This window comes from Babylonia areolata, chromosome 14 (assembly GCF_041734735.1).
Source record: "Babylonia areolata isolate BAREFJ2019XMU chromosome 14, ASM4173473v1, whole genome shotgun sequence".
Classification (NCBI taxonomy): domain Eukaryota; kingdom Metazoa; phylum Mollusca; class Gastropoda; order Neogastropoda; family Buccinidae; genus Babylonia; species Babylonia areolata.
The window spans coordinates 29,866,335-29,938,423 of record NC_134889.1 but is presented as its reverse complement, the minus strand read 5'-3'; the positions used below and the strand labels follow the sequence as shown (position 1 = coordinate 29,938,423).

At 43.3% G+C, this 72,089-nt stretch overlaps 2 protein-coding genes and 1 pseudogene across 2 annotated transcripts in view; 2 read left to right on the top strand and 1 right to left on the bottom strand.

Annotated features, from left to right (window-relative positions):
- Nucleotides 1–12,661, top strand: part of LOC143289582 (adenylate kinase 8-like) — a 13,104-nt gene extending 443 nt beyond the window's left edge. The window contains exons 2-10 of the mRNA XM_076598612.1: nt 364–448; nt 1,106–1,269; nt 2,791–2,941; nt 3,848–3,919; nt 5,378–5,578; nt 6,668–6,799; nt 7,680–7,769; nt 11,545–11,686; nt 12,318–12,661. Of these exons, the coding sequence (XP_076454727.1) occupies nt 364–448; nt 1,106–1,269; nt 2,791–2,941; nt 3,848–3,919; nt 5,378–5,578; nt 6,668–6,799; nt 7,680–7,769; nt 11,545–11,686; nt 12,318–12,633 (1,353 nt within the window). The 3' untranslated portion in view covers nt 12,634–12,661. The remainder of the gene's footprint in view (nt 1–363; nt 449–1,105; nt 1,270–2,790; nt 2,942–3,847; nt 3,920–5,377; nt 5,579–6,667; nt 6,800–7,679; nt 7,770–11,544; nt 11,687–12,317) is intronic.
- A 5,363-nt stretch (nt 12,662–18,024) lies between these two features.
- Nucleotides 18,025–18,147, bottom strand: LOC143290028 (5S ribosomal RNA; annotated as a pseudogene).
- A 1,691-nt stretch (nt 18,148–19,838) lies between these two features.
- Nucleotides 19,839–58,084, top strand: LOC143289675 (coiled-coil alpha-helical rod protein 1-like). Its single transcript, XM_076598723.1, has 20 exons — nt 19,839–19,892; nt 22,090–22,225; nt 23,413–23,452; nt 24,773–25,024; nt 26,036–26,223; nt 28,125–28,260; nt 31,890–31,997; nt 33,835–33,887; nt 34,938–35,025; nt 37,948–38,058; nt 39,667–39,773; nt 40,519–40,631; nt 41,946–42,045; nt 46,525–46,649; nt 47,657–47,727; nt 49,802–49,919; nt 52,170–52,271; nt 56,077–56,228; nt 57,388–57,556; nt 58,077–58,084. Exons 1-20 carry the CDS (start codon nt 19,841–19,843, stop codon nt 58,082–58,084), a joined length of 2,229 nt encoding a protein of 742 aa, XP_076454838.1. The 5' UTR covers nt 19,839–19,840.
- Nucleotides 58,085–72,089: the final 14,005 nt, after the last annotated feature.

Below are 72,089 nucleotides of genomic sequence, written 5' to 3'. Positions count from 1 at the left end.
TCACTCACTCACTCACTACACATTATGTGTCACAGGCTAGTCTCATTCTTCAAAGCCTTCAGATTGTTTGTTTAAATTGTTGTTGTGCTGTGCACATTGTGTGTGTGTGTGTGTGTGTGTGTGTGTGTGTGTGTGTGTGTGTGTATGCATGCTTGCATGTATGTGTATGGGGAAGGCAAGGTTTGACTTCCTTAGCAATTAGGGTCAATACTTGCCTGCCTCCTTTTTTAATGTTTTCTTGTTGTTGTTTTTCATCATTTCTACTTGTTCTTCCTTTGTTCTGTCATTCTTTTATGGATTGTTAAATTATGATGATGAATTTGCAGTGACTGACTGTGTCATTTATTTTGCACTGATGTGTAGCAACTGATAGAACAGCTGATCATCAACCGTCCTGATGACCCAGTTGCATTCCTGATTGACCTGCTGAACAGAGACACGCTGGATGGTAGGTCTGCTTCTGTGTGTCCTCTCCACTCTGAATTTTGCTGACACATCTATATGAGAGAGATGCGTCTGTGTGTACACAGGATTGCATGCATGCATGCAGACTCACACACACATTTGCGCACACGCACACACACTTTTATCCACACTTTTATCCACACGTACACACACACACACACACACACACACAGAGTCTCTCAGCTATTCTGATTCCAAAGAAACCATATCAGTACAATTGAGAAGAAGAACAACAACAACAACAACAGCAACATACAGTAGTATTCACTTATGATCATGCCTACAACAACAACAACAACAACAACAACAACAACATACACTAGTATTCACTGATGATCATGCCTACAACAACAACAACAACAACAACAACATACACTAGTATTCACTGATGATCATGTCTCAAGGCCTGACCAAGCGTGTTGGGTTATGTTGCTAGCAGGTCAGACATCTGCTTAGCAGATGTGGTGTAGCGTGTGTGTGTGTGTGTGTGTGTGTGTGTGTGTGTGTGTGTGTATATGGATGGATGGATTTGTCTGAACGCAGTGACGCCTCCTTGAGTAACTGAAAACTAAACAGATGATCACGGCCTAATGTTCAAACCTTTCTGCCCCCCCCTCATCCCCCCCACCCAACCCACCAGTGCCACAGATCATGATCCTGGGCCCACCGGCGGCAGGCAAGCACAGCATCAGCAAGATGGTGGCGGGTAAACTGCGCTGCACACACCTCACGCCAGACAACCTGGTGCAGGAGGCCGACCTGAAACTGCGTGACAAAGTAGAGGCCCTCATTGCCAAGAAAGCGGTGGGTGTGCTGGTGTGTGTGTGTGGGGGGGGGGGGGGGGGATGGGTGTGTGTGTGTGGGGGGGGGGATGTTTGTTTGGGTGGGTGTTTGTGTGGGTGGGTGTGTGGGTGTAGGCGGGGTGTGTGCGGGTCGACCTGAAACTGCTGGACAAAGTGGAAGCCCTCATTGCCAAGAAAGCGGCACGTGTGGGTGTGGGTGTGAGTGGGTGTGTGTGTGGATGTATGTGTGGGTGGTGGGGTGAGATGGGGAATGGAGAAGGGGTGGCTGTGTGTGTGTGTGTGGGTGTGTGGATGGGTGGGTGGGTGAGGTGGAGGATGGAGGGGTGTTTGTGGGGATTATGAGAGGGGTGTGTGTTGGTGGGTGGTGGGGGGAGGAAGGGGGCGGCTGTGTGTGTGGGTGGCTGGGATGTTGTGGATGGGGTGTTTGTGGGGATTATGAGAGGGGGGTGTGTTGGTGGGGGGGAGGAGGAGGAAGGGGGCAGCTGTGTGGGTGGGTGGCTGGGATGTTGTGGATGGGGTGTTTGTGGGGATTATGAGAGGGGTGTGTGTAGTCTGTGTGTGTGGGGGGGGGGGGGGATGAAAGGGGGTCTGTGTGTGTGTTTGAGTGTGGGTGGGTGGGTGAGACAAAGGGGAGGATGGAGGAGTGTTTGTGGGGATTATGAGGGGAGTGTGGAGGGATGACAGGGGGGGGTGGGTGGGAAGAGGAAGTGTTTGTGGGAATTATGAGAGGGGTATGTGTAGTGTGTGTGTGTGTGGGTGTCTGCACATGTACCGGTACATATTTGAAACTGTAGCAGGGCTTCAGTTAGGTAGATAGCTGACTGATATTGACATAGGGTGCAGGGGGGTTGGGGGTGGGGGTAGTGCATTGTGTATGTGTGTGTGTGTGTGTGTGTGTGTGTGTGTTTGACTTATCTCTTTTCTGCTGTCCACATGATGTGTATGTGTTTGTACATCTGTCTTTATGTCTGTCTGTCTGTCAGTCCATGTCTGTGACATGTCTCTGATTGCTGTTGACATAATGTGTATGTATGTGTGTGTGTGTGTGTGTGAGTGTGTGTGTGTGTGTGTGTGTGTGTAGGTGTGTGTGTATGTAGGTGTGTGGGTGTGTGTTTGTATCCATGTTTGTCTGTCTGTCTCTACCTGTCTATCCATGTCTGTCAGTGACCATGCCTGACTTGAAACATGTTGATGGCTGTGATGTTGGTGGCTGGGCTCACAGCTACACCAACAGCTGGTGCTTATGGAGATGTGGGTGTCTTTCTGTCTGTCTGTTTGTCTGTCTGTCTGTCCTACAGGCAGGGAGAAAAAAAAATGAAGGGGTGGCGCTCTCAGTGTGGCAACGCGCTTCTCCCCGAACTTCACACCGAGAAATCTGTTGTGACAAGAAAATGTAATATTATTCAACCCAACAGAACCCAACAGAACACAATGGAACACAATACAATACAATACAATACAATACAATACAATACAACTCAGTGCTGTTCTTTCTGTGTTGGCTCACACGCTACACCAACAGCCGGTGCCTACGGAGATGTGGGTGTCAATCCTGAAGGAGAGGATGAAGCTGTTTGACTGCGTGAAGAAAGGGTGGATCATGGAAGGCTTCCCTCAGACGCGCCAACAGGCTCTGGCACTGCAGGAGCTGGGCATCTACCCCAAACACTGCGGTGAGCAGGCGTTTGCCATGGTGGTGGTGGTGGGGTGGGCGTTGTTGGGGGTGTGGTTGTTGCAGGGTGGAGGGTGGGGCGGAGGATGTTATGGTGAGCGGGAAGAGGGTGGTGGTGTGGTTGTCGGGGTGTGGAGGGTGGTGAGGAGGATGTTGTGGTGAGCGAGAGGAGGGTGGTGGTGGGGTGGGTGTTGCTGGGTGTGGCTGTCAGGGTGTGGAGGGTGGTGAGGGGGTGTTGTGGTGAACGGGAGGAGGTTGTGTTGATGGGGTGGGTGTTGGTGGGTGTGGTTGTCGGGAGGGTGGGGCGGGGGGGGATGATGGGGATGTTGGCTGACAGAAAGATGTAGTAGAAGTAATTTGGTGTTGGTGGTGTTGGTGTGTATGGTGGTGTGTGTTTGTGTGGATGTGTGCGTGTGTTGTTGTTTGTGTGTGTGTGTGTGTGTGTGTGTGCGCGCGCATGTGAATGTCAGTCAGAATTTTATTTTAAGACGGTAAACTGAATAAACAATAACTTCTTTTTTTTTCTTTTTTTTTTGCATCAAGCCATCCATGTTGTGTGCATGTGTAGGTATGCACATGCCATATATAAATATATCTGTATGTGTGTGTGTGTGTGTGTGTGTGTGTGTGTGTGTGTGTATCTGTGCATTTGAGTGTGCATGTTTGTGTGCATGTGTGTGTGTGTGTACGTGTGTGTAACTGTGCATTTGTGTTCTTGTCCCTGTGCATGTGTGTGTTTGTATATGCTTATTTGTGTGTGTGTGTATTGTGTCTGTGAGAGAGAGAGAGAGAGAGAGAGAGCACATGTACATTTATTTCAATTAGTTGGAAGTCACTGGAAGGAGTCAAGGAGGGGATAAAAAAAGAGACAAATATCAGATTTGTGATTCTTTTTGTTTTTTTCCAGTGGTGCTGGATGCCCCAGACACAGTTCTGATTGAGAGAGCTGCCGGCAAAAGGGTGGACCCCAAGACCGGAGGTGAAGATGATAATGACGATAATACTATGTTAAATCAAATTATGGTGTGTAGAGCCAGCTTGCCACCACTAAAAGCCATATCGAGGCTATCACCGCATTGGCAGTACTTCCAGCTAATATGCTGATAACAACAATAATGATAATGATTATTATGATGATAATGAAAATGATAATAGTGATAAAGTACATTTGTATTGTGTTTTCAAACCTCTCAAAGTGCTTTACAGTAATATGTCAGTCACACATAATGCATGCACGCAAACACACACACACACATGCATGCACACACACATGCACACACACACACGTATGCATGCACACACACACGCACACACACACACGCACACACACACACACACACAGACTCACTCTGAGGCATGTGCACAGGCGCACATACACACAAACATGCATGGAAGAACTGGGTATGGATCCACAGAATACAGATATGGAATGAGGTCCCTTTATGAAGAGACTGCTTGAAAAAGAATGTAAGTGAGTGAGTAAGTAACAACTTATAGACTGAAAAGTATGATAAAAATTTAAAAGAAAAAATAAAAGAAGGAAGAAAGAAGCGATTGCCTTGAATGGTCTTTGGTACTTTTTTTTTTTTTAAATCGGTGAGTCACTCTATCTCAGTCGTTCATGTATGAATTTGTGGTTAAAGTTTAATGTTGTCATTTTTGTCAACCACGGTAATTGTTTATATATAGAGAGAGACCAAACCTTGGCAGCATAGTCATAGTTATGAATTTATCCTATACAAACAAATATGACTGTGTTAGAGGCACACACAATCATGAACGTACACTTTCACACACACACATAAACTTACACTGACATACACATGCACATACAATAACATACACTTGCACAAACATACATATGCTGTTACACTTACATAGACATACCCTTGCACTTTATAGCATGCACATACACTAACTTGCACATATATTTACAGTAACATGCACATTTGACTTACACCAGCATACACATGTTGGCAGTGACTTCAGGGTTGAAGACATAATTATGTGAAGGTCATATCAGTCTGGAACTTTTTGAGCGCAAATGTACATATACACTTACAATAACATAGACACACACTAACATACACATCCACCAACACAAACACACATTCAGTACAAATATAATACATACTAGACACACACTTACACAAACACATATTCATCACAAACACAACGCATACTTGACACACACCTACACAAACCCACATTCATCACAAACACAACTTATACGAGACATGCACCTACACATACACACACACACACACACACACATTCATCACAAACACAACGCATGCCAGACATACACCTACACAAACACACATTCATCACAAACATGAAACACACACACTCGACATCCACTTGCACAAACAACACGTTCATCATAGACACAAACACAACACGTACTCACACCCGATACGCGTGATCATGTCCTCAGACGTGTACCACACGACCTTCGACTGGCCCAGCAACACGGAGGTTCAGGGCCGCCTGGAGGAGGGGAAGGGGCAGAGCGAGGCGGAGATGGTGGAGAAACTGGTGGAGTACCATCGCCATAGCGACGCCATCGCTCGCTGCTACAGCTCCGCCCTCAAGGTCATCAACGCTGACCAGCCCAAAGCTGACGTCTTCTCACAAGGTGAGCTATGGTGTCAGAGTTTTGTTAACTCCTTGACTGCCTTGCCTGCAGAACTCTGGGTCATGATGACAGTATTGATGACATCAAAAGAAGGGAAATAACTGTGGAAGGCTGAAAATTCACACAATTGATTTAGAGATATTCATATATGACTTGAAACACCACTTTCTGCTGGTTTGGTTTTTTGGGGGGTTGGGGGGGGGGGGGGGGGGGCTGGGGGGGTTGGGTTCTTTTGCTTGGCAGTCAAAGGGTTAAAGTGTTGGACTTAAGGTCCTGGGTTTGAATCCTGACGCTGACCCACCGAAAGCTGACGTCTTTTCGCAAGGTGAGCTATGGCGTAGAGTGCAAATTACTGAGCCATGAAAAAACTGGATTGAGGGTCCTGGGTTTGAATCCTGGCGCTGACCAGTCGAAAGGTGACACCTTTTCACAAGGTGAGCTATGGCGTTGGGTGCACACTGCCGAGTTGTTAAAGCATCGGACTGAGGTTCCTGGAACTATCCTGCCCAACGCTGACGTCTTTTCACAAGGTGAGCTATGGTGCCAGAGTCGTTAAAGTGTTGGACTTAGGGTTCTGGGTTTGAATTCTGGCACTATCCAGCGCAAAGCTGACGTCTTTTCACAAGGTGAGCTATGGTGCCAGAGTTGTTAAATCGTCAAATTTAGGGTTCTGGGTTTGAATCCTGGTGCTGACCAGCCCAAAGCTGACGACTTTTCACAAGGTGAGCTATGACGTTGGGTGCAAACTGCCAAGTTGTCAAAGCATCAGACATAGAGTTCTGGGTTGAATCCAGGTGCTGGCATCTTTTCACAAAGACCCTCAAGGCCTGACTAAACACATTGGGTTATGGTGCAGCAGATGTGGTGCAGCGTATATGGATTTGTCCGAACGCAGTGACACCTCCTTGAGAAACTGAAACTGGAATTGTGGTTGAAATGCTTTTATTTATTGTTAGCTTTACTTTCTTTTAAATGTCGTCTTTCTGTGTCGTGTCAGCAGTTTCTTGGTTTAGAGATAATTTTCTTGTATTGTGTGTTTTGGTTTGATGTTGTGGTAGACCCTGTGGCGTTGTTGCGTGCTGTGTGCAGCGTTTGCCTTCCTTCAGAGTCAGCCCAGGTCCTACGCCCCCCTGGCTCCCCGCATCGTGCTGCTGGGACCCACGGGCAGTGGGAAGGGCGTGCAGGCCTCTCTGTTGGCCAACAAGTACAACCTCGTCAAAGGTGTGTCTGTGTGTGTGTGTGTCTGTGTGTGTGTGTGCATGTGCGTGTGCTTGTGTGTGTGTGTGTGTGTGTGTTTAAAATCATACATCCTGATCCGGTATGTCGAGTTGGGTTTAGTTGTGTTGAGTTGTGTTGCATTGGGTTGGGTTGTGTTGGGATGGGTTGTGTTTGGTTGAGTTGGGTTGGGTTGGGATGGGTTGGGTTGGTTTTAGTTGAGTTGGGTTGGGTTGAATTGGGTTGGGATTGGTTGATTTGGGTTGAGTTGAGTTGGGTTGAGTTGGGATGAGATGGGTTGAGTTGAGTTGGGTTGGGATGGGTTGGGTTGAGTTGAGTTGGGATGGGATGGGTTGGGTTGAGTTGGGTTGGGTTGGGTTGGGTTGAGTTGAGTTGAGTTGAGTTGGGTTGGGATGGGTTGGGTTGGGTTGGGTTGAGTTGGGTTGAGTTGGGTTGGGTTGAGTTGGGTTGGGTTGGGTTGGGTTGAGTTGGGTTGGGATGGGTTGATTTGGGTTGAGTTGGGTTGGGTTGAGTTGGGTTGGGTTGAGTTGGGATGGGATGGGTTGGGTTGGGTTAAGTTGGTGTGTGTGTGTGTGTGTGTGTGTGTGCGCACGCACGCATGCATACTCACATGTGTGTATGTGTATCTGTGCTGCAGTGTATACATTGTCCATAATGTTTAGATGATTAACATGAGCTATACATCAGTTGGTGTGTGTGTGTCTGTGTGTATGTGTGTGGATGTGCATGTGTTCGTGAAAATGTGCGTGTGCATGCATGCATGCATGTGGGCGTGCATGTGTGTATGTATGCATGCATGTGTGGGTGTGTGCTCACATGGCATGCGTGTGTGTGTGTGTGTGTGTGTGTGTGTGTGTGCTGCCAGTGTCTTGCGGCCAGCTGATCAAGCAGGCCATCACCCAGGAGACCAAGGCTGGTCTGGCAGCCAAGCCCTACGTGGAGAAAGACATGATGAGTGAGTTGGTATGGTGCCCACGTTGGTGCACATGGCAGGGAATCCATACAGATATGTTGGCTTTGTCGACACATTTTTTTGGACACGTTTTTTTTGCAGACACCACGCCACCATTTCTTCATGTATCTCATACACACACACACACACACACACACAAGCGTATTAACTTACTCTTGCATGAACACAAATACTTGCACACACACGTACACACACACACACACACACACACACACACATACATATACACACACACGTGTACAAATTTCACACCCCTTTTCCTGCGTCCCACACACAAGCGTATTAACATACTCTTGCACAAACACTGATACTTGCACAAGCACACACACAGACACACAGACACACACACACACACACACACACACACACACACACACGTGTACAAATTCATGCACACACATATGAACAGACGTTTCCTTAATTTTCTGTGATGTGTATTCCTACATCTTCACTCTGATACAACATGGTTGGAATCCAAACCGTAGTTTGCTGTGTTTGTTTCAGTAAATGATTATGATTGTTGTAGGCTTGGGCTTAGTTACGGGACCTTTAACCTTTGACCTGTGAACTAACGTAGCATGATGGTGTATATCCCTGCACGGCTCTTTGGCATCGTGCTCAACATCCTGACAGAACAGTGACTTCTATCTAGTAACCCATAACCTTTGAACTAACAATATGATGGTGTGTGGTGGCAGTGCCAGATGGCATCATGCTCATACATGCTGAAGGATCAGGGACCTTTAACCTTTAACCTTTGAATTAACTATATGATGGTGTGTGGTGACAGTGCTGGATGGCATTGTGCTCAATATTCTGAAGGATCAGGGACCTTTAACCTTGAACTGACACAGCATGATAGAGTGATGGCCTTGAGGTAACGTGTCTGCCTAGGAAGCGGGAGAATCTGAGCGCGCTGGTTCGAATCACGGCTCAGCCGCTGATGTTCTCTCCCCCTCCACTAGACCTTGAGTGGTGGTCTGGACACTAGTCATTCGGATGAGAAGATAAACTGAGGTCCCGTGTGCAGCATGCACTTAGCGCACGTAAAAGAACCCACGGCAACAAAAGGGTTGTTCCTGGCAAAATTCTGTAGAAAAATCCACTTCAGTAGGCAACAGAAATAAAACTGCACGCAGGAAAAAATACAAAAAAAAAAGGGTGGCGCTGTAGTGTAGCGACGTGCTCTTCCTGGGGAGAGCAGCCCAAATTTCACACAGAGAAATCTGTTGTGATAAAAAGAAATACAAATGCAAATACAAGTCCTGATCGATCAGGGGCCTTTAACCTTTGAACTAAAACAACACGATGCTGACAGAACTGGGACCTGTAACCTATAACCTCTGAACTGACACAGCATGATGATGATGTGTCCCTTGCAGTGACGGATGGCATCGTGCTCAACATCCTGACGTTACAAGGACCTTTAACTTTTAACCTTTAACCTTTGAACTGACACAGCATGATGGTGTGTGTCCCTCGCAGTGATGGATGGCATCATGCTCAACATCCTGACGTTACAAGGACCTTTAACTTTTAACCATTAACCTTTAACCTTTGAACTGACACAGCATGATGGCGTGTGTCCCTTGCAGTGACGGATGGCATCGTGCTCAACATCCTGACGTTACAAGGACCTTTAACTTTTAAACTTTAACCTTTGAACTGACATAGCATGATGGTGTGTGTCCCTCGCAGTGCCGGATGGCATCGTGCTGAACATCCTGACGTTACAAGGACCTTTAACTTTTAACCATTAACCTTTGAACTGACACAGCATGATGGCGTGTGTCCCTCGCAGTGACGGATGGCATCGTGCTGAACATCCTGACGTTACAAGGACCTTTAACTTTTAACCATTAACCTCTAACCTTTGAACTGACACAGCATGATGATATATCCCTCGCAGTGCCGGATGGCATCGTGCTCAACATCCTGACGTTACAAGGACCTTTAACTGTTAACCATTAACCTTTAACCTTTGACCTGACAGAGCATGATGGCGTGTGTCCCTCGCAGTGCCGGATGGCATCGTGCTCAACATCCTGACGTTACAAGGACCTTTAACTTTTAACCATTAACCTTTAACCTTTGAACTGACACAGCATGATGGCGTGTGTCCCTCGCAGTGCCGGATGGCATCATGCTGAACATCCTGACGTTACAAGGACCTTTAACTTTTAACCATTAACCTTTAACCTTTGAACTGACACAGCATGATGGTGTGTGTCCCTCGCAGTGCCGGATGGCATCATGCTCAACATCCTGACGTTACAAGGACCTTTAACTTTTAACCATTAACCTTTAACCTTTGAACTGACACAGCATGATGGCGTGTGTCCCTTGCAGTGACGGATGGCATCGTGCTCAACATCCTGACGTTACAAGGACCTTTAACTTTTAACCTTTAACCTTTGACCTGACACAGCATGATGGTGTGTGTCCCTCGCAGTGATGGATGGCATCATGCTCAACATCCTGACGTTACAAGGACCTTTAACTTTTAACCATTAACCTTTAGCCTTTGAACTGACACAGCATGATGGCGTGTGTCCCTCGCAGTGCCGGACGGCATCGTGCTCAACATCCTGACGTTACAAGGACTTTTAACTATTAACCTTTAACCTTTGAACTGACACAGCATGATGGCGTGTGTCCCTCGCAGTGCCGGATGGCATCGTGCTCAACATCCTGACGTTACAAGGACCTTTAACTTTTAACCATTAACCTCTAACCTTTGAACTGACACAGCATGATGATGTATCCCTCGCAGTGCCGGATGGCATCATGCTCAACATCCTGACGTTACAAGGACCTTTAACTTTTAACCATTAACCTTTAACCTTTGACCTGACAGAGCATGGTGGCGTGTGTCCCTCGCAGTGCCGGATGGCATTGTGCTCAACATTCTGATGTTACAAGGACCTTTAACTTTTAACCATTAACCTTTAACCTTTGAACTGACACGGCATGATGGCGTGTGTCCCTCGCAGTGCCGGATGGCATCGTGCTCAACATCCTGACGTTACAAGGACCTTTAACTTTTAACCATTAACCTTTAACCTTTGAACTGACACAGCATGATGATGATGTGTCCCTCGCAGTGCCGGATGGCATCGTGCTCAACATCCTGACGTTACAAGGACCTTTAACTTTTAACCATTAACCTTTAACCTTTGAACTGACACAGCATGATGGCGTGTGTCCCTCGCAGTGATGGATGGCATCGTGCTCAACATCCTGACGTTACAAGGACCTTTAACTTTTAACCATTAACCTTTAACCTTTGAACTGACACAACATGATGGTGTGTGTCCCTCGCAGTGCCGGATAGCATCGTGCTCAACATCCTGACGTTACAAGGACCTTTAACTTTTAACCATTAACCTTTAACCTTTGAACTGACACGGCATGATGGCGTGTGTCCCTCGCAGTGCCGGATGGCATCGTGCTCAACATCCTGACGTTACAAGGACCTTTAACTTTTAACCTTTAACCTTTGACCTGACACAGCATGATGGCGTGTGTCCCTCGCAGTGCCGGATGGCATCGTGCTCAACATCCTGACGTTACAAGGACCTTTAACTTTTAGCCATTAACCTTTAACCTTTGAACTGACACAGCATGATGGTGTGTGTCCCTCGCAGTGCCGGATGGCATCGTGCTCAACATCCTGACGTTACAAGGACCTGTAACTTTTAACCATTAACCTTTAACCTTTGAACTGACACGGCATGATGGCGTGTGTCCCTCGCAGTGCCGGATGGCATCGTGCTGAACATCCTGAAGGAGAGGCTGTGTCAGCTGGACTGTCAGACCCGGGGCTGGGTTCTGTCCGGGTACCCACGCACCAGAGAGCAGGCAGAGCAGCTGGACAAGGCCGGTCTGGCACCTAACAGGTGGGGCGCTGTATGAACAAATGGGTATGGATACGGATGTGGTGATCGAACGCCTTACCAACAAAAAAAAAAAAAAGTCTTACTTTAAATATCATCACGATACCTTACCTCCCTTCTGTTTGTGTACACAGCTTACTCCAAATATGATCACACTAAACTTTTCTTTTCTTTTTTCCCCCTCTCAGGGTTGTTTTTTGTTTTTTGTTTTGTTTTTCCTAGAAAAAAAGTCTTATTCCAGATATCGTCACACTAAACTTTTCTTTTTCCCTCCCCCTGTCATGGCCTTTTTTGGTTGTTTTTTTTTTGTTTGTTTGTTTTGTTGTTGCTTTTTTACAAAAAAACTGTCTTACTCCAAATATCGTCACACTAACCCTTTTTTTTTCCCCCCTTTTTCCTCCCCTCTCTCAGGGTCTTTTTCCTGGAGGCCCCCAATGACTTGGTGATTGAGATCCTGACCCCAAAAGTCTTACTCTCTAATATCATCACAATACCTTACCTACCTTCTGTTTATATATGCAGCAGCACCTGACGGTTTGTTGTTTTTTTTTTCATTAAAAAAAAAAAAAGAGTAACTCCAAATATCGTCACACTATAACATTTTTTTTTTCTTTTTTCTTTTTTTGCCCCGCAGGGTCTTCTTCCTGGAGGTCCCCAACGACTCGGTGATCGAGCGCCTGACCCAGCGGGCCACAGACCCCATGACAGGCGACCGCTACCACATGCTGTACAACCCTCCCCGCACCCAGGAGGTCAAGGACAGGCTGGTGCACCACCCGCAGGACATGGAGGAGGCCGTGAGGAAGCGCCTCGCCCAGTACCACGCCTACGTGGAGGAGATCGCCGACTACTACCTGGACGCCCAGCACGTCATCGCCGACCAGGACCCCCACACCGTCTTCGAGTGCCTGGAGAGCATGACCGTCAAGCCGCTGCCCAAGCGGTACTGAGCTGAGCGGCGTGTGGAAGTGTGGGTGTGGGGGTGAGGGTTGAGGGGGGGATGACAGGGGGGGGTTAAGGGGGGTGGGGACTTTTTATGGGATTTTTTTTTTTTTTTTTTTTTTTTTTTTTAGCTTCCCAAGCATTACTGTAGACACGAAAGTATGGGACTTTCTGTGGACATTTTTTTTTTTTTTTTTTAACAGGATTTTGTTTTCTTGGTTATTTTTCTTTCTTTTTTTTGAAATGTTACAATTCATCACAGTTGGTGGGTTTTTTTTTTCACTTTTTGGGGGTGGGGGGGTCGGGTGGGGGGGGGGGGGGGGGTTAAACAGGATAACAAGAATATCTTACACGAAAATCCTGTCCTGTGCATTTTTTTTTTTTTTTAAAGTATGTGATGATGGAGGTATTCACAGCGAGAAGTTTGAAACTGACCTGAATCATGTAAGTTTCAACAAATCTATTACAAAGATATAGAATAGAATGAAACAAAAGTAGAAAGAAAGAACCTGTGATGTGAAGAGGAATTAACGCAGAAGAGAGAGAAGAGAAGAAGAAGAAGGAGGAGGAGGAGGAGGAGGAGGATAAGAAGAAGAAGAAGGAGAAACAACAAAGCACAAGTCAAAACAAGACAGTCGGACCGACCTCGGCCAACAAAGCCACACAGGTCTACAATCCCTTCTTTTTTTTCTTTTTCTTCTTTTTTTGTTTACTGGTTATACAGATCTGATGGGAAGTGTTGAGCATCATTGGCTTGAACATAACACGTCTCGTCAGGAAATGATGGTTACTTTATTATTATCTGTTCATTGGTTCCATGTGTCACACTCCCGGCCTCATTTGTGTCTTGTTTATTGTGGCTTACACTCTTGAGGCAGTGTGTATGTTTTTTGTGTCAGTAAGTTCTGTGCACGGCCCTGCTACGGCCCCTTGCGGTCATCTGGGCAGTAAGCAACAGGAGATGTATGTAGTTCTGTGTAGCAATGTTCAAGGCATGAATATGATGTCCATTCTGTGGAATAAAAAAAATTTTTAAAAAGCTATTTTGCATTCATGGATTTCTCATGGGTGAACTTGCAAAATGAAAGGAATGAGTGGGTTTTTTTGTTTGTTTGTCGTTGTTGTTTTTTTTCGGGGGGGGGGGGGGTTAGGGGTTGGGTTTGGGGTGTTCTGAATGTGTTCCTGAGTTCCTGTCTCTTACGAAGCTGATGGAAATCACCAAGCATTGATGGCTTGATGTCATGTGTCTTTGACAACTTTATTAGAGTGCAGCGGGAATTGGAGACAGCTTATCAGAAGGAAGTCTTTCTCTTTTATGTTGTATTACATGTCCAGTGCATCTTTTTTTTTGTTTTTTGTGTGTGTGTTACTATCCAGTTCATCATTTTCTTATGTGTAACTGTCCAGTTGATCTGGACTTTAATAGAACATAAAAGAAAATAGATGCACTGGACAGTAACACCACATAAAAGAAAAATATACACTGGACAGTAACACCACATAAAACAAAAATATACACTGGACAGTAACACCACATAAAAGAAAAATATACACTGGACAGTAACACCACATAAAAGAAAAATATACACTGGACAGTAACACCACATAAAAGAAAAATATACACTGGACAGTAACAACATAAAAGAAAAAAATATACACTGGACAGTAACAACATAAAAGAAAAATATACACTGGACAGTAACACCACATAAAAGAAAAATATACACTGGACAGTAACACCACATAAAAGAAAAATATACACTGGACAGTAACACCACATAAAAGAAAAATATACACTGAACAGTAACACAACATAAAAGAAAAATATACACTGGACAGTAACACAACATAAAAGAAAAATATACACTGGACAGTAACACAACAACACCACATAAAAGAAAGAAATATACACTGGACAGTAACACCACATAAAAGAAAACTATACACTGAACTGTAACACAACATAAAAGAAAAATATACACTGGACAGTAACACCACATAAAAGAAAAATATACACTGGACAGTAACACAACATAAAAGAAAAATATACACTGTACAGCAACACAACGTAAAAAAAGTGATGCACTGGACAGTAACACACAATAAAAAGATGCACTGGGCAGTAGCACAAAATGAAAAGCCATGCGCTGTGCTGTACAGTTACATGACATAAAAAGCCATGCACTGGACATTAACATGACATAAAAAAGTAATTCACTGGACAGTAACACACAAGAATGTGATGCACTGGACAGTAACACATAATAACAAGAGAGGCAAGGCCTTCAAGACTCACTTGTGATACACTTTTAAAAAAAAAGAAGCTTTTTATGTATTGAGTATAATTTCAAAATGTAATGTTTAAGATGAGAAAGATCAGTTTAAAGCGAATTAAGTCCCCTAGCTAATATTAATTACAGAGTAATTTCCCTTTTTTTACCAGCTGCACCAAAACGTTTGCAAAATAAATAAAACTTCCATGCTTAGCAAAAAAATTTCCTGTTTGAACAAAAAATGATAATAATGACTGCTCTTGTTGTTGGGTCAGAATATCAGATCAAAGTGCCAAGTTTAGAGAATACAAAAAATATAAATATAACAGTAAATGCAGTTTGCATATAATTAGGCTTCTTTTTTTTTTTTTTTTTTTTTTGTGCCCATCCCAGAGGTGCAATATTGTTTTAAACAAGATGACTGGAAAGAACTGATTTTTTCCTATTTTTATGCCTAATTTGGTGTCAACTGACAAAGTATTTGCAGAGAAAATGTCAATGTTAAAGTTTACCACGGACACACACACACACACACACACACACACACACACAGAGACACACACAGACAACCGAACACCGGGTTAAAACATAGACTCACTTTGTTTACACAAGTGAGTCAAAAAGCCATGCACTGTACAGTTACACGACATAAAAAAAAGTAATTCACTGGACAGTAACACACAAGAATGTGATGCACTGGACAGTAACACGTCATAAAAAAGTGATGCACTGGACAGTAACACACAATAAAAAGATGCACTGGGCAGTAGCACAAAATGAAAAGCCATCCACTGTACAGTTACACAACATAAAAAGTGATGCACTGTACAGTTACACGACATAAAAAAGTAATTCACTGGACAGTAACACACAAAAGAATGTGATGCACTGGACAGTAACACATAATAACAAGAGAGGCAAGGCCTTCAAGACTCACTTGTGATACACTTAAAAAAAACAAAAAAAAAACCAAGCTTTTTATGTATTGAGTATAATTTCAAAATGTAATGTTTAAGATGAGAAAGATCAGTTTAAAGCGAATTAAGTCCCCTAGCTAATATTAATTACAGAGTAATTTCCCTTCTTTACTATCTGCACCAAAACGTTTGCAAAATAAATAGAACTTCCATGCTTAGCAAAAAAAAATTCCTGTTTGAACAAAAAATGATAATAATCAGATCAAAGTGCCAAGTTTAGAGAATACAAAAAATATAAATATAACAGTAAATGCAGTTTGCATATAATTAGGCTTCTTTTTTTTTTTTTTTTTTTTTTTTTTTTTTTTTTTTTGTGCCCATCCCAGAGGTGCAATATTGTTTTAAACAAGATGACTGGAAAGAACTGATTTTTTCCTATTTTTATGCCTAATTTGGTGTCAACTGACAAAGTATTTGCAGAGAAAATGTCAATGTTAAAGTTTACCACGGACACACAGACACACACACACACACACACAGACAACCAAACACCGGGTTAAAACATAGACTCACTTTGTTTACACAAGTGAGTCAAAAAGCCATGCACTGTACAGTTACACGACATAAAAAAAAGTAATTCACTGGACAGTAACACACAAAAGAATGTGATGCACTGTACAGTTACACAACATAAAAAAGTAATTCACTGGACAGTAACACACAAAAGAATGTGATGCACTGGACAGTAACACGTCATAAAAAAGTGATGCACTGGACAGTAACACATAATAAAAAGCCATGCACTGTACAGTTACACGACATAAAAAAGTAATTCACTGGACAGTAACACACAAGAATGTGATGCACTGGACAGTAACACGTCATAAAAAAGTGATGCACTGGACAGTAACACGTCATAAAAAAGATGCAATTGACAATAACACAACGGCACGTCGTGGTGAGAGGGCTGTGACGTCACAGACAGTAGTCCGGTTGAAACAAAACAAGGCTGGAAAATAGTGCCTGTATTAGTGTATAAAACTATTCACAAAATGCCGAAATATATTCAAAGAGCATCTGAAGGGATATCCTTTTAGTGCAACCCCCGTATGGAAGGGTATCCTTTAAGTGCAATCAGGATATATAATTTAGGATATATGATTTAGGTGCAATCACAATATGGAAGGATATCCTTTTTGCGAAATCAACATAATGGAAGGATCGGAAATATCCACATTTTTCCTGCTCAAGACGGAATAAGTAGCATTCTGAACAAGGTGCGGACACTTCACACAAGAGTGGAGGGGAAGAAAGGTAGATATTGCTGATGGATCTCCTTCATTGCAATGGCTATGATGCAGTGGAAGGATATCCTGTCGGTGCAATCACCAGCTAGAAGGCGCAGCATCCAAAATGAATATACCACTGGAGACATGGGACAGCCCATCAAAATACCACTGGGATATCACTGTGGACATGGGATAAGTCCCCTTCTACCCCCCCTCCCCTATCACTATTTTCTAACCCCCCCCCTCCCCCCCCCCCACACACACACTACCACTCTATCCCCCCCGATCCCCCACCTTCCCACTATTAAACCCCACCCCTTTTCTATCCTCTTTTCCTACCACTAACCCTCCCCCTCCCCCCCTCCACCTTTCCTACCCCCCCCCCCTCTCCCACACACGCACAATAACTCACTACGACTACACACACACACACACACACACACACGCACACTGCATGGCACGTGGTACACATGACATCCTTCTCTGGATCTTAATCATGATGATAATTGCAATCATCATATCTACATTGAATTTTTTTTTTTTTTTATTTTTTTTTTTACTCAGTTTACAACTCAGCGACAAAATGTGCAGAAGGTCCCGGCACCGATGTTGTTGCCGGAATATATGCCGGCGACAATAAATTAAGTTAGTGTGGAATGCCGCGACAATGTATGCAGTGAGCGTGCCGCGAGTGTGCGCATTCAAGTTGTCGTCGGCGACATGTCAGTACACAGACAGATGTCTGTACACAGAAAGAACAGTGAAGGGGTGGGTGTGGGTGAGAGAAGAGTATCAGTATCAGTAGCTCAAGGAGGCGTCACTGCGTTCGGACAAATCCATATACGCTACACCACATCTGCCAAGCAGATGCCTGACCAGCAGCGTAACCCAACGCGCTTAGTCAGGCCTTGAGAAAGGAATGCCAACAGCACCCGGTGTTCCCAGGCGGTCACACATCCAAATACTAACCGGGCCCGACGTTGCTTAACTTCGGTGATCGGACGAGAACTGGTGTTTTCAACGTCAGTGGTATGGCCGTTGGCAGAAGAGGGAAACGAAAATGGAAATGCACAAGACGACAAATAGTGAGACGGAGACAGAGATAGAGACACTGGCAGAGAGACAGAGACAGATAGACAGACATAGATAGAAGAAGATAGACTGGGTAGAGAGAGACAAAGACAGAGACAGAGACAGACAGACAGACAGACAGAGACACTGACACAGACAGACAGAGAGAGGATAAAAAATAATCATATCTCGGAGAGATCGAGAGAAAATTCAGTTGAATTCTGAAAATCGAATTCTCATTTCTGGGGATAGGCCTATTTTGTGTGAGCAGACAATTGCTTTTTTTCATCCAGCCCTCGAAAGGGAAAAATGTCCAATGAAAAGCGGCCGCGAAGAAACTGAGAACACAGGAAATGAGTAAACTTGATGTTAACAAACACAACTATCATAGGACTGAAGACGCGGAGAAAAGAAACAGCATTATAGCAAGCATCATAATCGAAACAAACAACACGAAATTTAAATACATGTGAATAGAAAAGAACTCGTGAGAGGAGACAATAATTATAGATAACGAACAAACGAAAGAACGAAAGAACGAACTCTTTTTTATTTTTTTTATTTTTATTTTTTATAATGAGGGAAGTGGAATAAGCATACATATGCTTATTAAATTAAAAAAAATTTTTTTTTTACATCCAGCCCTCGGGACACAGAGAAATGAAATCAAACTATTATTCACAAGATAACAAAAGGTTATAGAAATACATATGTGACATTCAAATGCACAGTAAACATTTACAGGTACACAATCATCGAGAGGATGAGAAAGAGAGAGAGAGAGAGAGAGAGAGAGAGAGAGAGAGGGGACAAGACAAGACAAATTCTTTATTTCGAGGATAATAGATACTGAAGCACTGGTGTGCTTTTTTTTACATCCAGTCCCCGCCCTGAATATGGTCTACACTACACAATATTTAATAAAATGAAAGCATGGTGTTAGTAGAGATACATAACAGAGGAAAAAAATATGCATAAATCAAAACAAAACAACACACACACACACACACACACACACACACACACACACACACACACACACACACATGGCACACAGGCACTGGCATGGTGTTAGTAAAATGCATAGGAAAAAAAAGGAACAAAATCAAAGGAACAAACACACAAACACACATCGCATTACACATCAGAATGGGGGATAGAGGGTGAGGAAGGTTCTCAGTCAACCATACACATTTGACAAACAGTATCAATAAAATGAACGATTTACATTACACATTATGGCATAAGGTGGGAAAGGCAATGTTTTTGTGTGTTTTTTAAGGTGGTTGGGCAATGGTGTTGTTTAATTGTTTCTGGGAGTGAGTTCCATAGAGTGGCGCCTGAGTAAACCAGACTGGATTTGAACAAGTCAATTCTTGGAATTGGGATATGGATTTTGGGGGGATTCCTTGATGAATTTACAGAAAATTTGTCTATCAATGTTGGTGGTGCATTACCGGTCATAATCTTTTGCAGAGAGAGAGAGAGAGAGAGAGAGAGGGAGAGAGAGAGGAAAGGGGGAGGGGGAGGGATGGGGAGGGAGGCGGGGAAGTGTGTGTGTGTGTGTGAGGGGGGGCGAGGTGAGGGGGAGACTATTGAGCCGTGGACTCGGGGGACTATCGAGCAGAGTAGTGCTCCTTGAATGGTTGTGAAGCTTGTAACAATATGGCGGCGTTTTTGAACAAACCATCCGATTTCACTGCTAAATCCGCTAAAAGTAAGTTTTGCGTCTACATAGAGTACTGATGAAGTAGGATATTACCAGTTTAATGTTAGCGAATCGGTTAAGTTATATACAAAAGCAAACAGGTTTTGATATTGCTGGAGACTAAATTATTTTGGGCTTGTCAGAACTTGAACTTTCAGTTTCGCACGAATCATAATTACGACCATATATTAATATTCCTTCCTGCTGCTATTCTTTTTTAATGCCAAGCAGTAAAAAAGTAAATATTTAAAAAGATATCTTAGACAAAAAGAGAGGAAGGAAAAGAGTCTTTAGAAAGTGTGTATATGCATGCAAATTTATCAAAACAATACGCATGTCAGTGTTCGAAGGCTCGCGGTAACAAAAATATCCAGCATGCATTGTAATATTATGCAGAGGGACAAATGGAGTCCAGACAGGGTGCTTCTGTGTAAGCCACGTTTATTCCGCCAAGTTCAGATTAACCGGAGTTATTTTCCTTAGCTCGTCTCAATACACAAAGCACTACAAACGCATGCATCATACTACAACTCCCCTTTTTTATGTGGGGTACTGTTCAGTTCCATCTAGATACACAAAGAACTAAAAATGAATTTAAAGCAGATCATGCAGTATGCACTACGAGTCTCACTGAGCTTCTTTTGTGAGAGTCTGTTCACTTCTCTCCTCTTCCCCCTTCTACTGATTCGTAACAATGTCAATCAATTCAGTATAGTTTCCTTCCAAAGAAATAAGGAAATTATGGCTTGTGGGCGGATACATGTCATGGGATATGCTTTGAAACTTTTAGTGACAAGAGAATTTTGTTGTGAAAAGGAGAAAAGAAAAAAAATGTCGTGAAAAACAAACAATACGTTAAACATATTTGTGTGGGTTTTGGGTTTGGTACCAGTGTACGTTTGATGATGAGATATGACTAGATCAGCGGTTACTGGTAAGTGTTTAGAAGCAATGTACATGTACACACACAAGAATATATATGTCAATGTTGCACTGTGTTCCACACATTGGTATGATTATGGGGTGAAGTAAGTTTGTTGTGCTGGTGAAGTTTTCAACCTAATATTTTGTTTTCCCCAAGACAGGTGAGCCATAGGGGCCTTTCTCAGACCTGTATGGGAGCACATTTGCACTTCCTACACTTTGTTTTCCCAGTACAGATAAGCCATAAGGGCCTTTCTCAGATCTGCTGGGTACACTTTCACAGATTCAGCTTCGCCGGTTTGTTGACTGGTCTGCCTGATCTGGTACGGTGTTGGCCTGGTGTGTTGTTGACAGCTGGTCCTGGGGCCGTGGGTGTTGCTCTGGGCGTGGCCATCTGTATGGGTGGCTGCTGTCTGGGCGGTGAGGGGATCTGTTGAGGTGGTGATGGTGGTGGAAGAGAACCCGAAGACGTGGCATTCCCAGACAGGGTGGCATTCCCTGCATGCGTTTGTAGTGCTTTGTGTATTGAGACGAGCTAAGGAAAATAACTCCGGTTAATCTGAACTTGGCGGAATAAACGTGGCTTACACAGAAGCACCCTGTCTGGACTCCATTTGTCCCTCTGCATAATATTACATGCATCAACCACGACTTATTCATTAGCAAGTTGATGTTGGTCATGTAATGGAATGAAGAAGAAAGAAGACTGGGAAAGGGTTGGAATTTAATCTTAATCAAGAAAGGAAGAAAGAGAGAGAGAGAGAGAGAGAGTGTGTGTGTAAAAGGAACAATAATTTTGATATAGGATAACAAGGCAAGAAAAGAATGGCACCTGTATGGATCATTTTCAAAACATCGCTGAAATGGTATTGACAGTCAGCACAAAAGTCGTGTGTGTGTGTGTGTGTGGGGGGGGGGGGGGGGGGGGGAGAATGATATTGATGATAATGATCATACAGATTTTGTATTTTATAATTAGCACTGATGTTTCTTCAGAGGCAGTTCAAAGCACTTTAATTATTTTTAAATGAATTCACTCCAGCTAGTTCATTTATTTTTTAAAACTCTGATTCTGAGGAATGAAAAAATGAAGATGTATTCACTGTTCTGTCCATGTAGTCACTTTCCATTTTGATATTTTTGTCATAGCTGAGTTGCTCGAGGTAGTTCACATTGTTTACAATTACTCATGTCAGAGCAAAGATCTTGAAAAAAAAAAAATCAGTTCTGAATCTGAGCTCTATTCTGGAATATATCATTATCAGGATTTTTTTTTTTTCAGAACAAGAACCCCTGACGCTTCTACCACCGTCAGCCTTTGAGAAACCAAAGACAACACCCTGTGCCCAACCGGACGTGAGGCTGAAGAAAGCTGATGATGAGATACGGGCCTTGAAGCTGGAGAACCAGCAGCTGAAGTGAGCTGAAGTGTACATGTTTTTCAGTTTCCTGCATGTGCATACACACATGTGTGCATGTATGCTAAAACGTGCACACACACACACACGCTTGTGCATATATATATATATTATTACACTCACTCACTCACTCACTCACTCACTCACTTACACACACACACACACACACACACACACACACACACGTATTTACCCAAGAGTACCTATTTGTTTGTGCATAATTTAATGTGATAAGGTAGTCATGTGAAGATTATAATTGTTTGAGCAGTAAGTCTGCATGTGATACCCCCCTCTCTCTCTCTCCCTCTGTCTCTGGCTCTGTCTCTGTCTCTGTCACTGTCTCTGTCTCTTGCTCTCTCTCTCTCTCTCTCTCTCTCTCTCTCTCTCTCTCTCTCTCTCATCTCTTTCTATCTCTGTTTGGGCTAAATGGAAAAAAAACAACAACATTGTTTGCTTTTCTGGTTACCCTCAGAAAAATAAGATTCATTTTCTCTTTCTCAGTTTCTGTCTCTGTGTATATGTGATGAAGATCCATGCTATGATGCATGATACATGATAAACATACCTGTGGAGACTTTGACATGCATGATTTTCAGTTGTCACATTAGTGCTTTGACTCAGTTTTTCACAAGTAGTTTCTGAACACATTAAATTAAAAATAAAAAAAAATGTCCACTGTGCATTCTGTGCACATAAATGAACACAGTATGCATGCCTGTGGAGACTGACATATATATATATATATATATATATATATGTTTTTGTTGTCACATCAATGCTATGACTTACTTAGTTTTTGACAAGTAGTTTCTGGACACATTTTTTATTTTCATATTTACGCTGTGCATTCTGTGTACACAAATAAACATGATAGACAATGCCTGTGGAGACTTGGACATGCCAGTACATATTTATGTTGTCACATAAATGCTGTGTTTTTGACAAGTAGTTTCTGAACACATTAGAAAGAAAAAAAATTACACTGTACATTTTGCGTACGTAGATGAACTGTTAAATTAAAATAGCTTGTGTCACTGTTATGTTTTATAGTTATACTCTTGGACATCTGTTTTGTTCTCTTCTCTTTATATGAATAAGAGATTTAATGTCTAGGCATGTGTCCAAAAGATTTTATATATTTTTTTATACAATGTTCCAGTGTAAAATGGTTGTTTATTTTATTCCAGAAACAGACTTGATGGCAGCTTGGCAGATTCAGCATCGTTTGTGAGTCTCATGATTGCTATATACAACTTTTGTACATGTATGTGTGTGTGTTTGTGTGTGTGTGTGTGTGTGTGTGTCAGTGCACTTTGTGAACACTGCTAATTATTTGCAATGAGTTTAGCTTGCTTTGATAATAGTGGGAGTTGAGCTATGTAGGAATGTGAAAGAGAGAGAGAGAGAGAGAGAGAGAGAGTGTGTGTGTGTGTGTGTTATGTGGGAGATGTGGAATGTAGTGTGTGTGAGTGTGTGTGTGTGTGTGTGTGTGTGAGTGTGTGTGTGTGTGTGTGTGTGTGTGTGTGTGTGCATCTGTTTGTATGTGTGCATGTGTGTGTTTTTTGTATGTGTGAGTTTTTATGTTTATGTAGTATTGAGCCTGTGTACATTTGTGTTTGTGGCTTTCATGTCAGTGAGACTGTAGATTGTTGTATATCAGTTGTGCTTTCTTCAGTTTAACGTCTATTCACTATGAGTGTTTTAGACAGAAAGGAGTAAAGTAGTGTATAAAGGAAAGGGAATGCATGTGAATATTAATGTAAAAAAGAAAAAAAGAAAAAAAAGAAGGAAAATAAAAAGTTCATGTTATGTATCAGAGGAAAAGTATATTATAAGAAAAAGTCTAAAGAGGTTGTGGTGTGTATTGAATGAGTTGTCATGGGAAGGAGAATATGTATATGCATATCAACAAGTATTAACCTACAACAATGTAAATATAAATAACGGTATTAAATATAATACATCAAAGGAGGATACCAACTGGACTGGAGTTTAAAATTTCTGAAAACATTCTAAGCAATGAATAATCATTCAAAATCTTTTCAGTGGCTAATGAAATATTGGAAGAAAAGTCATCAACTACATCTTTTGGAAGTAACTGTCTTATGCTCGGACAATGAATGAGGAGATGGCTTACAGTTATTTGCTTACCGCATATACATTTTATATTTTTAGAAATTGTTTTACGAAAAGGCATTTAAACGAAGTCTATACATTAGACTTGTAATTTGTCTTGAATGTGCTGCAGTTGTGTCTCTGTGTATGTGTGTGTATGGGGAGGGGAGATGCATGTGTGTATGGCTGCATGTGAATGCGCGACTGCTGGTGCATTGAGTGTTATTTTACTTAGAGAAATGAGCTATATGCAGCTGCAGTTCATTATTGATTATTTTTCATATTATTAATCAGAAATGGTAATGTAAAGTATTTACACATGTCTGCAAAATCACATAGAAATGACCTTTTGCTAGGCAGCCCCCCCCCCCCCCCCCCCCAAAAAAAAATCAAGAATGCTGTTAAAAAAAAACCAATCCCTCTCTGTCTCAGCAGATGCCACCTGCCGGCGTTCAGAGGACCCCCGTGCCCATGGACGTGCGACACTTTGGGGATGAGCTCATCTCCAGGCAGGGGCAGGAGCTGAGCCAGCTGAGGTCACAGGTGCAGCGGCTGGAGCACGACCAGCGAGCCGTGCGTGATGACTACGAGCGCCGGCTGGAGGCGGCGGAGCGAGAGAGGCAGGAGAGCGTCAGTGCGCTGAGCGACAGTCTTCTGCGCCAAGAGGGGGAGCATCAGGAGGAGGTGCGGTGTTGTGTTGCGTTGTGTTGCATCGTGAGGAAGGTGGCAGAATAGTTTAGACGACGGGCGCCATAGCCGAATGGTTAAGTGTTGGACTTTCGATCTGAGGGTCCCGGGTTCGGATCACGGTGACGGCGCCTGGTGGGTAAAGGGTGGAGATTTTTACGATATCCCAGGTCAACATATGTGCAGACCTGCCAGTGCCTGAACCCCCTTCGTGTGTATACACAAGCATAAGATCAGATACGCACGTTAAAGATCCTGTAATCCATGTCAGCGTTTGGTGGGTTATGGAAACAAGAACATACCCAGCATGCACACCCCCGAAAGCGGAGTATGGCTGCCTACATGGCGGGGTAAAAACGGTCATACACTAAAAAGCCCACTCGCGGATATACAAGTGAACGTGGGAGTTGAAGCCCATGAACGCAGAAGAAGAAGAAGAAGTTTAGACGCTCATCTACCAATACAGAGAGTCCGTGAGGGTCTGGGTTCGAATCGTGCTCTTACCCTTTGTGATAGTAAGAGATGTCAGCAATGCATTCTGTATCTTTCTCTCTCTCTTTTTTTTTTTTCATTGTGGTTGTTCTAGTATAATTTGTGTGTGTAGGTATTATCCATCTGTCTGAGAAAATAGAATATTTGAGTGCAAATTACCTGACTAATGTTTGTAAGGAACAAGTTGAAAATGTGACAAAAAAACAAAACACTGATTTCAAAACAACAGCATGTCACTGAAAATATATAAAATGGGAAAACATCATGTGTTTTGTATTCTTTATTCACTTACCTTTCAGAAAATATATACTTTTATGGGTCTTTCTCCAATAACAAAGAGCACAGAATTTTTAAAAATATATATCAGTTGGGTTTTTTTGTGAAAAAACCCTGGCTACTAGATTTCACTTAAATCTTATTTTCCTGGCAGCGAAAGGGTTAGCACACACAAAACGGAAAATCACCACACAGACATGTTAATTAAGCAGTGAAACTGTCGCACCTGTTCCTCAACAGGTGAGCGAGCTGAGGCAGCAGCACGAAGGCGAGGTGCTGGACCTGAGGAGCCGCCTAGAGCACCTGTCGGCGGAACTGGAGCGCTCCAAGGGTGACCTGACAATGCAGGTGACTGACCTGACGTCGGAGCTCCACTCTGTGCGGCAGCGGGCCAAGGAGACGGCGGAGACCTTGAAACAAGAGCTGAAGTAATGTGGATTTCATGCTGCGTAGAAGCGTGCATAACTGTGTGTTTGTATGTGGAGTGACGGCCTAGAGGTAACGCGTCCGCCTAGGAAGCGAGAGAATCCGAGCGCGCTGGTTCGAGTCACGGCTCAGCCGCCGATATTTTCTCCCTCCTCCACTAGACCTTGAGTAGTGGTCTGGACGCTAGTCATTCGGATGAGACGATAAACTGAGGTCCCGTGTGCAGCATGCACTTAGCGCATGTAAAAGAACCCACGGCAACAAAAGGGTTGTCCCTGGCAAAATTCTGTAGACAAATCCACTTCAATAGGACAAAGAAATAAAACTGCAGGCAGGAAAAAAAAAAAAAGTGTGGCACTCTCAGTGTAGCGACGCGCTCTCCCTGAGGAGAGCAGCCCGAATTTCACTCAGAGAAATCTGTTGTGACAAAAAGAGTAATACAATATGTATATGAATGTAAGTATGTGCGTGTAAATGCGTGTATGTGAATGTATGTATATGTGTGTGTGCTATATATGTAAGGATATGTGTATGTGCACATGTATGTGTGTACGTATTCATATTTTTTTATGGTTTGTTTTGTTTGTGTGCTCTTTGTCCTTATGTGTATGTCTGTATTTGCTAAAAATCACCCAAACAGGTGTGGCCATGTAATAGGGGAATCAGAGTGAGCAGTGTGGGAGTAATGCCCCTGAAAGAGTGTGGATGATGGGGCAGCACACACACACCCCCTCCCCCCAACAATCTGATTAATATGTTGTTGGTTTTTTTTGTCCTTTATTTTTCAGAATTTTTTTTTTTTTTTTTTTTTTTGTGGATGGAATGTAGAAAGGTTTGATCAGCTATAAATGGAATGTGAAATGGAATGTAGAAAGGTTTGATCAGCTATAAATGGAATGTAGAAAGGTTTGATCAGCTAGAAATGGAATGTAGAAAGGTTTGGTCAGCTAGAAATGGAATGTAGGAAGGTTTGATCAACTATAAATGGAATATAGAAAGGTTTGATCAGCTAGAAATGGAGTGTAGAAAGGTTTGGTCAGCTAGAAATGGAGTGTAGAAAGGTTTGGTCAGCTAGAAATGGAGTGTAGAAAGGTTTGGTCAGCTATACATTTAAAATATTTTTTATTCAGAATAGGAAATAGCACAAGTATAAACTTGAAATCATATACAAAAGACAGACAGTAGAGTTTGGAAATACACGCATGTAGATATGACTGCGTGTGCATTGGGGCATGCTCACACACTATTTTATTTTATATTTTTTTCTATTTTATTGTAATTTATTATATTTTATTTTATCTTTTTTTTAATTTCAATTTATGATATGGAAATCATATACGACACGCATATGGTGGAGTTTGGATATACCTGCATGTACATTTTAGTGCCTGTACATGGGCATGCTCAGACACATGTATGCCCACACGCACACTCTTTTGTTTTATTTTGTCTTATCCTATTTTATTTTAATTCATTGTAACATTTTCAGAGAGAAAGACGGTGAATTGTCCAAGCATTTTATTTCGTCTTAACTTAATTTTATCTTTGACTTTGACTTTGACGTTACAAGATTCAGGTCCTTTTTCATAGGACCATGTTCAGGTTCTCAAAACTTAAACTGATTGGCCTGGGTGGTTTGAGATCACTTATTTGAACAATTTAGGCTAGGCATTCTGGGTCGTACGTTGAAGGTAGTGCTGCCCAGTGCTTGTCCAGTCTTCTCTTGAAGGTGTCTACCGATGGCGCTGTTACCACATCATCTGGGAGGCTGTTCCAGAGGTTCACAACTCTGTTTGCAAAGTAGGTGCTCCCGCACATTGAGACGGTGCCTTGGTTTCTGAAGTTTCAGGGAGTTGCCTCTGGTGGATCTTATTTTATTTTGATTCCTTTGAACCTTTTTCAGAGAGAAAGATGGGGAGCTGACGAAGCAGACTCAGCAGATTCAGCAGCTGAGGACGTATGTGGCAGAAAGTGAACAGAAGCACCAGCCCCAGCAGGTGTGGATGCAGCAGTGTGAAACACTCGCCAACAAACTCAAGGTGGAGGAGGAATTTTGTTTCATGTCCCGTCACACATATCGGTGATTGAAAACATTTTGTTAAAGTATTTATGAATACATTTGAGTATTATCGGTTGGAATTGGGGGGGTGGGGGGGGGGGGAGATGTGAATGAATGGAGGGTTGGGGGAAACCGGGCAAGTGAGGGTGAAATGAGGGTGAAATTTGAAAAAAAATTCTAAATACAATTACAGGAAATTACTTAAAGGACTTTGTAAAAGAGGAGTCGTTAAACTGACAAGTGAAACAACTGATAATAATGCAAAAAGTCAAAAACGTTCTCAGTCACTTGTGAAGACACACTTTCGTGTACATAAGGCTTCATCAAGCTACAGTAAAAAAACCACTCAAGGTGTGTGTTGGGGAAAACAGAACGTTGGAATGCAGGAAGTTTAATGCAATTTAATGCAAAGGCCACCAGCCTGTCCACAAGAGAACATGTACACATAAAGATAACGATTTGAAAAAAACAAACAACAAAATAAACCCTAAGGAAAAGCCAGATTTAATTACACATACTTAACCGTGACCCACTAGTGCAGACTCCGGCAGGGGTCTGATTCCTGTCCTGTGCAAACTACTACCTGTCTATGCGGAGAAAACGAAAGTAGCTAGGGCCGATAACCTCCCGAAGTAGGTTACCTCCCCTGTGTATCCCTGACTAGCGCCCTCTTTTTCCGGCAGCCATCTTGACTCCTGATCCTGTGCTCTTCATGCGGCTAAGTTTTTTTTCGTATTTCTGTCTGTCTGTCGATTCTTTGTCACTCATGTTTTGTATCTGACGAAGACTTGTATCAGGTCACAAACTTACTTAGCTCGTTTGGCCATTCGAGCTAAAATTATGGCGCAGTCTCAATCGTAAGGGCCCTTTACCTCGGGTTCTCTCAGCAATAGGTACAGGAACAGTATTTGGGGCAGAAATTAAGTCTTGTGTCATTAATAAGCCTTGCGCACAAAGATTGAATAGACTTAATAGATTAATAGATTAAGCTTTTCAATGCTACCTTTAAGCTTTGACATTGAACATATATTGTTTTGCTGTTATAGATTTGTCAGTACTTAGAACTTAATTATATGCCTACCCTATACTTTCTAATGCACAAAACATATAAATTCTGTATCTGTAAACCTTTGTCTGAATAAAAAATGTTGAAAAAAAAAAAAAGATTGAATAGACCTGGAAAAAAGAAAAAGAAAAGATATTTGTTCAGCCACGCAATTTGATTTTAACACACAGTTAAACTTCACCTCAGTTCCTTTCTGGTCGGAAAGCATAGTAAGTAACATGGCCACATCTCTTTTTACGCATCTGTCTTCATTTGGTATCAGAGAGAGTGAGAGAGACAGCAAAGGAGGGAAGGAAAGATTGATTGATTGCTGTGGATTCTTGTATTGGAGGAGACATTGGACATTGGAAGAAGGGGAAAAGGGGGGCCTAGGCACAAGAGAAGGCACAAACGTTATTCCATTCTCATCACTACTTTCTTCCCCCTCCATGAGTGGTGGTCTGGATGCTAGTCATTTGTAGGAGAAGGTAAACCGAGGTCCTGCGTTCAGCCCGCACTTTGCGCACACTAAAGAACCCACGGCAGCAAAAGTATTGTCCTAAGGAAAATTCTGAAGAAAAAGCCACTCTACTATAGGTATGTATGTGTGTGTGTGATTGAAGCCTGAGCTAGTGGAGTGATGGCCTAGAGGTAACGCGTCCGCCTAGGAAGCGAGAGAATCTGAGCGTGCTAGTTCGAATCACGCCTCAGCCGCCAATATTTTCTCCCCCTCCACTAGACCTTGAGTGGTGGTCTGGACGCTAGTCATTCGGATGAGACGATAAACTGAGGTCCCATGTGCAGCACGCACTTAGCGCACGTAAAAGAACTCACGGCAACAAAAGGGTTGTTCCTGGAAAAATTCTGTAGAAAAATCCACGTCAATAGGAAAAACAAATAAAACTGCACGCAGGAAAAAAAAAAAAAAAAAGGGTGGCGCTGTATTATAGTGACGCGCTCTCCCTGGGGAGAGCAGCCCGAATTTCACACAGAGAAATCTGTTGTGATAAAAAGAAATACAAAATACAAAAAATGAAACGGGGGAAACAAATGATGAGTGGCTAAAGACAGCTGTCGGTCACCTCTGCCCAGTTAGGCAAGCTGTTGTGCAGATGACTCTTGTTTTTGTAAAGCACTCACAGCTTGGTTTCTGGCGGAAGATAAGCGCAATGGAAGTATATAAGAATCTAGTTTCAAAGCGTATATGTCTTTGAAATATTGATATATTGTTGTGGATTTGTGTAGATATAGGTATATGTAGATATATATTTTTAGATAGACAGATACTGTTTTCCTGATTGAGAATGACATTTTAAAAAAAAATGATTAATCGTGTTCTTCACCTGTACGTTAACAACCAACCAAGACTTAACAAATATTTGCTGTTGTCAGAGTTTCCATTAACACACACACACACACACACACATGCACACACATTCGCTCACACACAGGCACACACACACACACACACACACACACATACACACACACACACACTAAAGAACCCACGGCAGCAAAAGTATTGTCCTAAGGAAAATTCTGAAGAAAAATCCACTCTACTATAGGTATGTATGTGTGTGTGTGATTGAAGCCTGAGTTAATGAAATGGGGGAAACAAATGATGAGTGGCTAAAGACAGCTGTCGGTCACCTCTGCCCAGTTAGGCAAGCTGTTGTGCAGATGACTCTTGTTTTTGTAAAGCACTCACAGCTTGGTTTCTGGCAGAAGATAAGCGCAATGGAAGTATATAAGAATCTAGTTTCAAAGCGTATATGTCTTTGAAATATTGATATATTGTTGTGGATTTGTGTAGATATAGGTATATGTAGATATATATTTTTAGATAGACAGATACTGTTTTCCTGATTGAGAATGACATTTTGTTGAATGATAACAAGCCATGCAAACAAGGTGCTTTTAAAAAAATGATTAATCGTGTTCTTCACCTGTACGTTAACAACCAACCAAGACTTAACAAATATTTGCTGTTGTCAGAGTTTCCATTAACACACACACACACACACATGCACACACATTCGCTCACACACAGGCACACACACACACACACACACACACTTGAAACAGGAACATATTTGTTGTTGTCTGAAAGTATACTTTAACAAAACAAATCATAACATGAAAATCATTTGCTGTTTTCTGAAAGCATACATTTGCAACAGTAAAAATTTTAATCAGGGAATATTAGCTGTTTTCTGAAAGTTTTCATTAACAAACAAACAAAACAAAAACAAAACAACATAACAAAAAACAACAACAACAACAAAAAAAACAAAAAACAGAAATAAATAAAAAGTGTTTGCTGATGTGTGAAAGTATGTATTAACATACAAACAATAGTAGCAGAAGTCATTAAGTAAGGAAACAAAAACAAGCAAACTGTAACAGAAAATATATGCTGATATCAGAAAGTTACCATCCTCAGAAATGTACCAGAGAAGAACTCTTTGTTCAGAGTTTTTCCTAAACAGTTGAGGGAAAAAATGAAATGCCCTGTACAAATGAAAGCTTGTTTCGTTTTCATCTCGTCGCCCATGGTCCTACAGATTGCGGAAGCAGAGAAGGAGAGGCTGGAGTCGTCCATTCAGCTGTTGGACGTCCGCCTGAAATCCATGAAGGAGATTTTGCTGACTCAGGAAACGGAGCTGTCAAAGGTGAGGATGGCCGACACAGTGGAGTGGTGGCGTAAGCGAGAGAATCTGACCATTTTGTATGGGATTGAATCTCACACTTTGCCAGATTTCTCCCCTCCTTCCCCCCATCTCCCCTCCCCCCACACACTTCCACTAGACCTTGAGTCACCGGTGGTCTGGAGGCTGCTTGTGACAATAAAAATGAAAGAACTTGCAGCAAAAAAAGGGTTGTCCCTGGCATAATGCTTGAAGACAAAAAAAAAAAAAATCCACTCTGACTTGATAGTGAAACCTTGCAGGCAGGAACAAAAAATCCAAACAAACAAAAAAAAAGGATGACACTGCACTGTGGTCGCACACTGTCCTTGGGGGAGAGCAGCCTGAATTTCACACAGAGAAATAAGTTGTGGCTAAAAGTAATAATAATTATAAATAATAATGGTATTTATATAGCGCTGAATCTTATGCAGAGACAAATCAAAGCGCTTTCGCACCAGTCATTCACGCGCCTGCATAACTCTAAAACTGGAGAAACTGAAGACAAGGAAGAGGCAGGGAAGGGAGGCTCTTTTGGGAAGAGGTGGGTTTTAAGGTCAGACTTGAAAGAGCTGAGTGTGGAGACTTGACGAAGCAAAAGAGGAAGTTCATTCCAACTGCAAGGTCCAGAGACAGAGAAAGAACGGTGGCCAACAGTCGAGTGTTTGAATCTGGGTATGCGTAAACAGAGTGGATCCGAAGCCGATTGTAGTGATCAAGATGGAGTGTAGAGGTGAAGGCAGCTGCAGAGATAGGAAGGGGCAGATTTGTGAATACATTTATAACATAGAATGCTGATCTTGTACTTTATTCTGTGTGAGACAGGGAGCCAGTGGAGATTTTGCAAAAGAGAAGTGATGTGCTCAGATCTTTTCTTTCTGAGGACGAGTCAGGCAGCAGAGTTTTGTATATGCTGAAGAGACTGAATGGATGAAGTAATACAGTACAATACAATGCAATGCAATGCAATGCAGTGCAATGCAATGCAATGCAATGCAATAATTATTCACTTTCTCTGCTCTTCGATGCAAAATCTCACTACAGTGGAATGCCATACCATACCATGCCATGCCATGCCATGCCATGCCATACAATACAATACAATACAATACAATGCAATACAAAACAATGCAATGCAATGCAATGAAACAACACAACACCACATGCACTGGGCGTCTCGTCGTTCGGATGATCCCCCTGTGCAGCATGCATTTGGCGCACTGGAAAAGAACCCATGGCAATGTGAGTATCGTCCTCTGGCAAAAGTCTGGGGAAGAAATCTACTCTGATAGGTACATAAGTATACATGCATCCGGCTGAGGGCTGACTAAGGTTATTTTGTTCACAAATATGGAATTAAAAAAAATTCATTCAGAGTGGGATTCAGGACGTTAGACCAGTTTTTTAGCTGCAGCATTATGGATATCTGAACACATACATTGTAGTTCTGTACCAGACTGTTTATTATGTTCAATGTTTTTTGGTATGGAGAATTTTTTGTTTGTTTGTTTGTGCAAAAGTTTGCCTGATACTATTGTCTCTGTGTGTGTATTTGTGTGTGTGTTTGTATGTGTGTGTGTGTGTGCGTGTGCATGTGTGTGTGTGTGTGTGCATGCGTGCGTGTGCTTGCATGTGTGTGTATGTGTGTGTGTATGTGTGTGTGTGCGTGCATGCATGTGTGCGTGCGCTTGCATGTGTGTGTGTTTGTGTTTGTGTGTACATGTGTCTGTGTGTGAATGTGTGTGTGTGTGCGTGCATGCATGTGTGCGTGCGCTTGCATGTGTGTGTGTGTGTGTGTGTGTGTGTGTGTGTGTGTGTTCAGGGCAAGGAAGAGCTGATGGATAAGAACAAGGTGAAGGAACTGCTGTTGACAAGGTAACACTCTGTGGGTTTTTGCCCTTGGGTGTGTGTAATGATCCGTTTTCTGTGCTGGTCTTTCTTTCGTGATATTTTTACTTATTGCTTGTGTACATAACTACATGCATGTATATGAATGTGTATTGTGTGTGCGTGTGTTTATGTAAGTTTGTGCCTGCCTATGTGTGCGTATGTGTTAGGGTAGCTGTTAGATACACATGTATGTTAAAATGTATGTATGCAGTGTGTGTGTGTGCGTGTGTGTGTGCGCGCGCGCGTGTGTGTGTGTGGTCACATTTTGGTGTGTGTATGTAACATAGATATAATGTTTTATGTTAACAAAAGCGTTTTTGTAAAGCACCTAGAGCAGATTTCTGGATAGTGTGCTATATAAGTATCCATTATTATTATTATTATTCCTTATTATTCATAAGCTGCTTTTGTTGTTTTGTTTTGCTCCTATGTTTACAATTCAAAATTTATTCTGTTTATTTCAAAGGCTATGTTTTTCGTTTTTTGTTTTTGTTTTGTTTGGTTGTGTTTTTTTTGTGTTAATTCATGAGGAATCAGTCAGTTGTTTGATTTGTTGATGCATTGAAATAGCAGGAATATATAGATATTTACGCTGAGAGTCTTGTTTGCTTGTATTACAATCATATCAACTTTCCCTTCTGGAAGCATTGTCGGTGGGTTCAGATAATGTTTCAATGTGACGTTCATTTGGCTGATGGTGTATACACAGAAAATGGAAGAATATGATGGTTCCAAAAGTTTTTTCTTCAGAAAGTTTCTGCACATATGCTTCTCTGTGTGATGTTTAGAAAATGGAAATATATAACAGTTCCAGGAGCTGCCAGAAATTTCCAGACAGTTCTACAAATGTGTAGTATGTACTTCGTGTGACATTTAGAAAATGAAAGTGTGGATTACATTTGCAGAAGCTGCGAGAAGGTTTAAGAAGGGACACCCCTTCTGGATTTCTGTTTGTGACATTGTCTTTAGAATATTCCGTGCATCATGATTTTGTTGTGCTGTGTCACGATCCAGCTGCTACCTTTGTCCACTCAGGTGGCGCCAGAAAGTATACAGCCTGATTGTTCAGCAGAAGAGCTCAGACATTGTCAGCAAGAAGGATGCGCAGAACATGAAAGAAAAGGTTGGTCCTGTACCATTCTCTAGTGTTCCAGCATTCTTTCTGTTACTGTCGTTGTGTGTGAAGAACAGTTTGTTCTGCTTTCAGTGCTGCTGTAGCCGAGGGACAGTAGTTTCCTTTCCTATGAAGATTTTAGTCAAAAGCATGGAAATATAACAAATTTCCTTACTTTAAATGGTTGCATAAGGTCAGTTAGAAATTATATAAAAAACCTGAACATTGAAACTGATAATAACATTGCTTTGCAGATGAGAAAATCATTACAAATGATATATTCAGTGAAAAAAGGAACAAAAGTTTATTACGATACTCTAGTTAAAAAGAATACAACCCCTAAATGTTGTAAGAAATGGAACGATTTGTTGCAACTGAACACCCTAGATACCATTACTGTAATAGTTGACATAATTGATGCTGTTGCTATGTTACAACTGGTCCAGGCTATTTATTATTAATGTCATCTTAAATCATCATGATTACTACAGTCATTAATGTGTAAACATTGACTGATTGAATGATTGGACAAATCTTCCTTTTTTTTTTTTTTTTTTCTTTTTTTTGTATTTGTTGATGTTGTTATTGTTTAGTCTGTTTTGTTTTGTTTTGTTTTATCTTTCTCTCTGTAGTGGAAGATGCTACTGTTCGTTTTATATTGTTTGTTTCATACTATTCTCTGTATTGTATACATGTTTTTTTGGAAAATTTAAAAAAAAGTTAAAAAAAAAAAAAAAAAAAAGAAGGATGCGCAGAACATGAAAGAAAAGGTTGGTCCTGTACCCTTCCCTTGCGTTGCAGCAGTCTTTCTGTTACTGTCGTTGTGTGTGAAGAACAGTTTGTTCTGCTTTCAGTGCTGCTGTAGCCGAGTTGTTAAAGCATTGGACTTTTAGTCTGAGGGTCCCGGGTTCAAATGTTGGTAACGGCGCCTGGTGGGTAAAAGCGTGGAGATTTTTTCTGATCTCCCAGGTCAACAGACGTGTAGGCAGACATGCCAGTGCCACAACTTCCTTGGTGTGTATACGCATGCAGAAGATCAAATACGCGCTTTAAAGATCCTGTAATCCGTGTCAGTGTTTGGTGGGTTATGGAAACAAAAATATACTCGGCATGCATCCTCCCCCTCAGGCCCCTCCCCAGACTGAGGACAGACACTATGTAAGTATCTATATCGTCATATCATCATCTGTCATTAGACAGTGGAGTGATAGTCTGCTGGTGATGCATCCGCCTAGTTTCAAGATCTTTACAAAATAACCGTTTGATGTCGTATACTGTACTGTCTCAAACTGGTGTGAACTAGGCTGATAGGTGTGGTTCTGTTGGCGAAATTCTGCAGTTTGCAGCTAACAGAGTAATGAGATGTCTCCACCAGTCCTGTCATTGGCAGAGCCAATTGGTGCGATTTCCTTCCTTTCTGTTCTAAATATGGCTGACCCTAGCAGTTGATAAAAAAGAAATAGCCTGCCAGGTTTGAGCTCTTTCTTGCCTCAGCTCTGTTTTTTTTACACACAACTTATGTAGCACTGATCGATCAAATTCTTGCTATTCTGCTGCTTTAATTTATCATTTCCAAACATGTCAGTTTTGCCTTACCTTTTGGAAGATTAATATGGCATGATCATATCATGTCTTTGTTTCTTCTCCTTCTTCTTCTTTGTCGTCGTCTCCTCCTTCTTCTTCATCTTCTTTTTGTCTTCTTCTTTCTTCTGCTTGTCCTTCTTTTCCTTCTTCTTTTTCTTATCCTCCTCCTCCTCCTACTTTGCCATCTGCATCATCTTTGTTGTCTTTTTCTTCTTTCATGACCCATGTTTTTAGCTCCAAGGTCCACTAGTCTTTCGGTGACAGCGGCGATGTGGAGCGCATTCCCAGTTGTGTTTTCAGCATGCACTTGGTGCACTGAAAAAGAACCCATGGCAACGAAATTGTTGTCCTCTGGCAAAATTCTGTTGAAGAAATCCAGTCGAATAGGTAATCATAAAAATAATGATAATAATGATGGTTTTTATATAGCGCTGAATCTTGTGCAGAGACAAATCTAAGCGCTTTCACACCAGTCATTCACACGCATGCATAACTCTAAAACTGAAGAAACTGAAGACAATGAAGAGGTAGGGGAGGGGGGCTATCTTGTGAAGAGGCGGGTTTTAAGGCCAGACTTGAAAGAGCTGAGTGCGGAGACCTGACGAAGCGAAAGAGGAAGTTCATTCCAAATACAAGGTCCAGAGACAGAGAAAGAACAGGGAATGAGAGAAACGACAAGTCTAGGTACACAAATATATATGCATGCACTCAAGGCCTGACAAAGCGCATTGGGTTATGCTGCTGGTCATGCATCTGTGTAGCAGGTATTTTGTAGCATGCATGGATTTGTCCAAAGGCAGTGTCACCTCCTTGAGAAACTGAAAGCTTCTTCTTCCTCCTCCTCTTCTTCTTCTTCCTCCTCCTTTTCTTCTTCTTCTTCTTCTTCTTCCTCCTCTTCCTTCTCTTCTTCTTCTTCTTCACCTTCTTCTCCTTTGTCTTCTTCTTCTTCTTCTTCCTCCTCCTCCTCCTCTTCTTCTTCTTCTTCACCTTCTTCTTCTTCTTCCTCCCCCTTCTCGTCCTTCTTCTTCTTCACCTTCTCCTTCTTCTTCTTCTTCTTCTTCTTCCTCCCCCTTCTCTTCTTCTTCTTCTTCACATCATCTTCTTCTTCACCTTCTTCTTCTCCTTCTTCCTCCTCCTTCTCTTCTTCTTCTTCTTCTTCTCCTCCTCCTTTGTCCTCTGCATCTTTTTTGTCTTCTTCTTCTTTGTCTTCTGCTTCATCTTTGTCTTTTTCTTCCCTCTAGACCGGTCTGTTTAGTTTCAAAATTCAGGGTCCACTGGTGTTTCGGTGACAGTGGTGTTGTGTTACAGAAATGATTGCCAGTTCTTTTTTTTCTCTCCTGTTTTCAGATGGAACTGGTGGAAGAGAGGTTGTCATCGGCCCACAACACCATCAACATCCTCCAGCACACAGTGGCCGAGAAAGAGGCTGAGCTGCAGCTGGCGGAAAACAGACACACGGTATTGTGCTGTGTGTTGTGTTGTGTTTTGTGCTGTGCTGTGCTGTGTTGTGTTGTGTTGTGTTGTGTTGTTTTGTGTTGTGTTGTGTTTTGTGTTGTGTTGTGTTTGTGCTGTGTTGTGTTGTGTTTTGTGCTGTGCTGTGCTGTGTTGTGTTGTGTTGTGTTGTTTTGTGTTGTGTTGTGTTTTGTGCTGTGTTGTGTTGTGTTGTTTTGTGTTGTGTGCTGTGTTGTGTTTTGTGCTGTGCTGTGTTGTGTTGTGTTGTATTGTGTTTTGTGCTGTGCTGTGTTGTTTTGTGTTGTGTTGTGTGCTGTGTTGTTTTGTGTTGTGTTGTGTGCTGTGTTGTGTTGTGTTGTCTTGTGTGCTGTGCTGTGTTGTGTTGCGTTGTCTTGTGTGCTGTGTTGTGTTGTGTTGAGTTGGGTTGGGTTGTTTTGTCTTGTGCTGTATTGTGTTGTTTTGTGTTATGTTGTGATGTGTTGTGTTGTGATGTGTTATGTTGTATTGTGCTGTAATGTGTTGTGTAATGTTGTGATGTGTGATCTTGTACTGTATTGTATTATGTCGTGATGTGTTATGTTGTATCAAGTTATGTTGTATTGTGCTGTATTGTTTTGTGTTGTGTTGTGTTGTACTGTACTGTGTTGAACCGTCTTGTACTGTATTGCATTTTGTTGTGTTGTTTTAGGTTGTGTTGTGATGTGTTATGTTGTATTGTGTTGTGTAGTGTTTGACTATATTGTGTTCAATTGTGTTGTTCTGTATTGCATTTTGTTATGTTGTACAGTATTGCATTGTGTTGTGATGTATTGGATTGTGTTATGTTGTATTGTGTTGTGTTGTATTGCATTGTGTTATGTTGTGATGTATTGCGTTGTGTTATGTTGTATTGTGTTGCGTTGTGATGTATTACATTGTGTTATGTTGTATTGTGTTGTGATGCAATGTATTGCATTGTGTTGTGTTGTATTGCATTGTGTTATGTTGTATTGTGTTGTACTGCGTTGAGTTATGTTGTATTTGTGTTGTGTTGTATTGCATTGCGTTATGTTGTATTGCGTTGTGTAGTATTGCATTTGTGTTATGTTGTATTGTGTTGTGTTGTGTAGTATTCCATTGTGTTATGTTGTATTATATTGAAAAATGACGTATTGCATTGCGTTGTGTTCTGATGCATTGCATTTGTGCTATGTTGTATTGTGTTGTGATGTATTGCATTGTGTTGTGTTGTGTTGTATTGCATTGTGTTATGTTGTGTTGTGTTGTATTGCATTGTGTTGTGTTATGATGAATTGCATTGTGCTATATTGTATTGTGTTGTGATGTATTGCATTGTGTTGTGTTGTATTGCATTGTGTTATGTTGTATTGTGTTGTGATGTATTGCATTGCGTTGTGTTATGTTGTATTGCGTTGTCTAGTATTGCTTTGCGTTGCGTCGGTCCCACTACAGGACCTGCATCATCAGATGGGACAGGCCAGGCAGACAGATGGATGGACAGACAAACGGACAAAAAGAGACAGATAAACAGACAGACAGATAAACAGGCAGTGGTGAGGGGATGATGATGATGATGATGGATGATGATGGTGACTTGTTGGTTCCCCACTGCAGGACCTACAGCATCAGATGGGACAGGCCAGGCAGAGGGTACTGTTCCTGGAGGACGGGGCCAACAAGGACGGGGCGGCCGTCAGCCTCCTGGCCAACTCTGCTCAGGGGTGAGGGCGTGGGAGGGGGTATGTGGGGGGGTGGGGGGGTGGGTGTTTATATGGGGTGCATCATGTTTGTTCAGTGGTGTGTGTGTGTGTGTGTGTGTGTGTGCTCGGGGATTACAAGGGGTAGGAGGGGTTGGTTTGTTGTGGTGTGTGCGTTTTTCTGTACACACACACACAGTCACTCACACTCATACACACACACACACACACATCGCGACCAGAATTCTTCTTTTTCTTGCTTTTATTCGTTCGTGGGCTGCAACTCCCATGTTCACCCGTATGTACACAAGTGGGCTTTTACATGTATGACCGGTTTTACCCCGCCATGTAGGTAGCCATACTCTGTTTTCAGGGGTGTGCATGCTGGGTATGTTCTTGTTTCCATAACCCACTGAATGCTGACATGGATTACAGAATATCTAACATGGGAATTTGATCTTCTGCTTGCGTATACACACAAAGGGGGTTCAGGCACAGGCAGGTCTGCACATTTATTGACCAGGGAAATTGGAAAGAAAAATCTCCTCACCCTTGACCCTCCATGCACTGCGACCAGCACAGATTCGAACCCAAGACCCGCAGATTAAAATTTTGATGCTTTAGCTGCTTGACTCTTGCACCTGTCATCCATCCATAACGGAGGTAAACTTTTTTCTGTACACACACATAAGCATCGCGACCAGGATTCAAACTCAGGACCCTTGCATGGAAAACCCAACGCTTTAACCACTCGGGTGTTGGGTGACAGGTTCGAAGCCCAGTTCCAGCACCAGACGACAGTGATGCTTCAAGCCCTGGGCCAGCTGAAGACCTTTGGACAGAGGATCAGCTTTGCCAGCAGTCGTATGGACGTCCTGAAAAGTAAGGCTGTCTCGGCTGCGAGGGACGTGGGGTGGGAGGAGATTGCCTTCATGCTCTTGGTGTTGTCCTAATCCCGCTTCCCCCCGTCCCGCCTCTCACACACACCCTTCATGCTCTTGGTGTTGTCCTAATCCCGCTTCCCCCCGTCCCGCCTCTCACACACACCCTTCATGCTCTTGGTGTTGTCCTAATCCCGCTTCCCCCGTCCCGCCTCTCACACACACCCTTCATGCTCTTGGTGTTGTCCTAATCCCACTTCCCCCGTCCCGCCTCTCACACACACCCTTCATGCTCTTGGTGTTGGTGTTGTCCTAATCCCGCTTCCCCCCGTCCCGCCTCTCACACACACCCTTCATGCTCTTGGTGTTGGTGTTGTCCTAATCCCGCTTCCCCCCGTCCCGCCCCTCACACACACCCTTCATGCTCTTGGTGTTGGTGTTGTCCTAATCCCACTTCCCCCCGTCCCGCCCCTCACACACACCCTTCATGCTCTTGGTGTTGGTGTTGTCCTAATCCCGCTTCCCCCCGTCCCGCCTCTCACACACACCCTTCATGCTCTTGGTGTTGTCCTAATCCCGCTTCCCCCGTCCTGCCTCTCACACACACCCTTCATGCTCTTGGTGTTGGTGTTGTCCTAATCCCGCTTCCCCCGTCCGGCCTCTCACACACACCCTTCATGCTCTTGGTGTTGTCCTAATCCCGCTTCCCCTGTCCCGCCCCTCACACACACCCTTCATGCTCTCACACACACCCTTCATGCTCTTGGTGTTGTCCTGGTCCCACTTCCCCTGTCCCGCCTCTCACACACACCCTTCATGCTCTTGGTGTTGGTGTTGTCCTAATCCCGCTTCCCCCGTCCTGCCTCTCACACACACCCTTCATGCTCTTGGTGTTGGTGTTGTCCTAATCCCGCTTCCCCCGTCCTGCCTCTCACACACACCCTTCATGCTCTTGGTGTTGGTGTTGTCCTAATCCCGCTTCCCCCGTCCCGCCTCTCACACACACCCTTCATGCTCTTGGTGTTGTCCTAATCCCGCTTTCCCCCGTCCCGCCTTTCACACACACCCTTCCAATATTAAGTTTTTTCTTTCTCCAATCACTGACACTCACCCTCTCCATCTTAGATTTTGTACTCTTATCTTTTCCACATTCTGTTCTCTCTGTGTCTGTCTGTCTGTCTGTCTATCTTCCTTTTTAAGTCCCCCCTCATGTGAAAATTAGATGTTAAAAAAGCATCGTTTTCATTCGGCACCTCCTGTGCAAGTTCCCAAGTGGTGCTTATCTTTTTGTGAACGCTGTACAATGTGTATGCAGGTCAGCTGAGGAGAAAGGAAGCCTTGAAGCAGCTGGACGACCATCAGGAGAGAGAGACAGACACAGCAGCTGCTGACACAGAGACAGAGGAAAGCTGGAGGTGAGTAGTTGAGTTATCTGGAATGGTCAGCGTCTGACAGAATACTCCCTTGACTTGAAGTATAGCCTAAGTTGTCAGCATCTGACAGAATATTCCCTTGACTTGAAGTAGATGCTAACGTGGTGACAACCTCGAAACAGCCTTAGTTGTCAGCATCTGACAGAATATTCCCTTGACTTCAAGTAGATGCTGATGTGGTAGTAGCCTTGAAATAGACTCAGTGGTCAGCATCTGACAGAATACCCTTGACTTGAATTAGATTCTAATGTGGTGATAACCTTGAAATAGTTTAGTGTTCAGCATCTGACAGAATACCGTTGACCTGAAGTAGTTGCTGACATGGTGACAACCTCGAAATAGCCATAGTCGTCGGCGAGGTTCTAAGCACCATAATTTGATAGCATCAGACGGGCGCAATAGCCGAGTGGTTAAAGCGTTGGACTTTCAATCTGAGGGTCCCGGGTTCGAATCTCGGTAATGGCGCCTGCTGGGTAAAGGGTGGAGATTTTTCCGATCTCCCAGGTCAACATATGTACAGACCTGCTAGTGCCTGAACCCCCTTCGTGTGTATACACAAGCAGAAGATCAAATACGCATGTTAAAGATCCTGCGTTTGGTGGGTTATGGAAACAAGAACACACCCACCATGCACACTCCCGAAAACGGAGTATGGCTGCCTACATGGCGGAGTAAAAACGGTCATACACGTAAAAGCCCGCTCGTGTACATATGAGTGAACGTGGGAGTTGCAGCCCACAAACGCAGAAGAAGAAGAAGATAGCATCAGAGTTGTATGATAGTCTGGTTATGGTCTTTAGAACAGCAGAGGAGGCAACTGCTGTCCTGACTGTTGGGCCAAAATTCGGTTGCAGTGGAGAGTGTCTTGCCCAAGTTACATTCCCGCTCTATTGGCCAGCTGTGACCATCAGAACAGCAGAGGAGGCAACTGCTGTCCCGACTATCTGGGATAGAATATTCGATTACAGTGGAGAGTGTCTTCCTCAGGTGACATTCCCACTCTCTCCGCCAAGAGGGTTTCAGGGCACTTGGCAGTGGGATAGTCCCTAAAGGCCAAGTTGCCCCCTAGGCTGCAGCGCAAAGAACCAGTGCTATCATACCTCCAGGTTTGAGAGTCAAAGTCCGTCACAAAAAAAGCTGTAAAATGAATTTCCATGCAGAGGAGAAACCATGGACCATTCAGCTCTCATTGTTGGCCCTAAGATGATGGTAACAATAATGAGGATGATGATGGTGTTGATGATGATAATGATGGTGTTGATGTTGATGATGATAACAATGGTGTTGATGATGATAATTATGGTGTGGATTACAGTAAAGATAACGATGATGTTGATGATGGTGGTTTTGATGATGAAAATGACGATAACAATGGTGACGATAACAATGGTGTGGATGACGATATCGATGGTGTTGATGGTGATAATGAGGTGTGGATTACAGTAAAGAAAACGATGGTATTGATGACGATATCTATGGTGTTTATGATGACGATGGTGTTGATTACAAGATAACAATAGTGTGGATGACGATAATGATAGTATGAATGGTGATAATGATGGTGTGGATGACAATACCAATGGTGTGGATAATAATACAGATAACCATGGAATGGATGATGATAACGATGGTGTTGATGGTGATAACGATGGCGTTGATGGTGATAATGATGGTGTGGATTACAAGAAAGGTAACGATGGTGTTGATGACAATATCGATGGTATTGATGATAACAATGATGTGGATTACAGTAAAGATATGATGGCATGGTTGACTATAACGATAGTGTGGTTGACGACAAAGATAATGATGGTTTTGATGATGGTAACGATGGGCGCAATAGCCGAGTGGTTAAAGCGTTGGACTGTCAATCTGAGGGTCCCGGGTTTGAATCACGGTGACGGCGCCTGGTGGGTAAAAGGTGGAGATTTTTACGATATCCCAGGTCAACATATGTGCAGACCTGCTAGTGCCTGAACCCCCTTCGTGTGTATATGCAAACAGAAGATCAAATATGCATGTTAAAGATCCTGTAATCCATGTCAGCGTTCGGTGGGTTATGGAAACAAGAACATACCCAGCATGCACACCCCCGAAAACAGAGTATGGCTGCCTACATGGCGGGGTAAAAACGGTCATACACGAGTGGGCTTTTATGTGTATGACCGTTTTTACCCCGCCATGTAGGCAGCCATACTCCGTTTTCAGGGGTGTGCATGCTGGGTGTGCATGTGAGTGAACGCAGAAGAAGAAGAGAAGATGATGGTAACAATGGTATGGATGACAATGACAGTGACGATGATGCGGATGACAATAGCATTGGTGTTGATGACGGTAACGATCGTTTGGATAACAATAAAGATAACAGTGGTATAGATGATGATGACGATGGCATTGATGATAATAATAATAATGGTGTTGATGATGATAACAATGGTGTGGATAGCAATAAAGAACAGTGGTATGGATGACAATAACGATAAGAGTGAATGATGATAAGGATGGTGTTGATGATGATAATAATCATGTAGAGGACAGTAACGATGGTGTGGATTATAAAAAAAGATACCGATGCTGTTGTTGACGATAACGATGGCATTGATGACGATAACGATGGTGTGGATTATAAAAAAGATACAGATGATGTTGTTGACGATAACGATGGCATTGATGACGATAACGATGGTGTGGATTATAAAAAAGATACAGATGATGTTGTTAACGATAACGATGGCATTGATGATGATAACGGTGGTGTGGATTATAAAAAAGATACAGATGATATAGTTGAGGATAACGATGGCATTGATGATGATAACGGTGGTGTGGATTATAAAAAAGGTACAGATGATGTTGTTAACGATAACGATGGCATTGATGACGATAACAGTGGTGTGGATTATAAAAAAGATACAGATGATATAGTTGACGATAAGGAAGGCATTGATGACGATAACGGTGGTGTGGATTATAAAAAAGATACCGATGCTGTTGTTGATGATAACGATGGCATTGATGACGATAACGATGGTGTGGATTATAAAAAAAGATACAGATGATGTTGTTGACGATAACGATGGCATTGATGATGATAATGATGGTGTGGATTATCAAAAAGATACCGATGATGTTGTTGACGATAACGATGGCATTGATGACGATAACGATGGTGTGGATTACAAAAAAGATACAGATGATGTTGTTGACGATAACGATGGCATTGATGACGATAACGATGGTGTGGATTACAAAAAAGATACAGATGATGTTGTTGACGATAACGATGGCATTGGTGATGATAATGATGGTGTGGATTATAATAAAGATACAGATGATGTTGATGATAACGATGGCATTGATGACAGTAACGATGGTGTGGATTATAAAAAAAAGATACCGACGATGTTGTTGACGATAACGATGGCATTGATGACGATAATTATGGTGTGGATTATAAGAAAAATATTGATGATGTTGACGATAACGATGGCATTGATGATTATGACGATGGTGTGGATTATAAGAAAAGATATCGACGATGTTGTTGACGATAACGATGGCATTGATGACGATAACGATGGTGTGGATTATAAAAAAGATACAGATGATGTTGTTGACGATAACAATGGCATTGATGATGATAACGATGGTGTGGATTATAAGAAAAATATTGATGATGTTGTTGACGATAACGATGGCATTGATGACGATAATTATGGTGTGGATTATCAGAAAAATATTGACAATGTTGATGATAACGATGGCATTGATGAAGATAACGATGGTGTGGATTATAAGAAAAATATCGATGATGTTGTTGACGATAACGATGGCATTGATGACGATAATTATGGTGTGGATTATCAGAAAAATATTGACGATGTTGACGATAACGATGGCATTGATGATGATAACGATGGTGTGGATTATAAAAAAGATACCGATGATGTTGTTGACGTTAACAATGGCATTGATGATGATAATTAAGGTGTGGATTATAAGAAAAATATTGACGATGTTGACGATAACGATGGCATTGATGATGATAATGATGGTGTGGATTATAAGAAAAATATCAACAATGTTGTTGACGATAACGATTGCATTGTTGACGATAACGATGGTGTGGATTATAAAAAAGATACAGATAATGTTTTTGATGATAACGATGGCATTGATGACGATAACGATGGTATTGATGGCATTGTTGACGATAACGATGGCATTGATGACGATAATTATGGTGTGGATTATAAGAAAAATATCGATGATGTTGTTGACGATAACGATGGCATTGATGACGATAATTATGGTGTGGATTATCAGAAAAATATTGACGATGTTGATGATAACGATGGCATTGATGACGATAATTATGGTGTGGATTATCAGAAAAATATTGACGATGTTGATGATAACGATGGCATTGATGACGATAATGATGGTGTGGACTGTCGACAGAGTGGAGAGGGAGCACATGCAGAGGGAGCTGTCGCAGGTCAGCGGTGAGCGTGACCTGTTGGCTGCACAGCTGCAGAACGACTCCCAGGCGTGGACCGAGAAAATCTCCTCCCTCCGCTCACACTGTATGTGTGTGTGTGTGTGTGTGTGTGTGTGTGTCAGTGTGTTTGTATCAATGTGTGTGCCTGTGTGTGTGTGTGTGTGTGTGAATGTGTGCGTGTGTGTGTGTCTCAGTGTGTTTGTATCAATGTGTGTGCCTGTGTGTGTGTGTGTGTGTGTGAATGTGTGCGTGTGTGAGTGTGTGTATGTGTGTGTGTGTGTGTGTGTGCGTGTGTGTGTGCATGTGTGTGATTCGTTGGTTGTTTATTTCTCTGGTTCTCGGATTTTTTGTTGTTTTGTCTGTCTCCTCTCTACCCCATTTGTCCACCATTTTTCCACTCTCTGTCTCTCTCTCTCTGTCTCCCTCTCTCTTTCTCTCTCTTATGTCTTCATCTGCTGTTGTATACCGTTATGCATTCTTGTACTTGTATTTTTTTCATGTGAGACGCCTAGAGCCCATTATATGGGGAGTTTTCACCCTACGAATACTATATTATACAATGTCATATGATCATCAGTGGTAGCAGTAGCAGGAGGAGTAGTATCATAATTTTGTTTAGTTTTCTGGCTTGATTTCTTTATCTCCTTTAATCTTTCTCATGACCTTGTATCTTTTATTCATTTTCGTGTGGTTTTTGATTTTGTTGTCTTGTCGCGTTTCTTCTTCCTCTCTTGATTTTTTCACACCCTCATACTTTTCTGTCTGAGTCTGTTTCTATGTTTTACTGTTTTCGGCGCTTGTCTGCTTAGGAGCTGTGTGTGTGTGTGTGTGTGTGTGTGTGTGTGTGTGTCTTGTGTGTATGTGTGCGTATGCGCACGTGCGTGCACGTGCATGCTTTTGCACGCACACGCTTGCGCGACTGCACCCTCAAGTAATGAATGCCCCTAGTACATCGGCGAACTGTGTGCAGCGATCATGATCTGTAACTTGCTGAAATAAAACATTACCTTCAGACCCCCTGCATCGTTATGCCCGCTCATCATCAAGACATGAATTGTACACACCGTAAGCCCAGTCTGCTTCATTGTCCAGATGACTCAGAAGTCGGCTCCCTCAAGAGAACTGTGGAGGACTTGGAATCTTCCATCCAACAAAAAACTCGGGTAAGTGCGCTGTTTAAAACGAAAAGGTGTGTCAGCGAATCGATTGCGATCGCGCCTTAATTTTAGCGTGATCGCCCAGTCAAACTATATAATTATGTGACCTGGTTGGAGACATAATTTGTCAAAAAACAAGAACGCCAGAGCATCGACAGACAGACAGAAAATACGAAAGAACTTAAGCCGTATGAAGAGCACAGGAACAGGAGTCATGATGGCTGTCGGAAAAAGAGGGCGCTAGTCGGGGGCAAAGGGGAGGTTACCTACTTCCCGGAGGTTATCGGCCGTAGCTACTTTCGTTTTCTCCGCATAGGCGGATAGTAGTTTGCACAGGACAGGAATGTCAGATCCCTGCCGGAGTCTGCACTAGTGGGTCACGGTAAGTATGTTACTTAAACGTAATTTTAGATAGAAAATTTCCTGTTAACTCACTCTGGATGACTAGTTCTCCCTTGCTTTTCCCTACAGATGACCCATTTGTTAGGGTTAGGAAAAAAAATCACAAAAAATACAAAACATAAAGTAACTGAATGAAACTCACACTACTTGACCCACTGACCCCTCTCCTCACGTTGTGTGAACGCCCACCCCCTCCCTCTTCACTGCTCTCAGAAGCTGAATCACTATCAGTACCTACTTGCTGGTAGCTTTCTTCACTACAGATACTTTATTCAACGTCCTCATCATCCTTGTCGATGTTGAAACCTTCAGTTTGAAGCATTTCAATCACTTCAGCAGTGGTAAAAGCTGCTGTTGTGATCTAGTTTGCTCCAAAAATTCTACACTTGTATTGCCTGCAATGCCATTTTTAATACGTATGCAGATTAGCTTGTCGTGTGGGGTCTTGAACTCGCTGGCTCGCTGTGGAGTGTTTTGTTACAGAATCTCATGAAGAAACTTTCCATTCAACCCTTGACACGTTCGCAATGCCCGGTGTAGCTGCGATTTTTATGCTACCCCATGAGGAAAACGTGGACAAATTTTTAATTGTCGAAACTGCTATAGCGTTTCGTCATCCGGAACGCAACCTTACGTCAGGAACGCTATAGCGTTCCCTTGTCCGGAGTGAGTTAAAGGTCCCATCGGCAGGTATGGCCACCGGGGCAGTGAATTCGCATCTGCTGTGTCGAGGGCTCAGCATAGGAAGGCGGGGCCTCAATCCTCTCCTTCCGTTCACACCTGGGTGGAGTGAGGAATGTCAGAGTAAAATGTCTTTGCCGCCCAAGGATGCAACGGCTTGCAGAAATGGAGCCTCTAACCCTCGTGACTGGAGAATTATGAATCAGAAGTCCACCGCCTTGCAGAAATCAATTATCATTTATGTCACTGTTGTATGTGTGTGTGTGTGTGTCTAGGGTTTTTTTCTCTATGTGTGTTGTGTTTGTGTGTGTGTTGTGTGCGTGTATGCGCACACGCGCATGCGAGTGTGTGTGTATTACTGTGTGTGTAAGGGTGCGTTACTGTGTCTGTCAGCATGTCACGCTGCTTCTGTGTGTATGTGTGCGTGTGTTAGTGTGTGGTGTGCACGCATGTAAGTGTGTGTGTGTATCACTGTGTGTGTAATACTGTGTGTGTAAGTGTGCATTTCTGTGTCAGTGAGTATGTCACGCTGCTTCTGTATGTGGGTGTATGTGTGTTAGTGTGTGCGTGTGGGCGCATGTATGTGTGTGTGTGTGTATCACCGTGTGTGTATCACTGTGTGTGTACGTGTGTGTGTAAGTGTGCATTACTGTGTCGGTGAGTATGACACTGCTTCTGTATGTATGTGTGTGTGTGTTTGTGTGTGTGTGTGCCTGCGCATGCGAGTTTGTGCATTACTGTGTGTGCAAGTGTGCCATACTGTGTGTGCAAGTGTGTGTTACTGTGTCTGTGAGTGTGTCATGCTGTTTCTATATCTGTGTGCGTGTGTGTGTGTGCACTCGGGTGCAAGTGTGTGCATTACTGTGTGTGCAAGTGTGCGTTACTTTGTCTGTCAGTATGTCACGCTGCTTCTGTGTGTGTGTGGTGTGTGTGGGTGTGTGTGTGTGTGTGTGTGTGGTCTGTGTGTGTGTGTGTGTGTGTGTGTGTGTGTGAGCAGGTTGTGGAGAAGCAGGCCCTGGAGAATCAGGATCTAAGAGAGGAGCTGGAGCAGGTGAAGGAGCTCCGGGACCAGCTGGGCACAGAGCTGGCCCGACACCAGCACACCATGGACACAGGTAAAATCCCCACTCTTTTTTTTTCTTTCTTTCTGTTTTTTTTTGTTTTTTTTTTTGCTGCCCTACCATCTGCGCTGTTTGTAGTGGCACTGCTCCTGACACCTGCACACCATGGACACAGGTAAAATCTTCACTCTTTCTTTTTCTTTCTCTTTTTTTTTTTTTTTTTTGCTGCTCCATTGTCTGCGCTGTTTCAGTGGCACTACTCTCACGGACACAGGTAAAATCCCCACTCTTTTTTTTTTTCTTTTTCTTTTTTTGTTGCCTCACCATCTGCGCTGTTTGTAGTGGCAGTACTCCCATGTTGCTCATTCTGAGTCCTTACCCAGCTCAGCTGCCAATATTTTCTCCCCTTCCACTAGACCTGGAGTGGTGTTCTCGACGCTAGTCATTCGGATGAGACGATAAACCGAGGTCCCGTGTGCAGTATGCACTTAGTGCACGTAAAAGAACCCACGACAACAAAAGGGTTGTTCCTGGCAAAATTCTTTTGAAAAATTCACTTCGATAGGAAAACAAATAAAACTGCACGCAGGAAAAAATACCAAAAAAAAAAAAAAAGGGTGGCGCTGTAGTGTAGCTGTGCGCTCTCCCTAGGGAGGGCAGCTGGAATTTCACACAGAGAAATCTGTTGTGATAAAAAGAAATACAAATACAAATACACAGCCACACCTGGGTTCTGTCGCAATCCCAGTGCCAGCAGTCCACAAGGAACCATTGGTGTTATGTCGCCAGGAGGCCACACACCAGAGGAGACCCTGCACTGCTGCTGAATCACTTCGGTGGTGTTCGGTAGTGCCTGTTCTGATGTGAAATCTCCACTCTTTGTTATTGTACTTGAAGTGCAGATATATGTGAATGTGTATGTATGCGAGTATGTACATGTATATGCATGTGTATTTATGTGCACTTATGTATCTGTGGTAATGATGTTTAACATGACTATGTAATGGGTGTTTTATGTATTCGTGTATGGATACGTAGAGGAAATGTGTTTATACATAAGATACTCTCCGTGTTTTTGTTATTTTTTAGAAAACGATATATGGATTGTGTTCTTTTCACATTACTTTGCTTGACGCATATTAGCAAAGCAAAGTGTCCTTAATTATATGGTGATGCTAAGTATGATGTCTTATTATTTATTGAAGATTGCACTGTTATCAGTACCTGATGAAAATATGTCCACCTTGACCCTGAAAAAAAGTTGATTAAGATATAAAAAAAATCCCCACTCTTCCTCTGACTGTTACCTTCTGAAACTTTCTCGTGTCAGTTCAAGAACGTATGGTGAATGTTCTTTCCTCTTTGCTGCTGCTAGAACCTGGTATCCTGGAACAACCTTCCTCATCATATCTGTGCATCTGATTCTGACTCTGCCTTTCACTCTTCACTAAAAAACTCATCTTTTTGATAAAACATATCAGTAAGCATTCTCAGCTTCTTTCTTTACTGCCATCCTTGTCAGCTCGCTGTGGATGCATGAAGAATTAGAGAGGGAGAGTGGGAGTGGGAGGACAGGGGCAGGGGAGGTGGTGGTTTTGAGAGAGAGTGGTCCTGAATGTAATTTGTGACGTTTTCTTTCATCTAAAGCTCGCTGACTTCTTAAAGAGAAAGGGTGTTGTGTAGGTGTACATTATTATTGTTATTATCATAAAGTAGCTGCGATTATTGTTATCAGTAGGGGGCTTCGTTGGTGGTGTCCTAAGAACGTCAAACCAGAACAGGCACTGCTGAAAACAACCAAAGTGACTTAGCAGCAGTGCAGGGTCTCCTCTGGTGTCTGGCCTACTGGTGATCTTATAACGATAGTTCCCTGAGGACTGCCAACTCTGGGACTAAGGACAGACAAACCCCAGGTGTGGCCGTGTATGGGTGACTCAAAATGAGCGGCATGGGAGTAATGCCACTGAAATGGTGCAGATGATCGGGCAGCACAAAAAAAAAAGAAAATTGAAAAAGAAAAAGAAATAGTGGGGTGGTTGTCTGGTCTAGAGGTGACACATCCGCCTAGGAAGTGAGAGAATCTGAGCATGCGGGATGGAATCTCACACTTACCAGTATTTCCTCCCCCGTGAGTGGTAGTCTGGACACTTGTCATTCATCATTCAGACTATATATATATATATATATATTTTTGATACTATTTTTGTTATTGTTGTTGTCAGTTTCTTTTCCCAAAGCACAGCTCATATAAACACACACTTGATGATTACTACTATTTCTTTGACGACTGAACCACCTCTTCAGCGTTGGAGGAGCAGAGGAAGCGGCTGGAGGAGGAGTTCACGGAGCAGCTGGCCGACATGGAGAGCAAGGTCAATGACGCCCGGCGTGAGCACACCAAGGCTGGTGAGTGACGCGCCGCATCGTGTTGTATTGTGTTATTTTGCTGTTTTATGTCTCAGCACATTTCTCTTTGTGAAAGTAATTCAGGCTGCTCTACGGTGAGAGTGCCACCAAGGCTGGTGAGTGACGCGCCGCATTGTGTTGTATTGCGTTATATTGCTGTTTTGTGTCTCAGCACATTTCTCTGTGTGAAAGTAAGTTGGGCTGCTCTATGGTGAGAGTGCCACCAAGGCTGGTGAGCGACGCACCGCATTGTGTTGTATTGCGTTATATTGCTCTTTTGTGTCTCAGCACATTCCTCTGTGTGAAAGTAAGTCGCGCTGCTCTCTTCATGGAGAGCAAGATCAACAATGCACGGTGTGAGCACACCAAGGCTGGTGAGTGATGCGCCGCGTCGTGTTGTATCGTGTTACTCATTTGTCTCAGCACATTCCTCTGTGTGAAAGTAAGTTGGGCTGCTCTATGGTGAGAGTGCCACCAAGGCTGGTGAGCGACGCACCGCATTGTGTTGTATCGCGTTATATTTCTCTTTTGTGTCTCAGCACATTTCTGTGTGTGAAGTGCTTCACTATAATGAGAGACACCAAGGTTGGTGAGTGACGCGCCGCGTCGTGTTGTAACGCGTTACTCATTTGTCTCAGCACATTCCTCTGGGTGAAAGTAAGTTGGGCTGCTCTGTGGTGAGAGTGCCACCAAGGCTGGCGAGTGACGCATCGCGTTGTGTTTTATCTTGTTACTCTTTTGTCTCAAGAAACAGTTGGGGCTGTTTTCTTCATGGAGAGTGTGTCACTACGGTGAGAGTGCCACCAAGGCTGGTGAGTGACGCACTGCGTTGTGTTGTATCGCGTTATATTTCTCTTTTGTGTCTCAGCACAGTTCTGTGTGTGAAGTACTTCACAATGAGAGACACCAAGGTTGGTGAGTGACGCACTGTGTCATGTTGTATCGCGTTACTCTTTTGTGTCTCAGCACATTTCTGTGTGTGAAAGTAAGTCGTGCTGCTCTATGGTGAGAGCGCCACCAAGGCTGGTGAGTGACGCGCCGCATTGTGTTGTATCGCGTTATATTTCTCTTTTGTGTCCAGCACATTTCTCTGTGTGTGAGGTGCTTCACAACAATGAGAAACACCAAGGTTGGTGAGTGATGCACCACGTCGTGTTGTATTGCGTTACTCTTTTGTGTCTCAGCACATTTCTGTGTGTGAAAGTAAGTCGTGCTGCTCTACAGTGAGAGTGCCACCAAGGCTGGTGAGTGACGCACTGCATCGTGTTGTATTGTGTTATATTGCTGTTTTGTGTCTCAGTACATTTCTCTGTGTGAAAGTAAGTCGTGCTGCTCTCTTCATGGAGAGCAAGATCAACAATGCTCTTTTGTGTCCAGCACATTTCTCTGTGTGAAAGTAATTCGCACTGCGTCGTGTTGTATCGCGTTACTCTTTTGTGTCCAGCACATTTCTCTGTGTGAAAGTAATTCAGGCTGCTCTGCAGTGAGAGTGCCACCAAGGCTGGTGAGTGACGTGCCGCATTGTGTTGTATTGCGTTATATTGTTCTTTTTTGTCTCAGCACATTTCTCTGTGTGAAAGTAAGTCGTGCTGCTCTCTTCATGGAGAGCAAGATCAACAATGCACGGTGTGAGCACACCAAGGCTGGTGAGTGATGCGCCGCATCGTGTTGTATCGTGTTACTCATTTGTCTCAGCACATTCCTCTGTGTGAAAGTAAGTCGTTCTGCTCTAAGGTGAGAGTGCCACCAAGGCTGGTGAGTGACGCGCCGCATTGTGTTGTATCGCGTTATATTTCTCTTTTGTGTCTCAGCACATTTCTGTGTGTGAAGTGCTTCACTACAGTGAGAGTGCCACCAAGGCTGGTGAGTGATGTATTGTGTCCCTTTTGTCTTAGCACATTTCTCTGTGTGAAAGTAATTCGGGCTGCTCTCTGTGTGAAAGTGGATGCATCGTATTGCATCGCATAACTCTGTTTCTCTGTGTGAAAGTGGATGCGTCGTATTGTATCACATAACTCTGTTTCTCTGTGTGAAAGTGGATGCATCGTATTGTATCGCATAACTCTGTTTCTCTGTGTGAAAGTGGATGCATCGTATTGTATCGCATAACTCTGTTTCTCTGTGTGAAAGTGGATGCGTCGTATTGGATCACATAACTCTGTTTCTCTGTGTGAAAGTGGATGCATCGTATTGTATGGCATAACTCTGTTTCGTATTGTATGGCATAACTCTGTTTCTCTGTGTGAAAGTGGATGCATCGTATTGTATGGCATAACTCTGTTTCTCTGTGTGAAAGTGGATGCATCGTATTGTATCACATAACTCTGTTTCTCTGTGTGAAAGTGGATGCGTCGTATTGCATCGCATAACTCTGTTTCTCTGTGTGAAAGTGGATGCGTCGTATTGTATCGCATAACTCTGTTTCTCTGTGTGAAAGTGGATGCATCGTATTGTATGGCATAACTCTGTTTCTCTGTGTGAAAGTGGATGCGTCGTATTGCATCGCATAACTCTGTTTCTCTGTGTGAAAGTGGATGCGTCGTATTGCATCGCATAACTCTGTTTCTCTGTGTGAAAGTCGGGCTGCTCTCCCTGTGGAAAGCGTGTCATTACAGTGAGAATGCCACCAAGGCTGGTGGGTGAGGCATCATGTCATATTGTATTGCATTGCTTACTCTTTTTTCCCAGCACATTTTCTCCGTATGAAAGTTTTTTTTGTTGGGCTGCTCTCCCCTTGAAGAGTGTGTCACTACCAGTGAGAGTGCCATCCACCCGCACCCTCACCTACCCCCCACCCCCTTTTTTTTCTGCCTGTGAGTGTTCTTGTTTTCCTTTCAAAGTGGATTTTTCTACAGAATTTTGCCAGGGACAAACCCCCTTTTGTTGTTGCCATGGGTTCTGTTTTACCTGCGCTAAGTGCTGTGTGCTGCACATGGGACCTCGGTTTGACCCTCTGATCGGATTGACTGAAATGACTGTGATGTACTAGAGATGTGGTCGTCACAGACCTGCCAACACCCGAACAAGACTTTTTGATGGAAAAAGAATTAAAGAAAAAAAAAAAGAGAAGACTTTTTCAGTCTCATTTTCATCATCTGATCATCGCAAAACACAGTATTTTTCTAAAATATTTTTTGGTGTTGTTGAAACCGTCGTTGTTGTGAACATGAAACCGTCGGGTCAGTGTGCCGGTAGAGAAGGGGTTCGTCTCGTTAAGGTTGCGCTAGGCGTAGGTTTGGGGGTATTTTTGTTTCTCAGCTTCTATGTGAGCTATCATTATAAAATTTGGCAGAAAGAGTGCGCACATCATAGGTATGCCACACACAAGGTTTTAATTGGATAGCATGAGCAGATTTAAAGTTATGAATATATTACTTTTCGCAAAGGGTCGCCTCAGTTTGAGCTTCAAATTTCCCTCACCAAGAAGTTTTAGATGTTACAGAGTTTTACATCAGTGATAAGAGAGTGCAAAAAACACACAAATTCTGGTATAAACCTGAAATTAATTAATACACAATAAAAGAAGGCGACCATTTTTCATGCAGTGACTATTCACATCACACTTATATATCTTGGAAACTAACTGACATACAAAGTCCCTGATGGTCTCCTTGCATTCAGCAGCCTTTTTGACATTAGTATGCAAAATTTGGTATTTTTATGTTGATGCCAAGTATTTTGTTGTTGTTGCAAACGTATGCATATCGATTGAAAAATCAACGTTTTGAGAAAACTGTGATTAAAGGAGGAAAAAAAAAATCACCCCCTTTTTTTTTTTTTTTTTTTTTTTTTAATGTCCTGACAGTGGTGACTCTGAGGCAGCAGGAGCGGCAGTGGGGGCGGGAGAGGGAGAGGGGGGAGGAGGTGCATGCGGCCACAGAGGCCCACTACCAGGCACAGATAGAGCGCCTCCACCACGACCTGCTGGCTGTAGAGAGAGAGAGAAACCTCTTCATGGTGGGCTGTCCGTCTGTGTGTGTGTGTGTAGTAGTAGTTGTAGTAGTAGTAGTAGTAGTAGTCTTCAGTGTTTAAGTGATATTAGACGGGGAAAAAAAAGGGAGGGCTGGGGGGGGGGTTTGGTGGGGTGTGGTGGTGGGAACAGTATTGGGCAGAGGGTGAAGAATGGTGTGTGTGTATGTGTGTGTGCGCTTGTGCGCGCATGTGTGTGTGTGTGTGTGTGGTGGGGAAAGATACAGAGCATTGGAGAAAATAAAACATTGAAAGGGGAGACATAGGCATATAGAAGGAAACGCTAATATGTACATGTGATGGTGAGAGAGAGAGAGAGAGAGGCCACCTTATGGTGAGCTCTGTGTGTGTGTTTGTGTGTGTGTGTGTGTGAGAGAGAGAGAGAGAGAGAGAAAAAAATGCCACTTCATGGTGAGCTGTGTGTGTGTGTGTGTGTGAGAGAGAGAGAGAGAGAGAGAGAGAGAGTGATTCCATGCTGAGCTCTGTCTGTGTGTGTGTGTGTGTGTGTGTGTGTGTATGTGTGTGTCAGAGAGAGAGAGAAGGAGAGAGAGAGAGAGAAGCCACTTCATGGTGAGTTCTGCTGTGTGTGTGTGTGAATCTGTGTGTGTGAGAGATAAAGAGAGGGAGAGAGAGAGGGAAAGAGAGAGAAACCATTACATGGTGAGTTCTGTGTGTGTATGTCTCTGTGTGTTTGAAAAAGAGAGAGACATGTGCATGTGTGTGTGTGTCTTTGATAGAGAGTGATGTGTGTGCGTATGTTTATGTGTGTTTAAAAGAGAGGGAGAAGTGTGTGCATGTGTATGTGTGTGTATTTGAAAGAAAGAGACCTATGTGAGTGGTGTTTGTGTGCGTGTGTGTGTTTGAAAGAGAGAGAGATATGCGTGTGTGTTTGTGTGTGTTTGTGTGTGTGCGTGCAGGCATACACCATCACATGTACATGTAAGCTCACACATAACTCGTACGGAACAACATATATTCCAATGTATATGCAGATGTATGCTGATGTTATTTTCTGTATATTCAACTGTAATTTATGTTTTCATTTGATTAGAAAAGAAAAAAGAAAAAAAGACAGACAAGAAAAACAAAAGACAGCTCTGTGTTTCTCTGTCCTGACATTCTCTTTCTCTCTCTCTCTGTGCATCAGGCCACGCTGCGTCAGGAAGGGTTGCTAGGCAACGTGCGGTCTGAGCGTAAAGAACCCATGACGCTGGCACTGCAAGAGGAGGAGGAGGAGGAGGCAGGGGAGGTGCTCCAAGAGTCTTACAGTGCCACACAAGTCACAGAGACTGACTCCCTGAACGCTATACAGGACTGTGAGTGGTGGGAGAGGGGCATGGGGTGGGGGGGGTCTCGGAGGGGGGGGGGGGGGGAATTGAGAGTGAATGTGTGTGTGTGTGCTTTAACCACGCAGCTGTTGTGCCAGTCTGAGTCTGGCTCCCTGAATGTTGTACAGTACTGTGAGTGGTGGGAGGGGGGCGTGGGGCGGGGGGGGGGGGGGGGGATGAGAGTGAATGTGTGTGTGTGTGTGTGTGTGTGTGCTTTAACCACGCAGCTGTTGTGCCAGTCTGGCTCCCTGAATGTTGTACAGGACTGTGAGTGTGTGGGTGTGTGTGGGGGAGGGGGCAGGGGAGGTGCTCCAAGAGTCTTACAGTGCCACACAAGTCACAGAGACTGACTCCCTGAACGCTATACAGGACTGTGAGTGGTGGGAGAGGGGTGTGGGGCGGGGGGGGGGGGGGGGTGAGAGTGAATGTGTGTGTGTGTGTGTGTGTGTGTGCTTTAACCACGCAGCTGTTGTGCCAGTCTGAGTCTGGCTCCCTGAATGTTGTACAGTACTGTGAGTGGTGGGAGGGGGGCGTGGGGCGGGGGGGGGGGGGTGAGAGTGAATGTGTGTGTGTGTGTGTGTGTGTGTGCTTTAACCACGCAGCTGTTGTGCCAGTCTGAGTCTGGCTCCCTGAATGTTGTACAGGACTGTGAGTGGTGGGAGGGGGGCGTGGGGCGGGGGGGGGGAGAGGGGGGGGGATGAGAGTGAATGTGTGTGTGTGTGTGTGTGTGCTTTAACCACACAGCTGTTGTGCCAGTCTGGCTCCCTGAATGTTGTACAGGACTGTGAGTGTGTGGGTGTGTGGGGGGGAGGGGGCAGGGGAGGTGCTCCAAGAGTCTTACAGTGCCACACAAGTCACAGAGACTGACTCCCTGAACGCTATACAGGACTGTGAGTGGTGGGAGAGGGGCGTGGGGCGGGGGGGGGGGGGGGGGGGTGAGAGTGAATGTGTGTGTGTGTGTGTGTGTGTGCTTTAACCACGCAGCTGTTGTGCCAGTCTGAGTCTGGCTCCCTGAATGTTGTACAGGACTGTGAGTGTGTGGGTGTGTGTGGGGGAGGGGGCGGGGAGGTGCTCCAAGAGTCTTACAGTGCCACACAAGTCACAGAGACTGACTCCCTGAACGCTATACAGGACTGTGAGTGGTGGGAGGGGGGCGGGGGGCTTGGTGGGGGGAGGAGGAGTTGGGAGGGGGATGAGAGTGTATGTGTGTGTGTGTGTGTGTGTGTAGGTGGAGGGGTGTTGGGGGTGGGGGGTGTATGAGGAGTGGGATGGGGGAGGGGGAGATGTGTGTGTTATCCCTGACACTTCTTCATCGTTCATGGGCTGCAACTCCCACATTCACTCATAGGTACACGAGAGGACTTAAACGTGTATGACCGTTTTTACCCCGCCATGTAGGCAGCCATACTCAGTTTTCTGGGGTGTGCACGCTGGGTATGTTCTTGTTTCCATAACCCACCGAACGCTGACATGGATTACAGGATCTTTAACATGCATATTTGATCTTCTGCATGCATATGCTACACACGAAGGGGGTTCAGGCACTAGCAGGTCCGCTCATATGTTGACCTGGGAGATCGGGAAAATCTCCACCCTTTACCCACCAGGCGCCCTCACCAAGATTCGAACCGGGGACCCTCAGATTGAAAGTCCAACACTTTAACCACTCAGCTGTTGTGCCAGTCTGACTCCCTGAATGCTGTACAGGACTGTAAGTGTGTGTGTGTGGGTGTGTGTGTGGGGCGGGGGGGGATTGGTGAGGGTGTGTATGTGTGTGTGTGAGGGTGGGGTGTGTCGTGTGTTATAGCACCACAGAAGTCACAGAGAGACTCCCTGAATGTGATTTGTGTGTGTGTGTGTGTGTGTGTGTGTGGTGTAGATCTACATAACAGTGAATGTGTGAATCACAGCCGATGAACACTGGAAGCAAAAGAATGAAATGGATTGAATATTTTCCTCTTTAAGAAAAGCAACAACGTGGGTGAGGGTGGGCGTGTACTGGGGAGAGTTTGGGAGCAGTGTGTGACAAGCCATGCTTTCGTGATACATTTGATGAAGTTTTAAAACTTTTTTTTTTTGACCCCCACTCCCCATTTTTTTTTTCAGCCTCAGAACCAGTGTCTGCGGTGTTGGAGGACCTGAAGTCTCTGGTGCCGGCAGTTCTGGAGGATTCCTTGGACAGTTCTGATGAAAACCAAGACTGACTTACAGGCCCTCGATTAGTGAAGCAATGAAGTTGATGCTTAATCAAGGAGGGAGGCGGGGTGGGGGGGCCAGGGGTGGGCGTGGGGAGGGGTGTGTGTGGGGGCGGGGTGGGTGGGGGGGGGGGGGCAGGGGCAGAATGGGATCTTCCACCACCTTGTTTTGCAATACGCATGATGTGTTGCATGAATTTACATGATGATGGATGTACCCTGGATTTTTAGTTGCCATATCTACAACAGCAAGGTTCGGGCCAGTTTGAAACAAAAAAACAACAACAAAACAACAAAAAGCAAACATATCTGGCTCGTGACTTCAGAAAAAAAAGACTTGAGTGAGGGGATTCAGGTGGTCATCAGGAGTGTTTTCCTCCTTTGACAGTCATGGATAGTAAGGTTGTGTCGGAAATGTTGTTCTGGGAGCAGTTAAGCTTAGTTTTGTTCAAAACTCATGTGTGTTCACTTCTTAACTTCTAGTTATGATGACATCCGTCACATATTCAGTATGTACTTGTGTCAGGACAGGACTTTATATAAGATTTTCTTGTTGTCCTGTTCATGGATATCTGTGTTGTATTGTGACATGTTGCAAATAAAATACTGTTTAACTCTCTCCATACGAACGGCGAAAGAGACGACGTTAACAGCGTTTCATCCCAATTACCATCATCAAAATATTGCAAGTGGAAGGCTCTTATACTGAAGAGGTGAATGTTGACAAATATACTGAAGAGGTGAATGTTGACAAAGAATACCATAATTCTGACGACGGAAGCTAAAGGTTGGGTCATTCAGACTCACACTGGACATCTGAGAGGTCTGTGTAGAGGAGAAGAGAGGACTGGCCGTACTGAGTGAGTTAAACCAAGAAAAAAAAGCAAGAGAAGGGATTGTCACATTGCACTGTGTTGCAGTGTGTTGTACAGAACTGATACTGTTCTGTTTTGATTGCCTTTCGTTACGACAGAAGTTTGTGTGTGAAATTCGTATTGTATTACTCTTTTTTTTTTTTTTTGTCACAACAGATTTCTTTGTGTGAATTTTGGGCTGCTCTCCCCTGGGAGAGCATGTCACTACACAACACACTTTTTTTCTTCTTCTTTTTTCCTGCCTGTAGTTTTATTTGTTGTTTGCCAATCAAAGTGGATTTTTCTGAAGAATTTTGCCATGGACAACCCTTTTGTTGCCATGGGTTCTTTTACGTGCACTAAGTGCATGCTGCATGTCAGTTTATTGAGTCATCCGAATGGCTAGTCTCCAAACCACCACATATGGTCTAGTGGTGAGGGGGAGAAAAATACTGGTGACTGTGGGATTTGAACAAGCGTGCTCAGATTCTCTTGCTTCCTGGGCGGATGTGTTCCCACCTGGCCAACATTCCACTGGGTTGCTCTCTCACAGGGAGAGTGCACGCCACTGTTCAGCACCACCTTTTTTTTTTGTTGTTGTTGTTGTTGTTGTCCCTCTGCGAGTCTGTATGTATTACTGTCAAAAAGATTATTCAATTGAACATTGCCCTTTTTGTTGCCATGGGATCTTCTACGTGTGCATAGCTGTGCACAGGGCCTGGCTTTATCATCTTGCCTGAATCACTTGCACCCAGACCACCACTGAAGGTGTAGTGGAGAGGGGTGAGTGAAAATCCTCTGTCTGTGTGTGTGAAGGACTTGAACCTGGGGACACTGGCCTCCTAGTCCAAGCGCATAACCGCTAGGCCACCGCTCCGTTTCAGTGTCGGTTTCTCAAGGAGGCATCACTGCGTTCGGACAAATCCTTATACGCTATGCCACATCTGCTAGGCAGATGTCTGACCGGCAGCATAACCCAACACGCTTTGTCAGGCCTTGAGTGCATGCATATATATATTTGTGTACCTTCTTCTTCTTCTTCTTCTGCGTTCGTGGGCTGCAACTCCCACGTTCACTCGTATATATGCGAGTGGGCTTTTTACGTGTATGACCGTTTTTACCCCGCCATGTAGGCAGCCATACTCCGCTTTCGGGGGTGTGCATGCTGAGTATGTTCATGTTTCCATTACCCACCGAACGCTGACATGGATTACAGGATCTTTAACGTGCGTATTTTATCTTATGCTTGTATATGCACACGAGGGGGGTTCAGGCACTGGCAGGTCTGCACATATGTTGACCTGGGAGATCGTAAAAATCTCCACCCTTTACCCACCAGGCGCCGTCACCAAGATTCGAACCCAGGACCCTCAGATCGAAAGTCCAACGCTTTAACCATTCGGCTATGGCGCCCGTCATATATTTGTGTACCTATTCCAGTAGATTTCTTCACCAGAGAACAACACTCATTGCCATGGGTTCTTTTTCTGTGCACCAAGAGCGTGCTGCACACGGGATCTTGGTTTATCGTCTCATCTGAGCAATGAAACGCTCAGTTCGATTTTCCAGTCGAACTTGGGAGAAAGGGAGAGAGAGCAGGATTGGAACCCAGACCCCAATGGACTCTCTGTGTTGGCAGACGAGTGTCTTGACCGTTCTGCCACCTTCCTCCACTGCTCCACATAACAGGGATCTGTTTCGTGTGCATTGACTTCATACTTTGTTACTCACTGCCAGTATGTGTTTTGCTCGGTCTGTAGAAAATTCATGAAAGAATAATGATTTTTTTTTTTTTTTTTTTTTAATTTTTTTATGTATGAGATGTGTAGTTTGAAAATGAAAGAAAAGTTTATATGTGAAATTATGACTGAGAGAAAATAATGTTTATGTGAAATTATGACTGAGGGAAAATAATGTTTATGAGGCAGAGATAAACAGAGAGAGAGAGAGGGAGAGTCTTTCAGCAAATCATGCGGTGAATATGAACACGTGTGTGCATAAGTATGAGAGAAAGAGAGAGAGATGGGGGTGGAGCAGGGGGGAGGGTGTGGAGGGGGGAAGATGCATGTTAAGCAAAAAGGAAATGTTTTATCTGGTGGTGAAATGCATATTGGCAAAAAAACAGAAAAGAAAAGAAGCATTTATAAAAGTGAAATTCTGACAGAGACAGACTGAAGGAGAGAGAGAGAGAGAGCTGTGGCATGTATCTTTCTGCAAATGAAATGGTGAATATGAATGTGCTTGTGTATAAGAGAGAAAGAAAGAGAGAGAGAGAGGGGGAGCAAGATAGAGAGGGTGAGAATGCATGTATTGTATTGTATTGTTGTATCGTATTATATTGCATTCCGACTCTGCTTTTCCCGCATTGGCCTTGTCAGCCATGAGCGTGCCTGCATCAGACGTGGACAACGCCCTTCCTAGATCTTCGTCAGCGAAGTCAGGCCATGATATTGCATTGTATTGTAATTTTCATTGTGTTGTATTACTCTTCAGTACCAACAGATGTCTGAGTGAAATCTGGGCTGCTCATCCAAGGGAGAGCTCATTGCTACAATGAGAGTGTACCACCTTTTTTTTTCTCTGCTCGTAAGTTTATTTGACCTCGTATCTTTTTTTTTTCTTTTTCTTTAGGATTTTTTTTTTTTTTTACAACCTAATTTTGCCAGGGACAACCCTTTTGTTACTATGGTTTTTTTGTTGTTGTTTTTTTTTACCTGCGTTAAGTGCATGCTGCACACAGGATCTTGGTCTATCGTCTCATCAGAATGACAAGCGTGCAGACCACCACTTGAAGGTCTAGTAGAAAAAAACCGGCTAGTGTGGGAATGGATCCAATGCAGACGTGTTACCACTGAGCCACCACTCCACGCATGTGATTGAGATTATTATTACTACTACCTTTTTCTATATTATAATTATTTATTTATTTATTTATTTATGTAAGCTTATCTATTATTTATTCCCCCGTTTTTTTTTTTTTTTGTTTTTTTTCTCAAGGCCTGACTAAGCGCATTGGGTTATGCTGCTGGTCAGGCATCTGCTTGGCAGATGTGGTGTAGCGTATATGGTTTTGTCCGAACGCAGTGACGCCTCCTTGAGCTACTGAAACTGAAACTGAAACTGATTGAGTGTCAGTGTGTCCGTGTTACAAAGATGCAGGTAACAAATAGTCAAGAGTGCTAACTCTCTCCCTTCACAAGGTACACACAACTTGAAGTCAGTGTCGCATACGCTACCGATTCAGCCAGTGCACAGGCAAATAAAAGGTACATTGGAACAAACCCAGACACTTCCTCGACGGGCGCAATAGCCGAGTGGTTAAAGCGTTGGACTTTCAATCTGAGGGTCCCGGGTTCGAATCACGGTGACGGCGCCTGGTGGGTAAAGGGTGGAGATTTTTACAATCTCCCAGGTCAACAAATGTGCAGACCTGCTTAGTGCCTGAACCCCCTTCATGTGTAAACGCATGCAGAAGATCAAATACGCACGTTAAAGATCCTGTAATCCATGTCAGCGTTCGGTGGGTTACAGAAACAAGAACATACCCAGCATGCACACCCCCGAAAACGGAGTATGGCTGTCTACATGGCGGGGTAAAAACGGTCATGCACGTAAAAGCCCACTCGTGTGCATACGAGTGAACGCAGAAGAAGAAGAAGAAGACACGGGCACACAGCAACAATGACAGGAGAAATGTGCAAACACAAATTAGCTTTTATTCAAGACTGGCATAGCCTTTTTAATTCTGAATAAGCTACACAGACTGTGGATGTAGGTATCAGCTGTTTTGTTGTATGATTCCCTCCCCCTCCCAGCTGTTTCCTGTGATATGAATGATAGTGCAGTCACAGTTGTGATATCTTTCATGTGAGTTATATCTTTAACCCTCTGAGATCATCAGAGCGATGTATTCTTCATGTGAACGTTTAGCATGTAAGTGCTTTGATGTGTCTTTCCACAAGATTCAGTGCTGTGTAAATACTGTTTTATTATCATCATCATCATCATTATTATTATTGTTATTATTACTATTATTGTTGTTGTTTTGTTGTTGTTATTATCATCATCATCATCATCATTATTATTATTATTGTTACTATTATTATTGTTGTTTTGTTGTTGTTATTATTATTATCATCATCATCATCATCATAATCATTATTATGACCATTAATATTAGTATTGTTATTAGCACAGTGTATTTGAGGCATCAGCAGTCTTGAATTATCTTAATGTCATTGTTATGTTTAATTTGTGAAGCGACGTGAGCATCTCTGTGAGGGAACAGCGCTATAGAAGAGCTCTTCATTATTATTATTATCATTAAAATATGTAAATAGTGGTAAGCCACAAGTGATTTTGTTAATTAAAGAGTCACTTATCCAACTGTTGTGGATTTATACTGTGTCTTTTTCACTGTGAGATTAGTATGGACATGTCAGAATGAAATGGATCATGTTCATGCACCAGCAGACATGCATGTAATCACAAATTCACATAAAAAAAACAACAACAAAAAACTTTTGAAATATATGTATCGACAGTTCGTTTTTTTCTTCTTTGATTTGTCTGAACTGGTTGACTCAATGGGCATCTGAACTGAACCGAACTGAATCTGGTAACAAGTGGCGTTTAACTGTGCAGTGAGGATGAGCCTGTCTATGCTTGAAGTAACCTGTGTAACCTGAGCCTGTCTATGCTTGAAGTAACCTGTGTAACCTGAGCCTGTCTATGCTTGAAGTAACCTGTGTAACCTGAGCCTGTCTATGCTTGAAGTAACCTGGTGTAACCTGAGCTTGTCTATGCTTAAGTAACCTGGTGTAACCTGAGCCTGTCTATGCTTAAGTAACCTGTGTAACCTGAGCCTGTCTATGCTTGAAGTAACCTGTGTAACCTGAGCCTGTCTATGCTTGAAGTAACCTGTGTAACCTGAGCCTGTCTATGCTTGAAGTAACCTGGTGTAACCTGAGCCTGTCTATGCTTGAAGCAACCTGGTGTAACCTGAGCCTGTCTATGCTTAAGTAACCTGGTGTAACCTGAGCCTGTCTATGCTTGAAGTAACCTGGTGTAACCTGAGCCTGTCTATGCTTGAAGTAACCTGGTGTAACCTGAGCCTGTCTATGCTTGAAGTAACCTGGTGTAACCTGAGCCTGTCTATGCTTGAAGTAACCTGTGTAACCTGAGCCTGTCTATGCTTGAAGTAACCTGGTGTAACCTGAGCCTGTCTGTGCTTGAAATAACCTGTGTAACCTGAGCCTGTCTATGCTTGAAGTAACCTGTGTAACCTAAGCCTGTCTATGCTTGAAGTAACCTGGTGTAACCTGAGCCTGTCTATGCTTGAAGTAACCTGGTGTAACCTGAGTCTGTCTATGCTTGAAGTAACCTGGTGTAACCTGAGCCTATCTATGCTTGAAGTAACCTGTGTAACCTGAGCCTGTCTATGCTTGAAGTAACCTGGTGTAACCTGAGCCTGTCTATGCTTGAAATAACCTGGTGTAACCTGAGCCTGTCTATGCTTAAGTAACCTGGTGTAACCTGAGCCTGTCTATGCTTAAGTAACCTGGTGTAACCTGAGCCTGTCTATGCTTGAAGTAACCTGGTGTAACCTGAGCCTGTCTGTGCTTGAAATAACCTGTGTAACCTGAGCCTGTCTGTGCTTGAAGTAACCTGGTGTAACCTGAGCCTGTCTATGCTTGAAGTAACCTGGTGTAACCTGAGCCTGTCTATGCTTGAAGTAACCTGGTGTAACCTGAGCCTGTCTATGCTTGAAGTAACCTGGTGTAACCTGAGCCTGTCTATGCTTGAAGTAACCTGGTGTAACCTGAGCCTGTCTATGCTTAAGTAACCTGTGTAACCTGAGCCTGTCTATGCTTGAAGTAACCTGGTGTAACCTGAGCCTGTCTATGCTTAAGTAACCTGGTGTAACCTGAGCCTGTCTATGCTTGAAGTAACCTGGTGTAACCTGAGCCTGTCTATGCTTGAAGTAACCTGGTGTAACCTGAGCCTGTCTATGCTTGAAGTAACCTGGTGTAACCTGAGCCTGTCTATGCTTGAAGTAACCTGGTGTAACCTGAGCCTCTCTGTGCTTAAGTAACCTGGTGTATACGCCTGTGCAGAACTTGAAAGTGTGTACTTATTATTCATAAGACGCTCTATTGGTGTCTGAAGTGTTCGATCTGACCAGATTTTTTTTTTTTCACAATTTTGACAAAAAATGAATGGAAGTAAAAAATATGGACAGTTTCTTTTGTTACATCTTATTGAGCACTGTGTTGAAATTTCAAGAAATCTAATTGCAAGAAAACGAAAATAGTATTCAAGTTATAATTTTTGATTATATTATTTTATAACCCGTTGTTCAGTTGTCTGCCTCAGTGTGTATGTCTGTGTGTCCATGGTAAACTTTAACATTGCCATTTTCTTTGGAAATACTTTGTCTGCCAATACCAAATTTGGCTTAAACATAGTATGAAAAAAAATCTTCACAGTCATACCAATAACAGGTTTAAGCCGTATGTCCGGTTGATCAACGGTTATATTTCGTTGAGATTCGTTCTGAAATCCGAAATTTTTAAAAACCACTTCCCACGGAGTTGCTGGAAGGTGCGTTGTATTTGTTAAGAAGACGACATTACCTTCTTCTTCTTCTTCCTGTTAGGAGTCCACGGTCATCACGTTGACCATTCTGACACCGTAATGGGCAGGAGCGCAGCAGCATGACCCACCTTCCTAGGTGATGGAGTGGAGGGGGTAGAATGTTGGGCCCAGTGGTGGGTGGGTGGGTGGGTTGATGGGGGAGGGGGGGTGGAGCCATCAACTGTTTCAGTCATCAGGACCAGGCCTTTCCGGCTACCGAAGCGGCTCCCCGGATCAAGCCCCAACCGGCAGAGCCCTCCTTTTCCTTGTTCACAATTAAAAGAAAAGAAATACAAATTCTGGACAGAACACATACAGTGATACTAACCACACCATCGATGTGTTCACTGCATATAAATATACTAAAGTGGACACTGAACTAACTTTAATGAAAATAAAAGAAAAATTGAACCAATCGTTTTTTTCAGCTCATTGTAGACTGGTTCGCACAGATCTAGAAATCTACCATGTGTTGCGATGTGCTTGTTTCAGTTTCAGTAGCTCAAGGAGGCGTCACTGCGTTCGGACAAATCCATATTCCGCAACGCCACATCTGCCAAGCAGATGCCTGACCAGCAGCGTAACCCAACGCGCTTAGTCAGGCCTTGAGAAAAAAAAGAAGAAAAAAAAGTAGTAATAATAAAAAAATAAAATAAAATAAAATAAAAAAGACAACAATTATGATAAGCAAATAAATGTAAAACATGGAGACACACATTCACACATACACCCACATATGCATAACAGATATGCACCAAACATGCAGTTTCACAGATACGAAAGCGCAGTCAAATACACATAAACGTACATGAGCCGCAACACACACACACACATTACCCTGCACCTCCTCTACCCCCCTCCTCCACACACTCATTTCTAGGCTACGTATCGCAGCTTCCATGCCACACACACGCACACACACACATACAGATGAACCCTTACTTGTACAAGCAAACACACATACGCCCATATCCCCCACCCCCAACCACACACACATATATACAGAGATATATATATATATGCACACCTGCACGTTCCAATATTCCGTTGCTCCCACAGTGTAGGCATGCATGCACACACATACCTAATCATCTACCCCCCAACCCCCACCCCCGCACACACATATGCATGTGGACAGAACTCTCCTGACACTTGTGTACACTTACACCCTCGCGCATGCACAAACGCACTCAAACACACAGACCCACACATACACACAAACACACATACACACACGCACAGAGGCTGCCACTGATTGGCCGCAAGAGGGATGGGAAAAGATCTCTGATGCCAAGAACGTGGCGTCTAGTGTGTTGCTCAGTCTATTGTATTTGGAAAGGCCCACAGAGACTCTGTTCCGTTTTGAAGAAAATTGCGCAATGTTGGTTTGGAAATTATGCCGATATTTGTTTGATTTGCAAAGCATCATGCTCTACCTTTCATGCTAGACTTTCGGCCGCTCCCTCTCTCAGCCTTTATTTCTTTGAGGCAATCGATGGTGTGATGGCCTTGTACCTGTTCTTTTTGATATTCTTTGACTTTTCTGAGGATTTCCGATTTTCTAGATGTAGGCCACTCGTTGTTGTTGCGTTACCAGCAAGTCTGTCAGCTCGCTCATTTCCCTTAACACCTGCATGTCCCGGGCAGTATGACCATGTAAGCTTTTTAATCTGAAAGTTGCGATCATTTCCTTATGCCACTCTCGGCTTGAAGCGATGGCACTGTCTCCTCTCAAGATATAATAAAGCACATAAAAAATATGCTTTAACTCACTCAGTACGGCCAGTCCTCTCTTCTACTCTACACAGACCCCTCGGATGTCCAGTGGGTGTCTGAATGACCCAACCTTTAGCTTCCGTCGTCAGAATCGTGTTATTCTTTGTCAGCTTTCACCTCTTCAGTATAAGAGTCTTCCACTTGCAATATTTTGATGATGGTAATTGGGGTGAAACGCTGTTAACGTCGTCTCTTTCGCCGTTCGTATGGAGAGAGTTAAACGGTGTTATTACATCCAAAACAATGACGTTTATTTATCCCATGAAGAAGAGAACAATTTAGGCAATTGACATCAGATGCCGTGCAGCAGTAAGGATCGGTCAACTTGCTTTGGAACTGAACATGCATGGTTCGACCCTACTCGCATTCCTTTTTCCTCCATCCCAAGCTTATTTTATTTTTCATATTTAATACAGGACACTTTTTTTATGATTTGTTGAATATCTCTTTTTTTTTTCTCCTCATGATTTCTTTACTGGATAAAGCGCGAAACACAAGTGAGTCTCGAAGGCTTTGCCTCTTGTTATTGTTTAGATCTGAAGACTGTGTCTTGCAAGGAAATTAGCAGTACAGGGTTCAGATCTAAAGATTGTTTTCTTTGCAAGCAAATCAGCATTTTGTAACTTTGCTATTTTATCTACATCTACGGTATGTTTCTTGCAGTTTAAGAATTTCAAAAGGATTTAGAAAAAGAAAGGGGGGGGGGGAAGAAAAAAAGAGAGAAAGTTTTCGGTTTTGGTTCATAAGTTCTGTACTCCCCGCATAGCGAAAGCAAAACACAACATTCTCAAAGAGATGCCAGTCAACGTTGATACACCCAGTGCAAAGGCGTTGAACCAAGGATTGTCAGAAACAGGGCGAAAGCGAGCCGAATCACGGCCAGTGGTGGATTTGCCAGAGAGGCAAGGGACAATAAATTTCTCTCTCCCTGTCCAAGTCAGTCCTGCACGTGATCTCGACTTTGGAGAGGGGTAAGTAAGGTGGCTGTGATGGTGGTCCGCGTATACATTGGGCACAGGTACACACACGCACGCACACACACACACACATTGCAGACACACTCGGATACACACACACACACACACACACACACATTGCACACATACACACACACATTGCACACACACACACACACACACACACACACACACACTCATATACATACACATTCCACACACACACACACATACACACACACACACGCACACACACATTGCATACACACACACACACACACACACACACACATTGCACACACACACACACACACACACACACACACACACATGCATACACATTGACTACACACACACACACACGCACGCACGCACGCACACACACACACACACACACACACACACACACATTCGTTTCTCGACTCACACAAAAGACGCGACACGGAAAATCAAACATTGATAATTCTCTTTTATTCACTCAAATAAACCAAAATTCTATTTAAAAAAACAAACAACAACAACAACAACAAGAAAACCCCCAAAGAAAGAAACACACAACCCCCCCCCCCCCCCCCCCCAGCTAAAACCAAAACCAAAACGATTTTCACTCTATGTGTTACAATGCTTTCTCTATTCTGTTGGCTACAAGAAGTATTTGCAAAGATTAAAAAAAAAAAGAAAAAAAAGACAAGTTCGTTTACAACTTTAATTTTATAAGTGTGACTGTGCGCGCGCAATCATTGACAATATTTTAAATAATTGATAAGTGTGACTGTGCGCACATAAATCATCGACAATATCTTAACATCCTCAAACACACATTGTATGGAATAGGCACAAATAAGCAACATACATTTTATTTTATTTTATTTTATTTTATTTTATTTTTTCTCTTTTTTTTTTCTTTTCTGGTGGAAATTTCAAAACAGTCCCCAGATACTGTACAATGCTTGAGGACCTACCGCTGATTAATCCCCCCCCCCCCCCCCCCCCCCCCCAAAAAAAAGAAAAGAAAAAAAAAGCACCAGTGCGGGTGCGGTGGTCAAGCGGTTAAAGTGCTGGACTCTCCCCGTGTTTCCTGAGTTCGATTCCCGCTTCCCTCGCACCTGATGGGTTAAGGGTGGGTCTTTTTTTCTTTTCTTCCCCCCCCCCCCCCCCCCCCGATCTCTCAGGTGACTTGCTAGTGGCTGAACCCCCTTCGTGTGTATACGCACACGCAGACGATCAGATACGCACGTTTAAGATCAGGTATTCCATGTCAGCGTTCGGTGGGTTATGGAAACAAGAACATACCCAGCATGCACGCCACCGAAAACTGAGTGTGGCTGACTACATTACTTTGGTAAATAAACAGAACGGCCATGCACGTAAAATGTTACATGCCTGTGTGTGCGTGTGTGCGTGCGTGCGTGCGTGCGTGCGCGCGTGTGTGTGTGTGACTGAAACCTGACTGAATGACACAGGAAACGAATGATGAGCGCTCTCAGTCAGATCAACCCAGGTAGGCAGCCTGTTGTGCAAATGACCAATAATGCATATATATATATATATATATATATTTTTTTTTTTTTTTTTCTCAAGGCCTGACTAAGCGCGTTGGGTTACGCTGCTGGTCAGGCATCTGCTTGGCAGATGTGGTGTAGCGTATATGGATTTGTCCGAACGCAGTGACGCCTCCTTGAGCTACTGAAACTGAAACTGAAACTGTCAGACAACAAATCAAACGGATAGAATAACAGAACGACCATGTCCCTCACGACAAAACTTCAACCACGGTTTATTCCGTTGTTGTTTTGGTATTTATATTATGAAAGAAGTGGTGGTTTTCCATGTGCTGTCGCTCGCTTTAGCTAAACAAAAGAAAACAAAAACAAAACCAAAAACAACAACAAAACAAACAACAACAAAACTCAACACCCCGACTTCATTTACTGATTTGATTTTTCTGTTGGGGAAAAACAACAACAAAACGATCAAACAAATAAAACAACAACAACAACAAAAACAAAAAACGAACAAACAAAAAAACAACAACTCCACAGCTGGCTTGATATTCATTCGGATGAGACTTTAAACCGAGGTCCCGTGTGCAGCATGCATTTAG

What these genes read in the sequence shown, in the direction of transcription:
- LOC143289675 (XM_076598723.1), top strand. Translation starts at nt 19,841, where the DNA reads ATGGCGGCGTTTTTGAACAAACCATCCGATTTCACTGCTAAATCCGCT. An exon ending in CACTCGCCAACAAACTCAAG is followed by an intron (nt 28,261 to 31,889) that starts GTGGAGGAGGAA and finishes ATGGTCCTACAG; the next exon opens with ATTGCGGAAGCAGAGAAGGA. An exon ending in TCGTATGGACGTCCTGAAAA is followed by an intron (nt 40,632 to 41,945) that starts GTAAGGCTGTCT and finishes ATGTGTATGCAG; the next exon opens with GTCAGCTGAGGAGAAAGGAA.